The 60,948-nt window shown below is 45.3% G+C and overlaps 2 protein-coding genes across 5 annotated transcripts; one reads left to right on the top strand and one right to left on the bottom strand.

Annotated features, from left to right (window-relative positions):
• The first annotated feature begins 2,750 nt into the window (after positions 1–2,750).
• Positions 2,751–19,293, top strand: LOC142576124 (triple QxxK/R motif-containing protein-like). 3 transcript variants are annotated; one of them, XM_075686080.1, is made up of 4 exons: positions 2,751–2,989; positions 3,538–3,637; positions 14,410–14,498; positions 15,356–15,885. In XM_075686080.1, exons 2-4 carry the CDS (start codon positions 3,574–3,576, stop codon positions 15,560–15,562), a joined length of 360 nt encoding a protein of 119 aa, XP_075542195.1. In that variant the 5' UTR covers positions 2,751–2,989; positions 3,538–3,573; the 3' UTR covers positions 15,563–15,885. The 3 variants fall into 3 exon arrangements, with proteins under 3 accessions (XP_075542195.1, XP_075542198.1, XP_075542196.1); XM_075686083.1 differs by lacking the exon at positions 15,356–15,885 and adding an exon at positions 19,134–19,293 and having other exon boundaries at positions 2,754–2,989; XM_075686081.1 differs by lacking the exon at positions 15,356–15,885 and adding an exon at positions 15,902–19,293 and having other exon boundaries at positions 2,758–2,989.
• A 6,662-nt stretch (positions 19,294–25,955) lies between these two features.
• On the bottom strand, positions 25,956–60,722 carry LOC142576125 (uncharacterized). 2 transcript variants are annotated; one of them, XM_075686085.1, is made up of 5 exons: positions 60,145–60,722; positions 57,774–57,888; positions 49,689–49,834; positions 37,008–37,140; positions 25,956–26,565 (listed from the first exon to the last, which is right to left on the bottom strand). In XM_075686085.1, exons 1-5 carry the CDS (start codon positions 60,567–60,569, stop codon positions 26,356–26,358), a joined length of 1,029 nt encoding a protein of 342 aa, XP_075542200.1. In that variant the 5' UTR covers positions 60,570–60,722; the 3' UTR covers positions 25,956–26,355. The 2 variants fall into 2 exon arrangements, with proteins under 2 accessions (XP_075542200.1, XP_075542199.1); XM_075686084.1 differs by lacking the exons at positions 25,956–26,565; positions 37,008–37,140 and adding an exon at positions 45,637–45,825.
• Positions 60,723–60,948: the final 226 nt, after the last annotated feature.

The following is a 60,948-nucleotide window of genomic DNA, read 5'->3' on the forward strand; positions in this document are numbered from 1 at the left end:
ATAGCCGAGGGCTAAACGCGAATAGGCGTCGAATCGGAAATAACTATTTTTCTTTTGTTCGGTCAAATCATGCATAATCAGTGTGTACACGTCATATCAGATGCGGAGCTATCGTGGTTTCGTGACGTTGCGTGACAGACAGGTGGAGTGGGGGTGGCCCAAAAAAGTTTTTTACCAATCGCGGAGGGCTGATTGCAGAATTGGAATAGAAAAGTTTGGAATAGTTTTACGTTATAGGGTCCATTCTTTCTTTGGCCACACAACCAGCATGCGAGAATAGACCCTCGAAAGCTACAGATTTGCTGCGATCGACATGAGCTCCATCGCTATGTTAAATAGACGCTCCAAACCGACGCGAATGCTGGGACACGACGATCAACCACTGGGTTGCTATAGTATGCGTTGAATCCGACTTTTTTTTTTTATGGCGCGACGGCGCATGCGCTCTGCCCTAGCGGATTAGTCACGAGATGTTTTGAAAGGGTCGCGCCCATCGCCGCGCGCCGGAAAGTCCCCCGGAAAAAAAAAATAATAACGCTCGGACGTGCGCCGCTGGAAACACTTGTGCCATGTACCGCTTTAAAACTCCACTGGCAGCTCGACGTCGTTGCGGTGCCGCAAACGTGCGTAGCGTAAGACTGCAACTCCACTTTAAAACAGAAAGTGGTCAGGGCTTCATTCGAGTGATTCGGACTGCACCGTGAGCCAGGTAGTTGCCGCCTTTCATTGATGGCTAGCAAATTTACCGAAAAACATCTGCGTTACACTTGGACGATACTTAAAAACATCACGTTGCTGATGAAGTCTTTTTGCAGCGTCAGTCCTCACTTGCTGGTGGTGGCAGCCCTTGCCTGACTTCACCTATTAAGGTGCAGTAACACTGGGTCGATACAAGACCGACAAGACGCTCACATCAACGATTGACCGACTATTCAGTACAGTGCATCACTGAAAGAATTTTATCATACGAGGCCGACAACGATGCAACCGACGAGCGCGAGTTGTCGCACTGCGACGGGCTTTCTTGTCGACAGCACCGAGAAAATCAGTGTGCCGACCATCGTTCGACCATCGAAAGGACAACGCTAAAGGCCGATCCACACGACGGACCAAATTCCTCTTTTGGACCGCGGTCTGCGCATCACGTGATAGGACGTAAACTGGAAACAAAGAGACGGTACATTCGGTATGAAGCAGCATAAACAACCGTCTCGCTCAGTTATAACAACGGTATCAGTGATGGTACCCGCGTTTTCGCGAAAGAACAACAGAGCACTTAATTTATGCGAGCGCTGTTTTCTGTAATCATGTTTTATGGCGCTTGTAAACTGTAAGAATAATGGCGTTAAAGAAAAGCGAAAATCAGAAATAAATTAACAGCCCGTAATTGTTATTTGCATCACATTTGCCGTTGTTTAAGTGGTTCGGCCGCTCATGTTGCCTCGTCTCAGGGTGGAACAACACGGCGCATATGCGCAGATGCGTATGTTTTGCTACGTTTTGAGATTATTTCATATAAGTGATGCACCTTTTACACAATATCTGACGCTAACAACAATCTGTGTCTGTAGATGGCGATGTAAACAAAGGCACCGCTTTGATAAATCCGGGCGGAAGGCTGCCCTCGAAGACTTCTTGGATATTCGAAGTGTCTAAATAATGTTTAACAAGAATACAAAAAGCGAACTCCCAGGTGCAGAAATCAGTGACAACAAACTCCAAGGCAGCCACGTCCGCCATGGGAACTCAGCCTGCCTCTATCGACCGCACTGTCTGCACAACAGCGTACTCAGGCCTGCTCACCCAATAGTCATTGAGTGTTCCATGGCTTCCAGGAACGAAATTTCGTGCCGGCGAAGCTATTAATAATGATTCGCGATCCACGAAATGCACAACTGATGTGCAACCAACGTGGGCGCGGGAACACAAATCAATCGGCGAAAGCACCGGCACTCTTCCAAAAAGCTTCTAGCAGCGTGCGGCAGAGGGCAGCACAAGAAAATTAAAAAAGGCCAAGGCGGATTGCGAGGACATTTCAAGCCTCCGGCTTCGGGCAACATGTGTTGTGTGGGGGAAGAGAGGGGACGCGTTCGGCTCCGCATCACTTGGGACTCGCAAAAACAGTCGACAGTAGCTCCACCACAGCCGCACAGTCACTGCTCACACTCTGCCATTCTAGCACGATTTCAAAATTTTCGCGCCACCCTTGTGAAACTCTAGAAAACGATTAATCGAACATGTCTACTCGATTAGGCCAAATAAATGAAAAGCGGACATCCATGAAGATTAATTGTTTTGCCGGATACCTTTCATCGATTAATCGTTCGTCGATATTAGCAAGCCTACACGCGACCGCCTAGCAAAAAAGCTCGCCAAAATACCCAAAACCCCCACGGCACCCGACGGCGATCTCGCTATCCGGCTAGCGACATCCGCAAGCCTCCCTACAATTAGCACGGTTTAAAACTGCCGCCCTGCAATGCTTACACCATGCACAAGAACTTGCTTCTAAAAAATAAGCCAATAAAATACAAGAGCCATTAGTTTCAGTCGAGAACCACAGCTGCTGCTGCTGCCGCTGAAAACTACAATGCAAACCGAAAACGGCGGCGGAGTAGAGGTATGGTAGAGAGCCAACATACGGGACTTTCCGCGTAAGTAGGCTCCCAACGGCGGAGTTGTAGCCAGCGCCCTCTTGAACTGAAGTAGAATATACATACGATTCAGCACTGTGCGACCTTCATCTCTCTAGCGCGTGTTAAAAGTTATATTGTTTCCAAACAGGTGCGCGGGATTTTGCTGATTTTATTTATGTCATCGCTCAATTTTAGAATGCCTTGTTAGGTTTGTTGCGAGTTGCTGGGCGTTTAGACATCCTCGTGGAATCCCGCAGCCGTTTCTTCTGATTACGTGTCCGGCGGTTGGGCAGGTCTTACGTGGAATAACTGGACGCGGCAACGACCAGCAGAAGATAACGACGAGTCCTCAAGTAAGCAACTATCTCTCTACTTTTGAAATACTTCGACGTGCTCTGTACAGACACACCTTCCGGGTACCAGTGGCAAGAAGAAACGGTTGTTTGTCTTTCTTCAGACAGGTGTTTACTTTTGGCGAAACAGCGAGAACTACTGTTCGGTTCACTTCTTATAAGCGCGCTGTGTAAAAGTGTGATGTTTACTAACTTAACCATCGTATCAACGAAGATTGCTTCTTCTTTTGATCATATGGCAACGTGTCGCTCTCTCGAATACATTGTCGATCTGACAGATCGCTCTCACGTATTGTGAGGTTAAGCATCATTATCTTACTTTTCGAAACTTAGCCGTTTGGTTTAGGAATTGGTTTAGTTTTGCGATCAGCGATTCCCAGGCGAGACACGTAGTGAGTTATTGTTCATGCATATGAAGGGCTGCATGTAAAATGCACACTGCCGCGCATTAACATGTTTTGTACCACATTATCTAACTGGCACGCATCGATGGATTGTCGTTAGTGTCAAGCGCGTACATATTTTATTTGTTTTCTTTTTTTTTTCAGTCTTTGGTACTGCTTTGAGAGACTCGATCTGCAGGTATGGGAAGAGCTAGGAAGGACTCCTTCAATCAGCCACCGGTTGAGACGTACCGGAAATTTATAGGCAAGTATTCTGAGAATCACCTAGCTCAGAATATTTAGGTTTCTTACATGGTCACTTACATGGTGGCATCTTTAATTTCTGTTTGATGCGAATCCAGTGAACAAGTGGCAAATATCTTTTTATTTTTTTTTTCTTGTGAAAAAGTGTGCAATGATGCATTGTAAGAATGTATGCTAAAATTCAGTCCTTGCTTTGTCTAACAGCCTGTTTGTGTTTATCATGTTTCCATTGTAATGTTGCAGTAAAAAGTGTAACACTTTTCTAGCCCCACTAACACCCGCCTTCTTCCCAAAATGTTAGGTTAGAAAATTGTTTGACCTTTTCACAGTCTAGGTATAAGAAATCCAGCAGTGTACTTCATCATGCATATATGACTTAATATTCAATGCATACAGAACTGCTCAGCTAGGTGACACAACAGACACTGTCTGCATAACCAGTGGAATGTCCTGCTATTCAGCAACGTTTTTAAACCAAACAGTCATTATTCAATATTTAAAACATCTGTTGAATCTGCATCAGTATGGGCATGATTGAAAAGCAAATTTACATAATCAGGTGCTATGCCACTGCTGAATTGTGACAGCGGTGTACCACAGTGCACATGCATGTAACGCAGTACACATTCAGTGCAGTTATGGTGGTTGTAACTATTTAATTTTAGCAAAAACTTGTTTAAGGACAGAATGCAACCACTTTCATTTTACTGAAGTGCAGACAGCTGTTCAGCCTCATGTTGCTGCCTTCCACTAGGCTCCCTAAACAAACAGCATCACCCGAGGTTATCATGCACCGTCACTTTTCGAGCTGTTCAGTCATTTCGTGGCTGGTACGCGGATTTTATACTATTGTTAACCTCTGTATTGCCCATTCTAGGCAGCGAAATAAAGTGAGCTTCGCAGCTTTTCAGCTAAAAGATTTTCTGTTGTGGAGCACTGTCCCACCTGCAAACCAGCGAGAGCAGCTCGAATGATTGGCACAGGAGGAAAAGTGGGATAACATAGCGCTCTGAAGCAGTAAGAGTGCTTGCTACTAGGCTGGCTGACAGAAACTTGTCCTTCTTTATTCTGCTGTTGTGACAAGTAGTTGGGAGCGCCTGTCACCAGAACATCCTGAGAAAAATGCAAATGCGGCTGGTCAGACAATGTAGTGAGACCTAAAGATTATCATGGAATGCAGGTGCTCTGGGCAGCATCGTAATACTTATGCCTCGCAGGTTTTTCTGTTCTACATGTGCGCACAGTAGCTCCTTCCAGTGGCTTCATGGAGAAGTTTTTCTCATTATTTTTTTCAGCAGTTTTGTATGCCTGCTGAAAGATGGTTTTAGACTCGCACGTGAAATTTGATTTGTCATAATGTCCAAAATGCCTGTGGTTCGTAGTTTAATTTTTCTACACATTCTGGTAAAAATATTTACATATGTGCAAGTTTCTTCCTTTTCCTGGTTCTTTTTTTTTACTTCTGCAGGCCAGACTGAATGTTTGGCTAGCAAGTACACTTCTCAGCTACACAGAACAGCTCAGCAACTACGACATTGTGTTGCTGAGCTGGCTGTGTTCGATTCCTGGCCACGGGAGACACATCCTGATAGAAGCAAGATGAAAAAACGCCTGTGCTCAGATTTAGTATTTAAGTGCACATTAAGAAACATCAGACTGTCAAAACTAGTCCAGAGCCCCCCAATACACCATCTTTCTTAGTCCACATGCTGCGTTGGGAAGCTGAACCCCTCAATTTTATTTCATCGTAGCCTCGTGCCAGAACAGAAACCAGCAGTACTCAGTTGCCCTATTGTTCTGATAAATCCATACATTTTTTGTCGTAGTAAGGTGTTCCAGATGATTTACAAACACAGCCAGTGTGGGCTGTGTGCAAAAGAGTGTCATAGTAGTATTCAGAAACTTTTTAAAAGAGGTTGCCAAATTCCTGGAAATTATGCAATATTTTATTCTATATGTATTTGAGTTTCAAGAACCGCTGTTTGCACACCCTGCTATGCGGCCTGCGTGCGCATCACTCTGTGGAATTCTCCAGAGTCTAAGAATAAGGGCTTGCAGGAATAAGAGTTGTGTCCAGAATGCAGTACTTCCAGGTTAACGGTTATTGTGTAATTTAATGCTAAAGTGTGTGTAAGGCTAACCAGATGGCCTTGAAATTCACTTGGCCAAGTGTGGAAAACAGACTTTTGACTGGCTCACTACTGGCCAATCAACCTGAGTGTAGCTAAACAACCTCAGCATACACAGCATAGCAGTCTTTCAGCAGTTACGGTGGCTGACATCTCTTCCATGAAGTTTACATAACCACCATGTGTGTGCTTAACTTTTTCGTTAACCCTAGAAATGTGCTCAACTTTTTCGTTAACCCTAGAAATGTGCTCATTTCCGGTGCTTTTATGTCCTGCCGTTTTATATTTCAAGACGCAGCAGTTGCAACTTATACCCAGGTGCGTAATATGAGAGCCTGATCGCTGGTGTTTTGAATGGATATAAAGCAGTAATAATTGCTCAGGCAGTTTTTGAGAATATTTATTTGACATTTCAATGGAGCTGCTCAAGGAACATGAATGAAAGTGATAATTCGCTACTTTTCGTTTAAGCGGTGAGAGTAAAAAAAATCTGAAATATAAAAAATGTGCACTTAGCTCCTAGTTCCCAACTCTTATAAATGAGACCATGCAAAAAAATCGTTGTGCAATTTTGTTATAGTCAATGCTAGCCGTAGTGATGCCCGTGCTATGCGGGAGAGCACCACTTTTTATTGCAGCAGGCAGCTGGCTTGCTTTTTACTGCATTCTTTGGACTCGCGAAGCCGTGGCTGTCACGTCAGGAAACATGCCAAAGCCTCCTGATACTTGATTATTGAGTGTGATCAGCTTTTCTATGCAAGCAGCCTAGTGAAAGTGCAGGTGGTCTAGTGCAAGTTCAAGCAGTGCTGAAGCATCCACATGCTTTGTTCAATGCCTGTACAGTACTGTACATTAATGCAGAGCGTTGCACAGTATTGCACCATAATGAATGAGGGCACTTGCACAAGCGGTGTTCAAATTGTAAGAAATTAGACTGATAGTTAAGCAGTCGAAGGTCAATCTGAAATCGACTGCGTACTCTTGTGTGAGTGAAAATTGCAACGGCGGGAAGGATCGCTAGTAATAATTTGTACATACACTGTCAGAACGCTGATAGGTAAAAGCAACCCATGATGGGAAAAGTAAAGTTGTACTTGATGTCGCTGAAAGCCATTATCAAAATAACATGCACTCATGAGCGCCTACCGTCATTTGAGACATTAAAACAGCCTAGACATTGAATTGGAAAATTAGACAACCTGACAGAAGCTTCTGTGTCTTCACTGCTGCTGTCATTTAAAAATTAGGTTGCCCAGTCGACTAAAGCTCAAATTTTGTGTCACTTTATTGAGGAAGTGCTAGAAACACTGTAGCCTAGTTTTGATAGTAACTCCAGTCGAAATTTTATTTTTCCAGACTCCCCAACCTGGCAAAAATTGTAAAATTTGACGAATAGTCCAGTCCAGTCATCATTTCAATCGGTGCGTGGTGTTGTTAGTAGAATAACTGCAACGAAAATGTTTGACAACATGCAGAATAACTGTCAATCAAGTTGATGGATTTCTACAGGCCCGCTAAGGAAAGAGCTGAGCAACCCTACTGAATGAAACAAACTTTCCAGGGTCATTTATGAAGTTTCGTTAGCAACCATGACCCTGCCTACATTGGTGAATCAGCATGCATGCCATCCTTCTCAAGTTTTCCATAAATTTTACATATTTGGGCTCCGTTTATGATTTTATGAATGTTACATCAAGTTTTACGGATAATTAATTACATTCACAAAAGTGTTTTACTCCTCAGTTTTCTACTTTCTCTTGGTGGTCTTCTTATAGTGAAAGGACCCTAGGAGGTACTTTCTTTGAGCAAGTTTAGACAGACATGTCCCAGATGCTGGTGAAATGAGCAACAGCAGATTTGCTGAAAAACTCACTGTGACATAAAGAATGACGTTTTTCTTGTCAGTCTCTGCTGTTCCAACTTTGATGCTGCTTGCATTCTGCATCTAAAGAGTTAATAAAGTGTGTATGCGTCCCTCAGAAGGCGTGTGTTCAGAGCAAGCTTTATAGAAAAAAAGAAGCCTGCAACAGCCCCTCCCCTTCCCCCCTCTCTCAGCATTGTATCCACAGGATATTATGAATTTTAAGGTTCACAGGTTGGCAGGTATGAAACAACACTGGTAAAATGCAGGCCTAAGGAAGCACTGCACAATCATAAGCATACCGGTCACTCCACTGATTGGGAGTCTGCATCTGTTATTGATACAGATAGTGGTGGAACACAGCGCCTATTGAGTTAACAGTGCAAGCAATAAACTGCCGCGAGGTGGTCTACCAGATATTTAGCCGTGCTTATTGCACCATTTCACCTGTATATTGTATTTGCACTTGTGAGCAAAAGATTCGAAATTGATGGGGCTGAAATAAAAAACTTTTTTTTTTTCACAGCCTACATGTATCTGTTTCATCAGTGCAGTTTGTTGAAGCAAGTCCACGGTTGCAGAGCTCTGGTAGAAAAAATTTGAATTGTGTTGCTGATATGTAGTCTCCGAACTTTTTGCCGTGAGTGCACGTACTATACTGTATCTTCTGTACATGCTGTCTTTTTTTTTTTTTTTATTGTGAGAGCAATTATATGGGCACTCGAAGTGAATTTTTTGCATCGGCATTGCCGTGAGGCTGTTATATTTATGTATATTGTTACGTAAGAAGATGCAGATGAAAAGCTATATACAAGTATATTTACAACGTAATACGCCGCACTTGGCCAAGAGGCAATAGCCCGCGCTAGCCTCCAATTGTCGTCTTCTTCTTACTGCTCGCCTCTTCGTCATTTGAAATACTATTCCGTAGCACTTACCTCGGCGGCAAAAGTGCCGTCCCGGAGCGACTAAAGGCCGGATTCGGAAGCAGTGTAGTAGGCCTTGAGCCTACTGACGTGCACGAGATCACTAGATGCCAGAGTAGATGACGAGGTTGAGCTCACAGGAGCAATTTCGTACGTCACAAGCATCACCTGGCGCAGCACGCGGTAGGGCCCTGTGTATCGCGAAAGGAGGTTTTCTGAAAGTCCGACGTGACGAGAGGGCGACCACAGTAGCACGAGCGCACCAGGCGAAAACTGTACGTCACGGTGGTGGGCGTTGTACTGATGCTGCTGAGTGGTTTGCGAGTCCGTCATTCGAGCACGAGTAAGCTGGCGTGCATAGTCGGCGAGGGCGATGGCGTCGTGCGCATACTCGCTTGTTGCGATCGCAGCAGGAGGAAGTGCCGTGTCAAGGGACAAGGTCAGTTCACGACCATAGAGTATATAAAATGGAGAAAATCTGGCGGTGTCCTGCCGGGAAGAATTATAAGCAAATGTGACATAAGGAAGGCCAATGTCTCAGTCGTGGTGGTACTTGGAAACGTACTTGGACAGCATATCAGTAAGAGTACGGTTTAACAGCTCTGTCAGGCCATTGGTTTGAGGATGGTATGAGGTATCCAGCTTGTGTTGAGTGGAGCAGGAATGCACAATGTCGGCGATAACTTTCGAAAGGAAGTTACGACCACGGTCAGTAAGCAGCTGTCGCGGGGCGCCATGAAGTAAGATAATGTCATGCAATAGAAAGTCCGCAACGTCAGTGGCGCAACTGATAGGGAGAGCCCGCGTGATAGCGTATCGGGTGGCGTAATCAGTTGCGACGGCTACCCATTTGTTCCCAGAGGATTACGTGGGAAAGGGACCGAGGAGGTCTAATCCAACACGAAAGAACAGTTCCACAGGGACGGTGATCGGCTGGAGATGACCGGCAGGTAGCACCTGAGGTGTTTTCCGACGCTGACAGGTATCAAAGGCAGCAACATAGCGTTGGACGGAGCGAGCAAGACCAGGCCAATAGAAGCGGCGGCAGACGCGGTTGTACGTGCGGGTTACCCCAAGATGTCCTGCAGTGGATGCGTCATGCATCTCAAAGAGCACAGTTTGTCGTAGATGTTTTGGCATAACAAGAAGAAGATCAGATCCGTCAGGGAGGAAGTTCCTTCGGTACAGAATGCCACCCTGGAGGACATATCGGCGAACGGATGCATCGGTAGGTGTAGAGCGCAGACGCTCGATGACTGCTCGCAGCGATAGGTCTTGGTACTGCTCATCGGCGATGTTAGCAAAGGCAGACACAGAGAAAATGCCGTTGGCGGTACTACTGTCGGCGTCGTCAGGCTTGTCTACCGGGTAACAAGACAGGCAGTCAGCGTCCTTGTGTAGTCGGCCAGACTTGTAGGTGACAGTATACGAATGTTCTTGGAGGCGTAAGGCCCAGCGACCAGGTCTTCCTGTAGGATCTTTCAGTGAGCATAACCAGCAAAGCGCGTGATGGTCTGTGACAACGGAAAAGGGTCGGCCATATAAGTATGGGCGGAACTTCGCAACTGCCCAAACTAGGGCCAGACGCTCACGCTCAGCGATGGAATAGTTGTGCTCCGCGGGTGAGAGGAGCCTGCTGGCGTAAGCGATAACACGGTCGTTGCCGCGCTGGCGTTGTGCCAGTACTGCGCCAATTCCGTGACCGCTGGCATCAGTACGGACTTCGGTAGGCGTAGAAGGATCGAAATGGGCCACAACAGGAGGTGTTGTGAGAAGGTCGATTAGATGCGAGAAGGAAGAGGCCTCGTTATCGCCCCACTGGAAAGGTGCGTCTTTTTTCAAAAGCTGGGTGAGTGGTCGTGCTATGGCCATGAAATTTTTCACGAAACGGTGAAAGTACGAACAAAGGCCGATGAAGCTGCTCACATCCTTGACACACTTCGGAACAGGGAAGTGCGTAACAGCATGGATCTTGCCTGGGTCCGGTTGCACTCCATTCGCGTCAACAAGATGCCCAAGGACGGTAATCTGGCGACGGCCGAATTGGCACTTCGATGCGTTCAGTTGCAGACCGGCTCAACGAAAAACATTCAGGACTGCCGAGAGGCACTCGAGGTGCGTAGCGAACGTTGGGGAGAATACTGTAACATTGTCCAAGTAGCACAGGCACGTGGACCATTTGAAACCATAAAGAAAGGAGTCCATCATGCATTCAAAAGTGGCAGGAGCGTTACATAGACCGAACGGCATCACTTTGAATTGATAAAGACCGTCGGGTGTTACAAAAGCACTCTTCTCGCGGTCGAGATCGTCCACGGCAATCTGCCAGTAGCCGGAGCGAAGGTCAATAGAGGAGAAGTAGCAAGCACCGTGGAGGCAGTCAAGGGCGTCATCAATCGGAGGTAGGGGATACACATCCTTTTTTGTAACCCTGTTAAGGTGCCGATAATCCACGCAAAAGCGCCATGAGCCATCCTTCTTTTTCACCAGTACAACAGGTGACACCCATAAACTATGTGACGGTTCTACGACGTTCTTGGCAAGCATTTTGCGAACTTCTACGTGAATAACTTGACGCTCAGTTGGTGACACTTGATACGGGCGGCGATGAATAGGAGGGGCATTGCCGGTATTAATGCGATGTTTAACGGCTGTAGTTTGGGCCAAAGGATGATCGTTAAAGTCAAAAATATCGTGGTAGGAAAACAACGCGGTAGAGCTCACACGAGTGTGCTTGGACGACATGTCGGGCGCAATCATTTTCTGTAAGTCGGCGACGGTACAAGTTGCCGACAGCGATGGTAGAGGAGGACCGGCTGAATTGTTGTCTACTGCAATAGATGCTATTGATTGATCTTCGAATGAGCAAGGCTGGGCCAGAGACATCCCGCATGGCAGAACTTGTGTCGTCAAGCCAAAATTGACCACTGGCAGGCAGACGCAATTCGCCGTAATAGATAAAACTGTATGAAGTACTCTGATCCCGTGTGCAAGGAGGTCGTCTTGCATAGGAGCCACAATGTAGTGACCGTCGGGCGCTGGTGGGGATGACACTCACTCGACGTAAGTCAGTGCCAAAGGTGGCAAGCGAACGAAGTCGACGGAACTGAGGCGAGTGGAGTGTGGTTCAGCGGGATCCAGAACAGGCAGGTCAAGGCGGAGAGTACTGGTGGAACAATCGATGAGAGCAAAATGTGCAGAGAGGAAGTCTAAGCCGAGGACGATGTCGTGAGGACAGTGGGCGACGACTGTGAATAGCACGATTGTGGAGCGATCGGTGAAGGAGACAGGTGCGGCACACATACCAATTACGGGGGCTGTTCCGCCATCGGCGACACGGACAACAGGCGTCGTGGCGGGCGTGATTATTTTCTTCAGGTGGTTACGAAGGTCAGGGCTAATTACCGACAAATGCGCCCCAGTGTCTATAAGAGCAGATACAGAAACACCGTCGACTTGCACATCCAGAAGGTTCAGATGAGTGGGCAACGTCAGTAGAGGAATTGGCGGCATAGGGAGCAATGTAGCGTCACCTCGAGGCGCTGCATCATCTAGTTTTCCGGCTGGGAGCGGCGTCCGAAGGGAGTCGGCGAAAAGAAGCGACGGGGCTGGGGAGAGCGAGGTTGTCGTCGTTTGGGCGAAGGTGAACGAGAATATGGGCAGTTCGGCGCAGGAGAATCAGTGGCAGCATTATCGTAGCGTGCAGCATAGGGACGAGGAGGGCCACCTGAGGGGCGAGAGAAGGCAGTATAAGCAGACCGGGTCGGAGAAGTCCAGTGGCTACGACAGTGCCGAGAAATGTGCCCGATTCGACGGCAGTGAAAACAAATGGGCTTGTCGTCAGCAGTACGCCATTCAGATGGGTTGCGGAAATGTGGTGGGTAAAAAGATGCGGGACGGGGCAGAATCGAAGAAGCCGGGTGGGTATCAGGGCAATGGGCCGAGCAGATGGTGTGAAGACCCATGTTTTCGAACTCCTGGCGGACAACTGCCTGGATTAGAGAAATCATGACTGCAGGTGCGTTGGTGGGGCTGGAGTTGAAGGCAGCCGGATAGGTGGCCTCAATCTCGTGCTGGACGATCCTAGTAATATCGCCAGTGTTGTTGGGATGAGGAGTGTCGACACAGGAAGATGTCACTGGGGTGTTGGGCAGACGGGCGAACTGCTGGTTGATATGTCGGCTTTTAGCGAGTTCCAGGCGGCGGCACTCTTTTATAACTGCATCCACCGTCGTGACGTTGTTGAATACGAGCAAGTTGAAGGCATCATCGGCAATGCCTTTGAGGATGTGGGATACCTTGTCTGACTGTCATGTGCGTGTCAACTTTGCGGCACAGAGCCAAGACATCCTGAATGTACATGACATAGGGCTCTGTTGACGTCTGCACACGGCCGGAAAGCGCCTTCTGCGTGGCAAGTTGGTGACCGTAGGGGATGCCGAACAAGTCTCGGAACTTTTGCTTGAGCGAATCCCAACTGGTGAGCTCATCTTCGTGCGTCCGAAACCAAACTCGAGGTGTGCCACCGAGGTAAAAGACTACGTTGGCGAGCATGATAGTGGGGTCCCACTGGTTATTGCGGCTGGCGTGTTCGTACAGGCTGATCCAGTCTTCGACGTCTTCCCCATCTTTGCCCGAGAATACGCCAGGATCATGAGGAGCAGGGAGAGTGATGTAGGTTGTCGAAGTGGCAGCGGGTGTCGGAGGCGGCTGAGTTGAGTTTTCATCGCCAGGAGCCATGAAGGAAGGCTCGACGTATCGTCCAAGCTAAGCTGCGAAGCTCTGTGATGAGGTACAGAGAACGTCCACCTCCACCAGATATGTTACGTAAGAAGGCGCAGATGAAAAGCTATATACAAGTATATTTACAACGTAATGCGCCGCACTTGGCCAAGAGGCAACAGCCTGCGCTAGCCTCCAATCGTCGTCATCGCCTTCATACTGCTCGCCTCTTCATCATTGGAAATACTATTCCGTAGCAATATGTAAGCTATATGCTTATCCATGACCTATATGTGGGTTATATTGCTACACTATTCAATCAATAAGGTTGCTCATACCAAGTCGTACGTTCTTGACTAAATTGTTCCTGAGAATATTGAGAATGGCCACCAATAAACAAATGTCATGAACATAACATTCAAGGCACATGCCTTTTATCTTAAATCTCAGACTATTGAATATTAAAAGTGCAAAACGATATCAGTGCTCAAACCTAAAAGCGATGTAATTTTACTGTCACAGCTCTTTCCGGCCAGCGTAGTGGCACCTGTGTGATGCTATCACAGGCCCTATATGGCGTGTTAAAGCTGTTAACAGTGCCAGAAATGTTGGCGCACTCGTATGTGTCATGCCCATGTTATTAAAGCTTACGTGAAGCTAGAGCACCATCCAGACCTGGAAGTGCAACGCCAAACCTTGCTATTGCAGTCATAGCTTCACTCTTATGCGAAACTGACAATATTTATTGTGACCAAGAGGCATGTATGAGCCCTAAAACATCAAGATGGCTCTTGATTTTATTTTGGTCATTGCCCCTTCTTTCTTTTTCTGCAGTATCTATACCTACTGCTAGTTAAATGGCAAGAGGGCTTCGTTTAGGTGTTTCAGAAGTGGACTTACGAGTGAACAAGACAACTATGTGTCATTACTTACAGTATGAGCTGCCTGTGATATCGTCACTGCTTTGTTTTTGTCTAGTATTTTCAGATGATGAATTGAATGGGCAGTGCATATAATAAAATTTAATGTACTCGCTGTGTCCAGAACACAGCTGGCACATAACCGTGATAGCTGCACCATTCGAGCACTGTCTGATGAAGCAACTAAGCTAGTGCTGCTGTTTACTTGACAACAGGGAAACACGAGAACAAAAAGTCAAAGTCTGACATCAAGGAATCAAAGAAGCGCGTGCAAAGCAAGAAGACGAAGTCCAAGACATACAAGGTGAGACACTTGAACTAGTAAGCCAAACTTTAATGTGGAACATCATACCAGTAGAGCACTGTGCTCTTTCTAAATAAAACAGCCCTGCAAAAGCCCGTTTGCAGCTAGAGCTGCACACGTGTGCTATGTGTCAGTGGTATCAGAACCAAAGTTCTTGGTGCTGATGTGGAAGCAGATTGCAATACCTAAACGACTTCAGTAGTTTCGTGCACTGTCCACACAATGACTGATGAAATGGAAGACGACAGGCATAATAATGTAAAACAGCAGTGTGGATTAGAGAGCAAGCACAGTTAACTGATGTTCCAATTCTGATTACAAGCAAAGAACTAGTCGGGCACACCATCGTATGCATACAACAGGTAACTCTTGGTCCTTGACAGTATTATGCCGTCAAAAGGCAAACGCAGGCGAAGGCAGCAGAAGTAGAGCATGTGATTAGGAAATTTTCCTGTTTTCATAATTGCGGCCAAATTTTTCCAAATTTTGGTTTAGCATTCAGATTAGGGGCAAAAATTATTTCAGAAGAATATATATACTTTCGCCATCTCAAAGGCTGATTTTTCACACCCACTCCATTAGTCAAACCTACCTAAAGTGCTGTTGCCTACTGCATAAAAAAAAAAAGTGTAACGACAACCAAAATTTTGCTGCGCATGGTACAAATATTTTGTAAATAAACATTACGAATATTTGTTTGTGGCACATCATTCTAGCTAATAAAAGATACAGAGCGGTGTGCCCATTTTCAGCGTTCGTACTCATTCAAGATTTCAACAAACAGTCAACATCTCCAACAATGAAACGTTTATTAGTATTTCTCACTGAATCTCAATATATATTCATCAATTATACAGCCACTCGAGGTGCATTCTCGGCGCCGGTGCTGTGCTGTTCTGCTACCACTGGAGCGTACATGGCTTGCACATAGAGGGTTAAAGGGACTTTGGAGACGTGGAGTGCCCTTTGGCTGCAAAATCAACAAAACGAAAGTGGACGCTTGGTCAACGCTCCGCTCCGTCAAATTGGTGGCGGAGACAGGACGGTGTTCTGCCTCCCACTGATGGCATGAGTGCTACATGCACGCTCGCATAAGCGCCCTTGCATTCCTGCCGATCAGCTGTGTGCATATGCACTGGCAGGAGCACGACGGACAGTAGGAATAAAGCCAAAATTATCTAACACTTCACCGGGTGCCGACTAACACCAATGGTTCCCCTTGGGTCTCATCTTGCGCGCCATCGAGGCAATTGCAAGGCCTACAAGTCTGCACTAGAATGCCTTCTCCGGTTCCAGTCGAAGTAGATCTTTTAGTTTCTTGAGTGGGCATTATCGTAGCAACGGCAATGCTCTGTAAGCTATGGCGTTGTCCAATTCCTTCTTTTACTGCTATTCGCGTGCAGGAAATTGCCATCATGCTGTGCTTCATGACTGCTGCGCTCTTTGGAGGATATGCACTGTCCTACGTGTTGCTCAGTGGCAGCGCTCAGTCACTATGGGCCTCGCTGATGAAAAACTGATGAGGATCCGAGACTCTCTTTGGCCATCGCGTCTTGTGTGCGCCAGAGTATGATGCCAAAAGTGTCATTTGTTTTTCTTTTGTTTGCTTGCTTCCGAGCATTGCAAAACTCGTGCAATATCTGCCGTCCTCTCCTGTAAAGTTGTGCATATTGTTTTGATTTTTAATTTGGTGTACCTGACTTTGTGCATACGTCTTCTAAACTGTTACAGTGCAGTACCTAAGCAGTGTAAAGTCCTCAACGCCTATGTGTTACTGACAAACTCCCAATATTGTTTGAGCACACCTGCTATCTTTAATGTCACAGTCAAGCAATAGACATATTTTATTATTGCTTTTAAATAACTAGCGCCGTGTAATTGTTGTTTACAAATAATTTCGGGTGTTTGTCACGTGGGAGAAACTTGATGTGCTAGCACCCCTTTTGGTTTAGTTTGGAAAGTTGGCTCCTTGCACTTGCGTTAACGTTTATCTGCAAAGTGGAACTACCACCATTGCCATGTGTTTTTTGATCAGTACTGTACATGACACAAAATGGAAGGAAAAAAAAGAAAGCCTTCCATTCTTCATTTACCGGAGTTGAATGAAAGAACATACAGCAGCTTTATAGTTTTCTACAATATACTGGCAACAAGTGCGAGATTCCTAACAATCTCACATGAGACCTATGTTTGGAGCACATTGACTCGTCAGAATTCTTCTTCTGAGAAGTCTAGTGAGCCTGTCTGCACTGTTAGTTGATGCTTTGGTGTCACAGTTACATGCTATGACAAGGAAGTCCCCTGCTCAAGTAATTTGCTGTTATATATGCCAGTTAGTGTTTCTTTTTTCTCTTTAGATTGCTCTTGTTCTTCTTTCTGAATGAAGTTGCTGTTTGAAGAAGTTGATCATCTTATTGTTCAGATAACTGAGTACTCGCATGAAAACCTCCTTGTCTCGTTCAACTGTGTGCTGGCATTTATCTTCTTTAAAAAGAATAGTCGCAGATTCCCAGCAACGTGCTGGTGTTTGTCCTCTCCAAAAGCAATATGTGCAGCCTTTGGGATGCTTAACATGAATGCATTCTAGGCCTCTTTTTTGTTTTTCCTCTCATACTGCAAAGAGAGCTGGGGCTTTCCAGTTTCAATGTCAGGCTTGTACAAGTTCGAATTGTGTTTGCTCCGAATTCTTCAGCATTTCCTTTTTATCACATCCCTCTCTTCAATGAGGCCACCAGAAGTGTGATTCATCTGTTTGGCATAAGTGTGTCATGACTGGTACACTGTCATCTCTGCCATGGTCACTCAGTAGAAATGCCTGTCGTCATTGCTGAAAAAAATGTGAAGACATCTGATGCTTCACTTTGTTGGCAGGGCGCTTTTAGCCAGGACAAGATATGACATGGAGGCACTAGGATTTTATATGCACTAATGACTAATACTATAATGCACCTTCCTGAAAGCAGCATCCTTGTGGCAAGCCTCTCTGGCATACGGTCGGTAGTTGCATATTGTTGCCTTGTGTTAGTGCACCGATGGCCATGGTTTTACTGTACCCTGGTAGCCACGCAAGATGTGTTTTATCAGGAAGGACGCCATTTTTGTCACACAGCATAAAGCAGAAATACAAATGCCGGGTGACACCATATGAAAAAGGTGTTTCATGCAGCCTCTGCTGTAGAAGTTGCCAAAATTCGCCCTTTGCCATCAAAACGTGCCTGTACATTTCTCTTTGTGACTTTTTGTCATGTTCATTGTCAGTTTCCCGAGAATAATGAGGATGGTACCCAATATTGGTCATGTTTCTCTTCTTTACGTGGAAGCTACTGTAACTGATTGTTACGCATGGGTGTTGCTTCATGCATGCTTGCATCGCCAACAGCAGTACAATTCATGCCCTGCTTTAAACTGAGTAAGTGGCCGATCACAAGCAGTTTCGGCAGAGCAGGGGCAAGCCTAATAACCTATGCAATCAAATGCACCAGCTAGATCTTGAAATAAGAATTCAAGTGTCAACAATATCCCAATATTCCTAGAGACCTTCCCCACCAGTAGCTTTTGAGTCTGTCTTAAATGCCTCCATTTCACCACCGCACATATGTATTTCTGCCACAATTGCCAAAAAGTAGTTGTGGCAAGCTACCTCCTCAGAAGCCGTTGGCAGTGGCTGATCGGTTTACAATGCCCAGAGTCATCCGCTTCGTTAGATTTAGGTCGACTTCACCACGTCATTGTTGCACAGCGCACAGTGGCATCGAAGGGACTTGTCTGGTAAAGCAGTACAAGAATCTGCAGCTACATATGGGTGACGGTGAGGCAGGAATGCCTGCATGAACTGCTGCTGCCACACCATACAAAATGGTGGCTTCTTTTAAGTAGCCATGGTATTTCACGTGCAATGAAGTAAAAACTGCACCGTAATTATCTAAAACCATTCGCAATGCTATAGCATGTGCCACATACGTGTCCATCTAAAGCAGGTGCCGTTTGGACATAGTTGTGAAACAGACACTGCTGAAGGCGGGATCCGGCTTTGCCCACCGTAGCTGGTCATACTGTCAGAGACAACAACGACAACAAATGCAGTTAGAGCCTGATCCAATAGGACTGGCTGGAACCCACTTCATTTTGATTGAGCAGCTGAGGCCCTGCTCAAGTAGACCTGTGTCGCAGAGATACTTTCAATCATGCTCGAGTCACTGCACATATAGTGTTGTTGCACAGTCATGTTCAAGCTTGCTTGGCTTCTTTCCTCCTACACTCAGCCATGTTTCATGTTTCAATCATAGTTGAAAGGTTTAATGCAAGTAAGCTCCTATGGAAATTGAAACTGCCTATGTGACAAGAGTGTAAGACGAATGTTTAGTTTTCCTTGTCAATGTGTATTGTATCTGGCTGCTTGGTTGCTTAAAGCACTTCTGTATGCTGCAACAAACCACTGAGAGTTAATATTAATGACTTGTCACTAAGCAAGGACCATTTGACAAGCTAAACACATTCCCATGTGCCACTGTAACGCACCTTACATCGTTCATGCACATTTTATGGGACCCTATGCATTTCACACCAAAGCAGTTGTGGTGGTATTTTTGCAGTACTGTGTTACAGTACTCTTTTCCTTTTTTTTTTAATGCCCAGCCCTTTTTTCTAGATTTATTTACCTGTATGTTCAAAGGAGCCTGCACAAAATGTTTTAGGCAAGTGCTCGCAAGTTAAGAACGGTTTATACAGTCGCCATCAGTCGGCCTGCCATATATGACATGTACCTTTGTATGAATAAAGCTTTTTTAAAATCTGGTTTGGTGTTTATAAGTGCCTATAAACCATGTCTGCATTACTTGCATGGAACTTTCATTTGCACAACGAATGAGAATCTATTTGAGCAACGAACAGTTGTAGATAATAAACAAAATGCAAACGAGACAATGCTAAGCTGTAGGCTACCTTCGCTTGCACGGCAGCCAATAGAGGACCTCGACAGTGCTGTTGATATAAATCGCCACATAAGGACAAAAACCTCTTTCCTTGTTAGAGCCTGCGCACTTTCTGCTTGTAGCAGCCATCTCTAGCCAGTGATTGAAGGTGACAGCGTGGCAGCTAGGCTGGGTCATGCACAGGCGTTTGCTACTGTTAATAACATTCAGTTGTACTTTTACGCAACTTGTCGTGTTTGCTAACCTTCCACTCATATTTGTGACACAATAGCATAGCAAAACGTTGCGCCAATGTCTGTAAATTTCTGAATGGATGCTGTGCCGTCTTGAGAATGCCGTAATGTAGGCATGTGAGGCTTTGTTCCGAGTGTGGCTTGGCCTAAAACATGGTCGTGGCTGCATAGATGAAGCTTTCTTGAGATAAAATTGTGGCAGCGTGACTATCGCCTCCAGAGCCGGGGATGAAGAAGGCGGCTCACGAGCAGGTAGCGCAAGAATAGAACATGCTGGCCTGCGCTACCTGAGAAGCCGCAGTATTGGCCACTCCTGAGATCCCGCAGCAGCATGACTGGCCAGCCTAAATAAACCATGGCTACGGCGGCTACCTCTTCGCGCCACCTCCCACAATTTGGTGACCTGGATGACCGAGCCCAGTCATGCCAGCCTACCAAGGCTTAGGTGACATTGCATCATACGGTTTGGCAGACGTCCTGCGGTTTTAAGGTGTCCAGGAATTCTATGTGGACATGCCGGACATGTGGTTCATCTAACTGGACAGCCACTTCCGTATCAACAAGGTTTCAGGCTCCGACTGGCACCCCCGCGCCCCGACTTCTACAAGGACTTGTGGGCAGTTGTCCTTGCCCACCATGTCACCTCGAGAGCTCAGTCACAACAGTTCTCACCATTTGGACCGTAGTGTTGTTCTGCATCTTGTTGTCCCACATCGCCTGCGCCCACCCGTGCCGATCGTCAGCACCCGCTACCTATGCTCGGTCCATGGGCCTCCCCAGCTCAAAGGCAGCTGCATGACGACTCTTTTCAAGGAACTCACTGGGCCAAATGCAAGTGCTTTCAGCTATTCTACGGCCCTCCGCTTTGCTCCCTTGGACATTCCTGCAAGCTATCCATTTTCCATTTGGGGGCACCTCACTCATCACCAATTCAGAGGCTGTCCCACCGGCTCCACTAGATGTAAATTTCACTCTCGCAGGCATGGTGACGCCACAAGCACAACCTTGGTGCTTTCTTCAGCGACCACCACAACCCTGATGCTATCGGCATTCAGGATTTCACCGCAAGCAGCACCAGGCGAGCCTTCCAAAGTTTTGCAGGGGAAGCTCTACCATCTAGTTTCTTCAGCTTGAGAATCACTTCTGTCAACAACGTGAGTGACCAACACTTGCACTATCTTCACACAAGTCGCGAGCTGCCAGACGGTCTTCTTTCTGAGCTCTGACTTTTGCAGGCCCGGGCATCTACGAGAACCTGCGGGAGGTCGTGATTTCACACTGCGGCATCATGTTCTTTATTCTATGGCATTACTGTGGCAGCGTCTCACTCACAACAAACGCTGCCATGCCGCCTAGTACATGTCTCCCAGATTGCGGAACCCAACACTACCAACGACTGCCACTACCAACACCAGTGCCACTGTTGCATACCGTTCGGCGACACCGTCTTCAGCGTTGTTCCCTTCGACGGCATGAATTCTCGGCGCACGTCAAAAACCGGCCAATACGCCTGAACTCTGCTTGCCGAGTTGCAACACACAAGACAATGCACGCCTTTTGCACGTATTTCATTCGTACTTCTCACTAGGAGGGGGGCCCTGTAGCGGCACAACTATCGCCTCCAGAGCAGAAGATGGCTCACAAGCAGGTAGCGCGAGAATAGAACACTCTGCAAGCTCCGGTCGCTCTCTAGGGACGACATGGCTGGCGGCCTAAATAAACCATGGTTATGGTGGCTACCTCTTCCCACCGCCTCCCACAAATTGGTGACCCAGACGTGATGTGGTCCCACAGAGGTCCCACAAGATCGTTAAGAAAAGTATTCGTTCACCTATACTACAACTTTCAATAAAGTTTACTCACCTGCAGTGAACAAGCGAGAAAGGAAAAACAAGAACAGATGGGCAGACTTGTGCAGTGAGCGAGGACCTTGTCTGACCTCCAACCTTATTGCTCACTAGTACTTTTTGTGTATATAGGCGTATCTACCGGGGCGCAGGGGAGGCATGCTTCCCCACCCCCTGTCAGAAGTGGGGGTGCAATGTAGGCTATTTGCGCCCCGCTTTTGTAAGCTATCATTGTCAGCTGCACACTGGCAAATCCAACAAAACAAGACTTGAGGCCAAGTTTTCTTTCATAATAGCGTTCACGTAAGTATGCTTTCCTTATCTCTTGCTTTGGCAGGTAGAATTGCCTTTCGGGCCTCGCTGCCATGGCAGGGCGGTCCGAAGTCACTATGCAGAAAAAATAATAATTAGACAATAATAAATATCGGTGGACAACTGCATGAGCAAGCCATCTACTTTGTTGAAAGGCGCGGAGATTGAGTTTCCTGGAGGTTTTGTTTAGGTCTTAAATGGTTCACCCACTTTTAAAGTTTTTTTTTTTTTTTTTTGTCACAGAAGCCTGCTCAAGCCAAGTGTGTGGATACATTGTTTTGGGCACATATTCCTTGTTTTCATTATTTTTCTGCAAAGTGACTTCACCTTAGCCCTAAGCATCATGACATGTGGCGATAGTAAACTACATACGATGAACATACCTTGTTCTTGCTGTTTCTGTAGATTTAGCAATACATTCTTAATCGTTTGCGGTATCTTGTTTTTGGTTGATCATGTGTGACCATATCTGTGTTACCTGCGGTGTTACACGGCAAGCCTTTTGCCCATAAATAGGCCGGTTTCGGCGCCAATAAAACCAGTTGTCAGTCAGCGCTTGTGATGTTGTTTGTGTTTCTTTGTCTCCGTCCCAGTCGCGCTGCATCATTTGAATATCAGTAAATTTCTTTGGTGCGGTTGCTATCTGATTATTTCTGCCTAATCGCTTGCAGGTGTGCTCAGTTCTGATAGATTTTTTCTTGTGTGTAAGGCTTGAAACGTAGCCGCATTGTATATTGCAATACCTTGTAGCAAAGGTGTATTATTGCTAGTAACTCGCTTACTCTTGTGGACCGTCACAAAACATTCAGCTTCGACCATTCGTGCGGTATCAGTGTAGTCCGTCATTTATTGTGCATATATGGTGCGCATATATTCAAGTGTGTGCCCATTCACTTATTAACACATTGATGATAGAGTGGGCGTAAGATTCTATGCCAGTTGGCATAGATGTGTGTAGATACTGTGCGCGAAACATACTATGACAGGAAGTGGTGCTACTCCCTTTGTCGTTGTTTAATGAGCGGTACTTGCTCTTGCTGCCGTTCTGGGGCTGAAACACTTTCATTGAAGGTTAGCGATACAACGCTGGTGGATGAGCAAATTTCTGTATCGTCGAAGAAAGCCGCACATCTCGAAGTGCCGGTAACACGTACGAACAGTTGTAACAATGGTCCGAAAAATTCGCTACACAGATTCATTCCATTCCTTAATATGCCAGTCGCTATTTTTGCAGCCAACCACTGCACACATCATCAATCCACATGATTCAATCCGGCTTGATTGGAGCACAGTGCATTGGCGAAAGCTCAGTTTCATTTCCGACACTTGATCACACAGAAGCAAGGTTGAAGCGGTAATGGCTTCATATTTGTGCGCTGTTGCCGAGGCGGCGTGCAGCGCACCGCCTAAAGCTCCATCCTGTTTGTATAGAACAAACTGCTCCGCGAAAACAGTCAATATCAGTCTTCGTCAAAACATTGAAGCTAAGCACTTTGCATCATGCTCATTGAGTACATAGAAGAGAGACTGCCTGGAAACACCAACTCAAGTGCTGATGGCTCCCCTGCTGACACTGAGCATCCGGAGTGTCCACAGCAGATCTTCCGCTCCCTTAAACTGACATTACATTTCCAACTGCTCATGTTTCTTTTTTTAATTTTTTTTTTCGTTTTGCATTAAGTGAAGGCCCTGGGCCTTGATACACCAGAAAAGATACTGGCAAATCTCAGGGGGGCCCTAAATAACTTACTGTAGTAGCTTTTCACAAACCAGCTTGTTTCATTTCCCAAGAAATGAATGTGTCATGACATCAGGATGCAGAAGGTGTCCATGTGCGAGCAGTCCATCGCAATGTTTTGGCACTCGGTCCAGCTCATTTGGCGGTCTATTATGTTGCTACATTAGGCCGGACTATTAATAGCATAGCAGACGACCGGGCAAGCTGGAGCGAGTGCCAAACGAACGCATCAAAGTATGGGTGGGCACCCAAAGCCATCACAATTTATTTCTGTGTTGCACATCTGAATTTAGTAAAACCAAAGCTGCAACTTCAATAATTTATGGGGATTAATAGTATCGCAAGTTCCACTGTGGGGTACAAGGAGTGCTGTAATAAACAGCTCCAAAATGATTCTGACGACCTGGGTTTCTTTAATGCCACTAGCATTCCTAGGATACCTCACGAACTTTCTGGGGGCTGTCTGTGTCCATCTATCTGTCTCTAACCGTTTTTCCGCCAACTTGAGTTGCTGGACTGGGTAGATGGTCCATGATCTAATGGGTAGCGCATTGGGCTGCTGCACTGAGGGAGCGGCTCGAAACCAACCGTCAAACCAACTTCGGTCACTGCGCCACTGTTTAATGAACCCCCTTGTCGCCAGCTTGGAGCAATGGGAATGTGCTTACTTTCTCTGCGCCGCTCTTCGATGAACCTCTTTGACGCCAACTTGAGTAAAAGGGTACATGCCACTGCGTATGTGTCACTCCTCAGTGACATGAAAAGATATTTTAAACTTTATCCACACACACAAAAATTTGCAAGGACAGCCGGCACCAAAAGTTTACGGGGTTCAGCTTCAACCAAAATGCTGAATTTCTAAATACCTTGAGACTGCGGTCATTCAAACCGTAGAACACTACGTTGGTCACACATGCATATACTTGTAGGCTGATAATCAAAATGCCAGGCTGCAGAAATATTCAGCTTTTATGCACTCCTTGCGACCCATAAAGCAACAAAACTGGAACAATGAGAGATACTGTAGTGGAATGCTCCGCACTAGTTTCGGCTACCTGGGGTTCTTTAAATGGACGCTGAAGAGGAAAAGCACTTGAGCTGTATTAGTGAACGGCACCTCTACGATGCCAAGAAGGCCACTCTTAACGTGAGAGGAGGCCTGGTAAGCTAGAAAAGATGCTAAAGAGCAAAACGCAGTGGTGACCCCTCCTTTAAGTTCCTGCACTAGCTCACTGCGACGTCATGAATTTTGACAGCACCTGTTCAGGTCTAGCAAACTTTTTATTGGTAAAGATGGGCTTCATTGCATTCTAAAAGAGCCAAAGTCTGAACATGGCAAGCTTTGAGAACATTTACTGCGTCACAACGACCCGAATGCAAGAAAGTGCTTTTCTGAAACCCACAAGTGCCGCAAAACCTGGAAAACGGAAGTTTGGCCCTTGTTTTCTCTTATGGCAATGAACACCTTATCATAAAGTTACATGAACTCAAAGTTTTGAGAGAATACTTTATATAAACTGATTTAACTGTATCTCTCAGTACAATGTGCACTTAAATATCAGTGCCCGAGTGTGTCTGCACTTTGCCCGAATCAACATGCAGCCAGCAAAGCCGGGGATTGAAGCCGAGACCTCGTGCGCAGTGGCAGAATGCCATATGTGCCGTGACGAGCCATTAACTTCGGACACTGACAGTACACAGGTTCATTTTACCTCAACTGCAATAATGTGCTCGCTGCTAGCAGGATTTGATATTGTGACCGTGTGCTCAGCATCAGAATGCCAAAGATGGCTGCTGAGTGAAGAGAGAGGAATAAAACCTGCTGCACGTAAAGGTACTGAACCATAAAACTGCTGCGTGCCAAATAGGGTAGAATGATTAAGAGTGGTTGGACAAGCAATGTCACAGGAGCCAATGTTCTGACAAGGGGACATGCCATCGTCAGGGCTAACGCAGTTGTTGTCCTGAGAAAGACGAAGTCCTTTTGTCAAAACGTTAGCCCAGCAACACGTTTTCTTAGAATTGCTGTTGATCCCTTCCAAGCCTCCTGGGAACTTCTGTCTTGAACAGCGTGAAATGTACGCAGTTTAAATTTGACACCTGTCATTGCTAAAAACGTCAAATATTAAACTGCAAATTTTCATGTTCCGAAACTGCACGTTGGGTTATGAGGGACGTTGTAGTGGAGGGCTCTGGATTGATTTTGACCCCCTGGGGTTTTTTAATGTGGACTCCAGGGTGCACGAGTGTCTCTGCACTTTGCCCGAATCGGAACTGGCCACTGTGGCCTGGAGTGCACCGGCAACATTGATCCCAGCAGCGTGCTGCCATAGCCACTGATCTACCACAGTGGGTCTCGCTATTGCTGAGAAATTAACAAACAAAGCACACACACATATGTATCACATTCAATATGTTTTACAGCCTGTAAAATTTGCAAAACAAGCACCTGCAGATATACAGTAGTGTGGTTCACATGACAGGAACCTCGCCCTATGCAAAAAGCAGAGGAAAATGCCCTATTTTCGGAGAGAAAAATTTAAAAGGCGCTATAACCTGAGGGCTTTTAATGAGAGGTAAAACACCTCAGCTAATTTCTTCAAGAAATTCTATTAGAGCATAAAACAAATGCCACCATATCAGTAAAATTTACCTTTTCGCAATCTCTTTAGATTGATTCAGTGCATAAGCCTGCCTTTTCAGTTATTCAGCATGCAGACCTAAAATGTCACAGGGGGCACTCCGTAGTGTTGCATCACAATTATGGCACCTCATCGACAGCTTGCCGGTTTGTCTTCACACTTTTGTTGGTACGTTGCTGACAATCGGCTTGGGGCGAGACCGAAAGATGACCTTCTTTGTGACAACACCGCGGATAAGGTACTCCTTCGTGGTGTTCTGTGGTTCTGCTTCTTTGGCAGACTTTTCAATCACGAGAAAGGGTTTCTCCACATCCTGCTCTTTGCCGTACAAGATGTGGTGGCCAACAAGCAGTATCGGAACGCCCTGAAACAAACATAGAGAACATTTGCATGATATTCAAAAGGTTTTGCCACTGTCACAGGCGTCTTGCTATGGTAACAGTTGCAGGAGAGCTCAAATAAGATGCCTTTAAATGAAAAGGCACTGATACCCTTTTTGGACATGCCAAGAAAATTTTTGTGATTCGTAAGAATGCTGCCGTGAACATATGAGCTGCATGCAGCAGGGAATCTACCATCGTGCATAATATGTAGATTGTTTACTCTTTCTCTCGTGCCTTTAGAAACAATCATTTTACAGTAATAGCTGTTGTGGGCCCAGCCCCCCAATTTGGATGCCCTCCAGTGCCACCGGTGTCTGCAAAAGGATGGACAGTTGGACGAGTTGGTATGGTAACATATTCTTGGTTTTCAGTTCAAGGGTAAGGTTGACACTTCGAAACAACTGATGCCAGGCAACATCAGAATTAGCGCATATCTTGGGAGTCCGCATAAGCACGTATCTCAGGCAGGGGTAGTGGGAGCAACAGCCAGTCGAGCGCTCCATTAATCGAAGTCTGCCACTCGGTGCACTAACAGATTGGAATTGTAGCAAAACCCAGGGTTTGTGCGGTGAAGAGCTTATCGTTTCGTTTTCTATGGGTGCAACGCTTTGTTACTGAAGCTTCATTGATTGTTTATGTTTAAGTTAATTTTGTCGGAACAGCAATCTCACATTTCGGTGAGTATACTCAACGACGTGCTGCTCGGCAATGTGAATTCTGAGATAATGCTCAGCTACATGACTCAAGGCACTGAGCATGATCTCAGAATTCATAACTCACTTGGTGAGAAAAATAAATACTACATTTTTGTCGTTACTTTGCTTCGAAAATTTTTGCATGTGAACTGAAACCGTTATGAGCCCCTACGGATCATATTTTTTTGTTCCGGAGCAGAACTGGAACATAACGCTTTTCAGTGGAATGGAACTGAAACCAGAATGAAAAACATTTCGTCCCAAGGCCCTAGACACAGGCGAGGACTAGAAGCACTAGCACTCGTCCTGTCTGCTTCTAGTCTTCGTCTGTGTCCCTTCACACTATAAACCAAGAATATGTCACCAGAGTCTCTTGCTGAAATTCCAGAATTTTTTGAAGAAGTCGCAAGCCACTCTGCTGATGCTGCAGCAAAGAATACTGCGCCTGCACAATAATCTGCCTAAAGTCTTGAGTAATCATTAAAACGGTCGGCTGATGCCACGCTCTGCAGCTTATCAATAAACCAGTAACAAGGCAAAACAGCGTAAATGAAGCCAGTGGGCAAGAAACAAAAGACGGCTTAGGAAAAGGAAGGCAGAGAGCACCATGTCTCTCGACTTCATCACCAAGGAGTGCCACATACACAGGTGATGACAACTTGGAGTAGAGGAGTCAATGACTAAAGCTGACTACAGTTTTCTTCTTCTCACGAAGAGGTTGCTCACATGCATCTACAACTGTTTACTCCAACTGATACTGCACCATAGTGCAAGATTAATGCACATCTAAACACAGCCACCTACCGTAAAATTCCGAGCAAAAGCCCTCTCTAGGGCCAAAGATAATAAAAAGATGGTTGGGTGAAGGCCCTTGCTCGGTCGCACACAGAAATCAAGTTGGTAATGGAATAGTCAAGACAAAAAGAAAAAAAAAAGCACAGGCTTTTCTTGACTCAAAAGCTGTATCTAACATGCATTCACTGGCTTTATTATGCAAAATGACTCTCAAATACATTAAATGACTCCTCTGAGATTGACACTTTTGATTCACGCACTCAGACTCAAGGGGCCCGTGATCCTCTGGCTGTGATGCTCTGTGATTGTTGCATTGTCGTCATTCCAGCTTTGTCACTGACACTCATCACGCCACCATCATCGCACAGTCGTCATACATTCATTGTCACACCGCCATAGTGATGCCATCATGGCCATTTCACTGTCGTCATTCTAGCTTCGTGATTCTACTCTCGTCATGCTGTCATCGTCACCTTTTCTACCTCGACTCAGTGGGCAAAGTAGTCTCATAGTTTGGGATAGGTATGGCATGAGCTTAGCAAGAGCTCCACATCAGTATACTTGGAGGAGGCGACTTAGCTAGCTATACTTAGGAGGCAACTAGCTACACAAGAATCAAATGGTGTTTCTGCGAAAATAAACAGCTGTGTAAGCATTGCCAATGATGTGGAAATCTGCGGGGCTGACACCACAGAAACAATAATGCATTATATCCTGTAGCTGCCTTTGCCGGACAATTTCCAGAAGCCACAAGAACCAGCTTAACACTTGATGCAGCTGATAATGCCCCGAAAACTTTCATGCCTTCTCTCTTTTTTTTTTTTTCAGCACAAGAACACTGAACAATTTTTAGGCAAGCTAGGTGAAATGTCTTTCTTTTTTTTTTTTTAATGCACACAGATTCACACAGTGATGGCAAGCAGCATCTACTCAACAGCTCAAGTAAGAGTGCATAAGGCACCTTGTTTCATGCAAATTCTATAAATGTCATTTTTTTGTGTCTACTCTTTGATTTTAAAGTTGTTTTCTTCATATTTTTATGCTGTAGCTATTTGGGTTCACCCGGAAGGAAATGCTGTGTGCTGTGGGTCAATTCTATTAAGATGGGTGTCCGATAAAGTGGACAAATGTTCAGTCTGTTTGCATTGACCTTAACAAGAATCTACTGTATACAAGTAAAAGATATCGAACTAGAGAAATTCAGCCATAGCAAATATAATGAGCTCATAACTTATTATGTTGATAACATGTCAAATACCAGAATTGCAATTTAATATAGAAATGTACTTAATTACTGGAATGGAATATAAGTTCAGTAATGCTTTTCATGATTATTTAGTGCAACAGCAATATTGCCACCCAACAGCATGAAAACAAAAGTGAAAACAAAAGTGATTTCGCACTAACCGCGCAAGTCCTGCCTCAGGGGATCTCATTGGCTATAATTACTGCTTTGCAGGATGATGAAGTCGAGCCATTCACAGTGGAAGATCGTTACAGCTCAGCCAATACCGTGACGTCATCGCACGGTACTGACGTCGACATTGAGAAGATGGTTTCCTCTGACCTTACACCTGCTCAAGCTGAAGCTCTTTGCCACGTTCTTGAAGGCTGTCGCGACATTTTTGTCTTTGACAATCGACCCTTAGGTCAAACGTTCGTCGTGACTCATCGCATAAATACTAGCGATGCGAACCCTATTCACCGACGCCCATATCGTGTTTCTGCGTCAGAACGAGCTATTATCCAACAGGAAGTCAAAAAGATGCTTGCAAAGGACATTATCGAGCCTTCCTGTAGTCCCTGGGCTTCTCCGTCGTGCTTGTCAAAAAGAAGGATGGAATGTGGTGCTTTTGTGTAGATTATCGGCACCTGAACAAAGTCACAAGAAAGGCCGTATACCCTTTGCCATGTATTGATGACGCTCTAGACTGCCTCTACGGTACCACCTATTTTTCTTCTATCGACTTACGGTCCGGCTAATGGCAGATATCCGTTGACGACATGGACAGAGAGAAGACTGCATTTGTTACCCCTAACGGCATTTATCAGTTCAAGGTGATGCCTTTCGGTCTCTGTAACGTGCCTACCACCTTCGAACGAACGATGGAGTCTTTGCTTCAGGGGTTCAAGTGGTCCACCTGTTTGTGCTATCTGGACAACATTGTTTATTCGCCCACATTCGACACGCATCTAGACCGTCTTTCAGCGATTCTTGACGTATTCTGCCATGCCGGTCTCCAGTTGAACTCGTAAAAATGTCACTTCGCTCGCCGCCAAATCACCATCCTTGGACACTTCGTGGACGCCAGAGGCGTGCGACCTGATCCAGACAAAATCTGCGCCGTTATGAACTTTCCTGTTCCGAAGTCTACCAAGGACATTCGTAGTTTCGTAGGGCTGTGCTCTTATTTCCGATGCTTTGTGAAGGATTTCGTGACCATCGCGCGTCCCCTTATTGACCTCTTGAAGAAAGATGCCCCTGTTTCTTGGGGTCCTGACCATGCCGCATTTTTTTCGCAGCCCACTACTCTCCTTACCACGCCTCCAATTCTGGCCCACTTTGACCCGTCTGCCTCAACGAAAGTTCGAACTGATGCCAGTGGTCACGGCATAGGAGCAGTGTTAGCACAATGCCAGCGTGGACATGATCGCATTATAGCCTATGCCAGCCGACTTTGTCACCTGCCAAGCGCAATTATTCAATCACAGAGCGCGAGTGCCTCGCTCTTGTGTGGGCTGTTGCGAAGTTTCGTCCATACTTGTACGGACGCAGATTCTGTGTCATCACGCTCTCTGCTGGCTATCCTCTCTCAAGGACCCCACGGGACGACTCGCTCACTGGGCATTACGCCTGCAAGAATATACCTTCTCCATGGTATATAAGACAGGAGGTTTGCACCAGGATGCCAAATGTTTGTCCCGCTACCCCGTCAACGAACCGGCTGATGCAGACGCCATCGCTTGCGTTTTCTCTGTGTCCCAGTTGCTTCAAATCGGCAACGAGCAACGCCGCGATCCTTCATTACGAGCCCTCATCGACTGTCTGGAGTCAACACCTGGCAACGCCTCTCTCCGGACGTTTCTCCTTAAGGAGGGGACATTATACTGCCGCAATTTCAATTCGCAAGGCCTTGACCTTCTGCTCGTCATTCCATCGCACCTGCGTTTGACTGTCCTCCACCAACTTCACGACGCTCCCTTGGCTGGACACTTGGGAATCTCGCACACATACGACTGTGTACGCCGTCGATTCTTTTGGCCGGGTCTCGCCCACTCCGTGCTACGTTGCCGCTTGTGAGCCCTGTCAGCGCCGGGAGAAGCCCCCCACACTTCCAGCTGGATGTCTCCAGCCGATCGACATCCCGCCTGAACCCTTTTTCCGTGTCGATGTAGACCATTCGTGGACCATTTCCTCTCTCGGGCTCCGGAAATAAATGGGTCGCCATCACTACCGATTATGCTACGTGGTACGCAATCACCAGAGCCCTCCCGACAAGTTGTGCTACTGACGTTGCTGACTTTCTTCTCTATGACATCATTTTAGTGCACGGTGCTCCGCGCCAATTACTCACCGTGGCCGCAGCTTTCTCTCGGCATTCGTTGAGGACATTCTCTGCTCCTGCTCGACAAAGCACAAGTTCAGCACGTCCTACCAATCACAGACCAACGGCCTCACGGAGAGCCTTAACCGGACCATCACCAACATGCTTTTGAAGTACATTGTGACCGACCACCACAACTAGAATCTTCACTTACCGTATGTGACGTTCGCATATAATTCATCGCGTCATGACACCGCCGGCTATTCACTATTCTATCTCCTATATGGCTGAGAACCCGCGTTGCCCTTGAACACTTTGCTGCCCTCGGCCACACATTCAGCCACTGAATACTCCCGCGATGCAATCGTACACGCTGACCACGCGCGCCAGCTCGCCCGCACCCGTCTCGATGCCTCACAAGAGCATCAGAGATGCCTCTATGATTGCCACCATGGCGACGTGCACTTTCCTCTGGTGCTTCTCTGGCCACCCATTCGACGTGTGGGCCTTTCCGAAAAGCAGCTGTCGCACTACACTGGCCCATACCATGTGGTGCGACAAGTCAACAATGTCACATATGAAATCCTCCCCGCTGACCTCTCAGCGTCATCGTCAGCTGCAAGTGACATCGTTCACGTGGCGAGACTAAAGCCATACCACACACATTTCACCGCGGATGTGTAGATTAAGCACCGGGACGGTGATTCTACCGCTGGGGCTGATGCTACGGAACAGCCGCCACAGTGTGGCTGCACTGAGGTGGAAGAAGACGACGTGTGCCTGCTTGATATAGCGTCGCCATTTTGGCCTCCGTTAGCTTCCCTGTAGATAAATTGTAAATAGCATTGGGCATCAGCTACACGTAGCATTAATTAGCTATAGCGCAGGAGCACCTCAGGGGTAACGACATTACCCCCAGCTGTCGGTGACTGGCGACACCGCAAACTCCAAGCCAGCAGCTCTGCGAGAGATTCTTTTCTTCTTTATTAAGTTATCATATATGTTCTCAGGTCACCACCGAATCCACCTCTACTCAGCATAGTGGTCACCTTTCCTAGTATAAAGAGACGCTCGTTCAAGCAGTGGCCTACCCGGGCTCAACACAATGTTCAAAGGCAGATACGTTGAATCTGAGCACAGTCCTTGCGCTGGGTATGACACTACAGTGACGCTGGCACATCCCATACCTGAGGTCATTGCCTGGTTTTCCGCAGTTGTAGAGGCAGCGGCTGGTTTCTTTCTATGCCATAGTTGACACTAATGTGCAGGATGCAACTCGTGTCCCCTTGCACAGCTCCAGTGGTAGATCATGGTTCTCGGGAAGATGACTAGCATGTAGGAAAACTTGAAGAGGCACCATTCGTGATATAGCCAATTTCTGGGGTTGGGTGGCAGGAAGTGCTTGGCAGTGAACCTGAGTAGCATTATGTATATATGACTGCTATAATGAACTGCATACAGCTGTGGTTGTAGACATATGAACTGACATCTCTAGAACCTGCAACTGGAGCCTAGACACAAGGGTTTGGACCAGGTTGGCATCACAGTGGTTCACCAGGCGCCAGCAAGAAAAACTACGTAGGAATCTCAACCAACAGCCACACACACCTCGACGAGCGATTCGGGGCAACATAACGCAGGAGCACCTCAGGGGTAACGACATTACCCCCAGGTGTCGGTGACTGGCGACACCGCAAACTCCGAGCCAGCAGCTCTGCGAGAGATTCTTTTCTTCTTTATTGAGTTATCATTCACAGGATACTTCACGCATTTTTCTGTCCATGGTCGATTAGGTAGTCCATCAGGCTGCTGTGCTGAGGTAACAGGGTTCTGAACTAAGCATCGGACTATCTTGGGTAACTGAGTATGGGTGTCAATGCCCACAAGTGGTGATCTTTAACAAACCTCTTTCATGCCAACATTGGTCACCGCAAGATGAAAGACGAGGTAGGTACCGCTGTTCGACATGATGTCAAACACCAACTTGGAGCGCCTGGTGTGTACCACTCAGTCTGTCCTGATCTTTATTGAACCTCCTTGATGCCAACTTGGATCACTGGGTATGTGCCAGCAGGTGTGTGCCACTCCTTAACGAACATCTTTGTTCGCCAACTTGGGTAGCTAGGAAAGTGCCGCTCTACAATGACGAAAAAAATCCCTCAATCCTTTCAGCTACCAATTAAATCTGTTGATAGAAAAGTTACTTTCACCACATTTCTCACATCTTCAGGATCATAAAAAGCATACAGCTGCAGAATAGATTAAGAAGTTTAAATGCTTTACCGAGTTTTGTCAACTTTATGGAATGAGGACTTGATGCAAAAACTCCAATTAGAATATTGTCTATACCCGTTTACTCTCTAATCCAAACCGCTCTCTTGTTATGCCTCGCAATCTTCGTTCCATCATTCTTTGCGCGGTCCTTAACTTGTTCTCAAGCTTCTTTGTCTCCAAGTATCTGCCCCATAGGTCAGCATAAACTTCAAATCACATAAAAGCTTGATATCTTGTTAAGCAATGGTGAAAATATGAGCTGTGTCTGATTTTCATAACTGCCCTAATTTCAGATAGAACCTGAGATGGCAGCGGCAGGAGCTAGTTCCACCTTTGTGGCGTTACGGGGCACCATGAACATTTTTGTTTTTTCTGGGAAGGTCTGCAAAGGACATTTACACTGAGGTGTCAGAAACATCAGGGGAAAGGTGCCCTTCTTAAAGCACAGCAAGAACCTGGGTTTCTCATTTCAAGACCTAGCATTTTACCATTGAAGATGAATCCTACAGTAGGCGTCCCACAACCTCAACAGATACGGCAACAAGCGCTAATGTCCATAAGCTGATTCTTGGGGATAGGCGAATATCTGCCAAAAAGATAGCCCAGTTACTCAACATGTGCCAGGAGTGTGTTTGTTTCATTACTACCAATATCCTACACATGCACAAGCCTTCAGCAAAGTGGGTGCCAAAATGTTTGAACAGTGAACAGAAAGAGGCATGAGTTCAGGCATCCAGCGCTGTTTTGACCCATTTTGATGATACAAAGGATTTTTTGGATAGGTCAGTGACCGAGGATGAAACCCAGCTCCCTATTTATGACCCAGAAACCAAAGAACAGTCAAAGGAATAGCGTCACAGTGGGTCCCCGCAACCGGGAAAGTTCCGCGCCCAGAAATCAGACAAAAAAGTCATGGTGTCCATTTTCTGGGACAAAGACGGTGTTCTTTAGGCAGACTACCTGCCTCAGCCCTTTAGTATAACCAGAGAGTACTACACCAGCTTCCTGGAGCAGTTGAAGGAGGCAGTAAAGACGAAACACTGGAGAAAGTTGACCAAAGGAAACCTTTTGTTGCAGGACAATGCACCTTCGCACCAGTCCAATGTTGTGGCTGCCAAAATGAAAACGCCGCGTTTCCAATTGGTCCACCATGCCCCTATTCACCTGACCTGGCGCCTCCTGGCTACTATCTGTTTCCGAACTTGAAGAAACTCCTGAAGTGTCGCCTTTTTGACGACATTGTTGATGTCAAACATGTTGCTGAGAGCCTGTTTGACGACCTATCACAGGGTTTTTTTCTTAAATTGACTAGAAAAGCTGAAGCAACAATGTAACAAGTGCATCAGTCTGAGTGGGGGAACATGTTGAATATATGTGTACTTTCAAAACTTTGATGCTAATCTTTCTTGCAAAGCCAGGAACTTTTCAGCACCCGCTCGTATCGACCTGTTCTCCCTATTTGGGTCACTGGATCCATGGTCGATTAGTTAGCATACCGGGCAGCTGATTAAACAACCATTAGTTCGAAAACAACCAACGGACTAACTTGGTATAGACATAAGTGCTGATCCTCAAGAAACCTCTTTCATGCCGACATGGGTCACTGTAAGATGCGAGACTGGGTAGGTACCGCTGTTCGAAGCAATTCTTTCACACCGACTTGAAGCACTGCATATGTGACACTTGGCCTGTGCTGCTCTTCAATGAATCTCTTTGATGCCTACTTGGGTCACTATGTGCCAGGAGGTGTGTGCCAGTCTTGAATACATGTCTTCATTTTTCACTCTCTTGCGAGCATCGGTGCCCCGTGCATTTCGAAAGCCACGTGCAGGCTTCGAGGCAGCGGCGCTAGTTGGTGCTGAATGTTTCTAAGTCACTGCTGCACTACACCCCTCACACATAGCTCGTTTAGATGGTGGCAACACACTGTGTCGCCATATCGACTGAATGCTGATGCATTACTGTTGTCAGTCATTGTGACATCGGCTCTGCAGCAACTTTTTGGCTTTCTCATGTTAACAATGATAACTGGTGGAGTCTTCTGCCACAAACCTACACTTGGCACCAGACCACCTCAATGTATGTGAATGTTTTTGCATTCCACCAAAGTCAAAGTACAGCTGCAGCAATTTGGAATTGATTACGCGCCTTCACACTCAGCAGCGGAATACCACAGTCACTTGGCTCCTGATGCAGGGGGCCGTCTCTTCTGAACAGAAATAATGAGCTCAACGGCAGTCACATCGCAGATCTTCTCTGCAGTACAGCACAGCCCATACTTTCGAGCCAAATAAATACTATTCTGTGAAATTGCAGAAGATTAAATCATAGTCCTCAATATAAGAAAACACATCCCATACTTGGGCTAGCTGTGCTCATGCATTTCAGATCCATTCAAAAAGCCTTGTGCGGGGAAAAAACATCCGGAGGCTCTATGCTATCCTGTTTTGTCAACCTAGTTTTTGAAATCCCACTCAAATGCAGAAGGGTCTATATCGGTCAGATGTTCTCATTAATGTGTGAGCATGCAATCATGAGTTGACGGTCGGGAATAAGCCAGCTCCCATTTACTAACAAATTGCTTATCCTGCACAAGCGAGACCATTCTTTCTATGATTCAAATTTTTAGTATGGGTGGTGACATGCTTGCATGTAAATAGATTAAAATTAGTGATCACAGTTGCACCAACAATATTTCTCTTATATTGCACACCAAAGAAAACTTGTTCTTTTTCAACAAAAATACTGTGAATAGAACGACAGAAAGCTGAGCTAGCTGGTAAGGATTCATTATGCAAAAAGGTGAGGGATGCAGACAGGACACAAGAGAAGAGAAGTGGACAACACGAACGCCAGCTATCAACTCAATTCACGCCTCACCTTTTTGCATACTGTGAATAGGCTGTTCTGACAAAGTAGCGATGTCACATACCTGGCCATTTTGTCACTGAGTATAGAGCATTCTGTGTGTGTGCATGTCTGCTCAAACATAGTTTAGTTTACGAGTCCTGTGGGTTTCTCTTCTTTCATGGCTTGGTCTAGGCTTACATTGTTGATTATTTCACCAATATGGATTGACTAGTCAACCAACGCATATTACTGAACACACCGTACCGTTTTGGTATAATGAAGGTCACCAATGTATTGGCCAGCACTCCCTTCGTCATTTGTCATCAAGTCTCCCTGGAGCTCAACAATGCGCCATTCTGGAATGCTCGTCTTGTTAGCAGCGCCAGATGCTCCTGGCCTATATGGACAACGAAGAAGGGTACCACATTATCATTATCAAAGAATGTTTACGAGTTTATGTGGCCTATAATGCTATCAACTTCGTATAACTGTCTACTACAGTGCTATCGCACTCGATATTTCACCTTTTTGGCGAATTAAACTGTGACTTTTTTAATTGTTGTCAATACAGCTGAATGGAAATAGGCAACTGTACCATATGTTGTCTGAATAAACTCTTTCACTTTGACATTGTGCAATTGCATTTTGTGCTCATCCCTACATTCCGGATAAAGCCCTATGCAGCAATGATAAGAACAAAAGATAGGGGCACAGACAATGGAAATACACAGGTCACATTGTGCATTTGATAGTGTGGCACATTCCCATAGCAACGGAGTCATTTGGTGCTTATGTCACCACCTGGAACAAAACTTCACAAAGGCCTTCAGTTCTGGATCATGTTAACTGGAAAGGCCAAGGATGCACTTGTGTTGTTCCAGTGAAGTTCCCTTTGGCAAAATTATTTTGAAGGCTTTCCAGAAGGCCAAGAAAATTAGAGCAGGAAAGTGTTCACTTTTATGAACATCTTAACCCTGCAATGCAGCAAGATGGCTTAGTGATCTGACTAGTCTATTTGGAAAACATGATTTTAGGGTGCTAAATAGAACACACAAGGGCCCACGTTTTTGGCGCTCTGTGTGTGTCTCGTTTGCATCTGTCTTTTAGCGCCATAAATGGTGTTTTCCAAATCGCACCAACTTGCCACAGGAAGAAGTTTTAATAAGATAATTGGTCAATGTTATCGTGAAGGAGTTCTTTAAGCACAACAGCTGACACACACAAAGAAGGGTAGGAAACAACGACAACAACAAAAAAACAGGGCAGTGATTTTTAATGCTCAATGTATGATTTTGCGATACTGAGTTCCATACCTAAAGATTCTGAATTAAGCATGGCAAACTCAATGCATAATTTATATTAGCATTTTTGGTATGCTGGAGGGAATTTCTAGATGTGAATAGCTCAGCAAACCCATTAGTTAGCGTAATAATTCGGCTTCTAAACATATAACATTTTGCTGGGTTTTCTTAACCATTTCTTTTTTGCACGGATGTTCCCTCCATCGCCAGAAGTAAAGGTGTGCAAGTTGCTATAATTTTTCTTGATGTGGAACTGTGCTTAAGCACTATGGGTTAAAGCAAGTCTAGGGTGCAGCGAAACACGTGCTGTTATCACAATCAATCGTTTGTCCAGCTGCCCGGGTCTGTAACACGGGTGTCACACGGCGCACTTTTGATTGCTATCAAGCCCGATCCGGATCGAATTTCTCGGTCGCGATTGGTTCCTTTGAGCAAGCTGCGCGGAGGAGGTCGAAAATTTCCATCCGGATAGGGCCTGATCGCGATCGAAAGCGGACGTGCGACACCGGTATAAAGTTCGAGCAAGAGTCAAAAGGGGCGTACTCAAAATAATCGCGTCGTACAAACGGGTCATGTTCGCAGTATACTCCATACTGTATTTTGTAAAAGGGTAGTACAGTGTGATATGCGCTAAAGTGTCTCTCTGAATGTTTCCGCACGTATTATTTTGCACGCGATCGCCGGGGCCGGTTGCAGACAAGGCTGCGTGCAACCGAACGTATGTCGCACATGATAAGGAAAATGCAAACAGTGCGCACAATTATTGGCTCTCATTATAGCGGCCAGAACATCGAGATACAATCGTGAGAAACAACTTTTTTCCCGATTGAGCGTAATAATAAGCACGAAGTACTCACAATTTTACAAACAACTGCACCATAGCGGACGTCCCTGCTATTTATGCGATCTCTTCGAAACCTCCTATGTGAAGAAAGGTGATTATATACAGCATTTGCGCTTGATTACACAGCGTAAAATCATTAAAACGGCAACATAAAACGCGGCAAAACAAAGTTTGCCGCGGGAACAGTCTTGGATTGTCAGCTTTCTATTCACCCGCCGTTATGTCATGATGATGATAGCAAACTAAAACCTCAAATTTAGTTTGTTTTAAATCAACTGGTTCTTTTTCTAAAATAATATCACACAATATTTAGATCTTTCATTCAGTAAAACGAGTTCTTGGGTAAGTTGGTCACTTATTGTAGGCATAACAGCAGCGCCAAAAAAAGCACACAAAAGAAGGAACATTGACGATTGTCCATGCCTGTCGGTGTTCCTTCTTTTGTGTGCGTTTTCTGGTGCTGCTGTTATGCCTGCAATAAGATTTTTCATTGTTACGTATTTTTCTCTCAAAAACATGCCACCTTTCTTATTAAAGAAAAATGTAATGCAAATTAACTTGTTTTATTCAAACTTTTGCAAATATGGCACCATAAAATATCCTGTCACCAATGCTTCCTTTAGATATTGCTCACGCTAATCGCCGAACCCTATCGTCTTCCTACTAGCCACGAACTTGCACCACTTGCGCAAAGGAGCCAATTGCAATTGGGGATCCCAATCAAAAGTGCCCTTGACTACACCATTTCATTCTCTATGACTAAATGACGAGCCACATCATATGCTACACATCTACGCTACAGTGCTACACAGTGGATGGAGACAACCTTCTGCTGTGTTTCTGAATGATTTAGTGTTTAAACTGTATTCCTCTCCAACGTTACTAGTTCATTAGCTAGTATTGTTGGTTCTGTCACTCTCAAGGGGAGTTAAAGCAAACCGCGCTGCAGTAAAATAATTTCACCCCATACGAGACTTGCCTTGCTCCCAAACATAAATAGCAATTTAACATGATGCATTCACATGCTCTCCTGTCAGAAACAATATATGTCATGCTGATGCAAACATGCCATTCAATTGTGACCGGAAAGTACCGGGAGCGCAGCGTTAAAAAGAAATGAAAAAGAAAAAGCCGAATGACTGTTATTTAATCTTTTGCAGTCTACACTATTTTGCGAATACTATACAGTATACACACCATTTTCAAAGCCTCTTTTTGGTGATCATTATAGGCCTTCACAGATTTTCAATTCGTTCTTTTATGATATCCAAGAAAGCCTTACTACCATAAAAAGACAGGCTCCCAACAGAAGATATGAATTTTATTGCAATAGCAATTATATGGACAATCCAGGTGCATTTCCGCCGTCAGCATCGCATACGGTACGTGCAATATAAATGTAGTCCAAGGGCGATACAACATTGTCCCATCGTCACCGCGCGTTGTATGCTGAATGTTCGAGTGCAAGCGCACGAGGGTGAGCCACCGATGGTGACTCGATCTTTCGCGTGCAAAGGAGGAAAGTGGTAGAAAGTGGGGATGAAGTGCGCCATCTTCTGTCGCGCTCAAAGCACCAGGGGGATGGATGGCGGGAGTCGTTCTACTTTGGCGCGGCTGTGCGGGTTCTACCATGACAGCGATCTGCGTTAGGTACAGAATCTAGGCATAGAGAAAGGTCTAAGTGCACCAGGGGCTCATAGCTTCATGTGCACTGTGTGTTTCCGCCGCTTATAGTTCACGTTGAAGCCAAGAGGCAGCACGAAGGTCAATTCACTCGCTACTGCTGCCAGTCTTCCTCATGCCAGCATTTTGACAATCTTTGACACAGATGTATTTACGTTTACCTGTGTGCGTGTGACAACATGCATGCTTTTTAAGTTACTAAGCGAATGTTTACGAGTTTATACGGCCTATAATGCTACTATCAACTTCGTATAGCTGTCTACTACTGTGCTATCGCAATCAATACTTCGCCTTTTTGGTGAATTAAACTGACCTTTTTATTTGTTGCCTACACAACTGGATGGAAAGATACAATTCCAAGCTATTAACACGTAATCCCAAAGTGATTTGCTTTGTCTGTAAATCTTCGATCATTATTAAAGAGTCATTCAGTATCACAAAACTCTAACTTCTAGTGCAAGTATAATGGTGCCAAAATATGATGTATTTACATATTCTGCCCAGTTTTAAAAATCACTGAAATTTTTCATTGAAACAGCTGATGTAACATTGTGTTCAAAATAAGTTTCAATAAAGTATGCCCCTACCATTTTTCTTTCACGAGAAAGAAATTGATTACTCCTATGCACATGTGGGAATGAGTAATAAGCAAAGGTTTATTTGACGTTTACTGAAATGTCCTCACTTAACTTTTACTTCTGTGTAGCTCAATGCAGTTGCATTAGTCCAGTTTTGTTCCCTTATAATTTCCTTCTCCACACTCGGCTGCTTCTGCTGCCAACTTCTTTAGTTCTCTGTTGCAGTAGACTATACTTCAATTTTCTGCTAACAACTGTTCTGCTTGTTTTCATGCACCTCCCTCGTGGCATTCTGCAGGATTGGCAAGGAATGTTCACATAGACATGCCACATGTCCAGTTGCACACAGCCGGTGACCCAAGTTGCGTACTTGGCAAGACAGCAGCAGCCAGCACTCATCAAGTGGGGGCAAGAGGTGAAGAAAGCGTCGCCTTTAAATGACAGGTGCAATTTTTTCATGTAATGGAGTGCTAGCAGTAATCGGAACAGCACTCAGTTCAATTTTAATGTGCTCACATTCCTTAGCGCACTTTACACACTTTTCGGGTCCCATTTATGTATGTATGTATGTATGTATGTATGTATGTATGTATGTATGTATGTATGTATGTATGTATGTATGTATGTATGTATGTATGTATGCATGCATGCATGTATGTACGTACGTATGTATGTATTTTTCCACCTACCTTGGTCACTGGGTGGTCCATGGTCGAATGGGAAGCAGATCGGGCTTTTGTGCCGAGAGAACAGGGTTTGAAACCAACCGTTGGACCAACTTGGGTCACTGAGTATGTGGCAATGTGTACCCTATGTACCGCTCTTCAACAAACCTCATTCATTGCCGACATGGGTCACTGTAGATGTGGAACTGGGCAGGTACCACTGTTCGAAGAAACTCTTTCATACCGACTTAGAGCACTGCGTATGTGCTGCTCAGTCTGTGTTTGTCTTCAATGAACATGTTTGATGCTAGCTTGGGTAACTAGATATGCACCATTGGGAATGTGCCACTTTATAACGACAAAAAAGATTCCTTAAATTTCTCCGATGCTGAGCAGAATTGAACCCATTCTGAAAGCCTTGTTTCTCTTTCTACAGCATCAGCAGCAGCTCTTAGCATTGCATTGGCCAAGAAACTGATGTGCCTTTTCTGTGAGAAGAGCCACGAAGCAATTGACTGTTAGGCATCCAGTGACATCGAACAGAAGAAGCATCTTTTAAAGGTGACTGGAAGCTGCTTCAGATGTACCACAAAGGTTCATTGAGCTAAGGACTGTTGTCAGAAGGTGAGCTACTCACACTGTCAAGCAAGACATGCCTTTTCCATGCGCAAGCAAATTGTTTCAAGCAAAGAAGAGAACGTGGTGAGCAGCACTTTATCGCATTAGACCAAATTAATGGGAAAGATAATAACAACACTGTACTTTTGTAAACGTTTAGGGTGCGTGTAGAGGGAGCGCACCCTTCTGTCTATGCCAGGGGCAGTTTGGATAACGGCAGTCAGGGTACCTTTATTAAGAAGAACGTATCAAAGAACCTAAACCTTGAAGCAGTGGGAGAGGTCAAGATGGCAATGAACATCTTTGGCCATGGAAGTGGCATTCAATGTGCACGGCGTAGACTAGTCAGGGCCACTGATCAAGGTGAGTTTGACAATGCTCTTCATGAGATTGAAGCGGTGGAAGTATCTCCTTAATCTGCAATTACATTATCAAGGCTCCGTCCGACAATGACTTTATTAATGCCTTTAAGAACCATAATCAAACAGTTGCTGATGCATTTGCTTGCTCCAAGTTCCACAGGACGAAGGTATTAGCCTGATGATTGGTACAGATCAGATGTGGAAGGTTATCCAATAGGAAGTAACCTGTGATGAGGAATACAAGTCTCCTCGCAATCAAAGCACTTTTGAATGGGCTTTTCAAGGTCCCATAAGCAGTGACAGGCCCTTATGTCAAAGGGCGCGCGTGGACGTTTGTATGCTTCGCAAAAGCTGCTCCATGGAAAAGAACATGCTACTTGACAGCTTGGGTGTCAGGTGTTCACAGTCATTTCTCGACTTTCCTTATGGTGCAACATCTTTTAAAGCAATTTATGGCTCCATTAAGGTGCACGACAAATGGAACGAAGTTGGCTATTGCCAAAAGGAGCAGAAGATAGAGATGCACGAGTATCGGGCAGAAGAGAAGACACTCCAACGCGTGGAACGAGTGGGACCAAATAATACAGCAAGAAGCATGACCAAGGCAGAAGAATCACCAGACATTGCAGCCTGCCAAGCAGCCAGGCAAGGCAAGCCACGAAATAGGGAAGGTGGTCAGCATTTCTTTTGAGTGGAGAGCAAGAGACTTCGCATTCAAAGTGACCTTGCGAACGATACTGCACCAAGAGGCATATCCCAACAGACCTCACTGAGTACTGACCATCTCGTTACCGAACTTATTACCACACATTTCTATCAGCACCAAACGTGCGCAAGAAATATATTTGAGAGCAGAAAAGCACCGCCTGATTAACACATGGTACTGCAGGAAACAAGTTTATCTGTCGGGTCTTCGCTTGCAAGTGAGGAGGCAACAAGCCCTACAAATTGACACCAAGATAACAACCACACCCACTGTTGTATTATAGGTCTGATACACCCTGGGTGCAGCAGTGCAAGTCCAGAGGAAGACAGTCTGTTTGCGAGTGTGTGTACCCCTATTTTTTTTTTCGTCCTGTTCTTCTGCAGGCTGAAATGACAGCTACAATTGTCTGTAAATGTACATTGCCACTGTGAGGAGATGTGAACGTAGATGGCCCGTTTTTGTGTTGGGTGACACAATGTACATTTAGCACTTTACATAACAAAATGCAAGACCATACTTGAGCAGACACAGCAAAGTGTGATATTTAGTCTTTTTGTTTGAAGCTGCCCAAGCTTAGTAGTCTTGCGAACGGCATAAATTCTGGCATTTAAGAAGGTGCGAGGCATCTCGGGTCGGAAGATGTCTAAAGGTCCCTGGTTTGATCCCAGGTTTCGGTGCCAGTGTAAAGACTAACACCTTCCTATTAAAGGAGCAGGCTTCATTGTAGGGGATGGACAAGGCCCTCGGACCAGAGAGAATGTCCTTCTAGCGTTTATTTTAAAGAAGCAGAAGTTACTCACTCATCACAAGTACACTCACTCTCGCACTTCTTTTTCCTTTTCCTTCAAATTAGAAACACGAACTACACCCACGTCACAAGGGTTCCTCAAGGACAGCAACTCGACACTTGAGCAGGCTGCACCACTAATGCACTGGGTATGTTCCACTTTTTCAAAGTATGATTTTCTTGCAAATGCTTTAGCTAGCTGCGCTATAAATGCACTGCGTATGAGCTGCTCTTCAATTAATCTCTCGCCAACCTGGGTCACAGAGTATGTGCCGCTGATTGTACGGCGAGCGAGGGAACAACTTTCAGCGTTCACAGGCCCCAGTGCACCACACGTTTCTCATCTCACAGGCCAAGAGCAGACTTCTTGACAGTGCCACTAGATGGTAGAGCATGTTGGGAAAGAAGCGTGACAGAGGAGCCCATTTGCCGCATGACACGTTACTCAGCGTTCACCACGCACTGGCACTCCATGAATTTCGGCGATCACGCACAGACTTTGTGATGGCCGTGCTAGATGTCGCCGAGTGTCCTTATGGAAGCACGGAAGAAGAGTCCCGCTGCAGTACATGCCTTATACATAACTTGGTTCGATGATGGCAATATGTTGAGTCGCTATATTTATTCACTGCCGACTGTCGCATTATACTGTCTACAGTCATCATGAGCTGGGTTCTGCCAAATTCTTTGCATGTGTCGGTACAGCCCACACAGTCATTTTGCACCTTTAGTAATAGGCTCCCTTGTTGCAACTCACACTGAACGCAACAGTACATGACATTAAAAAATTATCATCCACAAGTCAGTACCATGAAGCTATAAATAAAACCCAGTATGAGTTTCTCGGAAAGAAAGCTTCACAGGTAAAGAAAGGATTGTCGTGGTCTGGGGATCGGATCCATAACCAATGCCTTCCTGGGGCAGTCACTCTACCATCTCAGCTAGGGAGGAGGCTAGCCGATCAAAGAGCGAAGGCGAATAAATTGACCACCTGAAAGCATGGTGCCATGGAATATGGCATATCAGTTTTGCAGACTTCTACAAGGTGCAGAAAGTTTTATACAAGGGACAAGATTGTCACCCACATGACAGTACCATGAAGCTAGAGAGAAAACACAATGCGTGATTGTTATGTACTACATCTTGATTCTAATTACAGCATAGTAACTAACAACTATTTAGTGAAGCAAATCTTCCAGAAGACACTGCACCCCTACCCAACCATACGACTAGATGTGATGACATGGCAGCACTGATTGGGTGCCTTGTCAAATTTAGAGACCCCAATAAATGGCTCATTCAGAAAGAAATAAAGACAGACCAGGCTACATGGGCAGCTCAACAGCATGACCAAAAATATAAAATAATTTATTGCATGACACGTCCCCGTGCCTATTTATGGTGCGGCAGTTTCGAGCTGTGGTTGCTTGTCTTTCAGTGATCGCAGGTAGCGCATGCGGATCCACACAGACTGGCACATCTTCATCAGTTTTGGATCCCGCAGACCCTCCTTGGATGTGGCAAAATGGTACTGTTTCCTGCATTTATAAAAGAAGGGGAAACAGAGAAAGGTTTTACTTCAGGAAAGCCAGTGGAGATCAACCTTAGAAACATTTCTTTCGATCAATGGGAGAGAACACTTGCTCGCTTGACCGCTGCGTGTGAGCGACGGGCTTTGGGGCAACACCTGGCAGTGGTCACTGTGTGGAAGAAAGGGTGCCTGGGAGCATGCATGGCCTGATAGACATGTAGATCTCTGTACATTGTTTTTAATGAGCAATAATGACGGTAAGCACTAACGTTCTGCAGCGTGTATGTGTAGCATGGAGACGCTGCATCATTGTGCTACGGCACAACGTAACCGCGCATGGGCTGATCACTTGCAGAATTGGTCATGCCAGTTGGCGTGTCACTTGGCCGAGCGCATGTTTCGTTGCAGTCGACAACCGATAATTTGGACTCTACGAGGAACGTAAATAAGTCTAAACTATCGATTGTCTGAAAAAGACTAATCTATCCAAAGAAGATCACTTTATTTCTTGGAGCTAGAAGAGCGCAATTTCGAATGCAAACCAAACAAAGAAGCACAGAATAGTGGAACGCTGACCGAAAGGCTAACTCGACAAACAGAATGACGAGTGCAGGCCATGCGCGAGGTCGCCAGAATAGGATGTGACGTTCGCAGTGTTGATGCAAGCTATGATTCAGGCAAAGCCTCCTTGATTGGCATTTGCAGTTAAATCTCTGAGGCACAGTGTCGGGACCAAGGCAAGGCCTCAGGGATTACCATCTAACGTGTAATCTCTGAGGCCATACTTGATGTCTTGTCGAGGTTGCCAGAGGAGATATTGGCATCAGAGTCCACGGACGGAGTCCGGATAACTGAATGTTGAGCTGGCAGCTGTCCGAAATTTAGGTCGTCTTTACACATTAAGTCTATGAGGCCATTGGCGGTGCCGTTAAGCTGTTCGAATTACCAAACATGCCTGAATTATCGGTCGGCAACTGTATACGGAGGGGCTTACCAACGTCACCACTTGGAAAACGCAATTCCCGCAGTTCTGCATATTTATTAGGCTGGACACGTTCCTGAGTGCACTCTTTTGAATCCAGCAGCTGTTGCCTGCACACACCGAAGTGGGCCGCTCGCACGCTCTACACAGCAGTGAAGCACACTGTACTAGTACAAGCACTCGTGCTGCCACTTTTGCAGTGCTTTTTGAGCGGGTTGACAACAGTCCAGTGGGCATTGTGGCGATGCACAGAGAGTTCTCACTGAACAGATCAATAGCCAAGCTGCTTTGCGTTGTAGGTAGGGAAACAGCAAGCAAGCAAAATACAAACCTGTGCCTATGACACATTCTGCTTTTGGAAGTGAGGAGAATCTAATGGCGACAGCTGAGGGAAGCCCATGTTTCCTCTGCTTGTATAGTACCACTTCGAAATGAGTTCGTCATTTACGTTCTGTTGATGCCAAATGACGATCCCTGGAAACTGCTCATTCAATGACATATGTTACCTCGGATGAGTGTTTCAGAGTTAGTAGTAATCACAAGAGGAATTTGGCTGCATGTACAAAGCAAGGTATGTTTTCACTGTCGTGCATAGCACTCAAGTGCTTGGAATTTTTTCATGCTCTTGACCACCACAAAGTATGCACAAAGTGATGTGTTTTATCACATCTGCCTTTCCACTGTCATGCAGCACCAACCACTAGTACTCCATCAAGAAAGTGCCAAGTGTCACATTTAAGTACCTTGTTGCATGTGCAATTAGCTGCGTTACAAGCTCCTGCTATTTTGTGATTTTGATGAAACTGCAGTGGTTAGAGCACCTGTCTCAAAACCAAAAACAAGGAATTTCAAACACTGCATTGAGACAAGAATATTGTTATGCTCAGTGTCAATTTGAGATGACAGAGAGACTAACCAATGCAACATTCGAAGGAGGGCACTAACATGAAAATTCGTCTGTGACTGGAAGAACAGCGATCATCATTAAATGAGCAGCATAATTACCGTATTTACTCGCATAATGATTGTACTTTCTTGTCAAAAAAATTTGCGCAAATTCAGGGGTGCGATCATATGCGGGTTACATTTTCCAGGAAAAGAAAAAAAAAAATTTTCATCCCACGCTTGCTGCGGGATGACAACAGGTCAACAAATAGGCGGCTGGCGCTATAACAGTGCGGGACACCACAACAAAAATGGCGGCCAGCGGAGCAAGGCAAATGCAATTTTTTTCTTCTCGCGAGTACATTACGTGCATTGAAACAGTTTCTTCCGTATCAGTAATGAATAATATTGTTAATATCGGCAAGTTTGCGGCACTAACGTAGCCATGTCCACTTTGAGGGGACAGAAACAGAGAGAGGCGCGCTTAGCTGCCAGTGACATAGAAACACATGGCAGGCATGCTGCGAAAATTGAGGCATTTGTCTTCACTAATATCCTAATACTGCATGTTTCCGCTAAGAGTGGGCGAATATCTTGGCTGTGTTACAAGTGTCGCCGTATGAATAGGGTACAATAGTGTAAACGTGGCTACTATCGTTGCTGCTCGCAACTTTTTGCGTGCCCACGAGTGCAGACGAGACGAATCGAAAGGTGCCTTTCTTGTTGTTGTTTTGACCACGACCGTTATAGAGCCTACAAATAATAAAGCCAAGGCAAGTTTCGTTATAGCTTTTTTTTTTTTTTATGGAAGTGCGGAAAGTGATGAAAGGAATGAAACGGGGCATCTGCTTAAGAATCTGTTTGGTGGGTGCAGACTGCTTGTCATGTCTTGAGTCATTTGCGTAGCATTCGACAGCATTCCACAGATGGTAAGCGCGATCACCATTACCTAGACCTGGCAGACGACTTATTGCTGTGGCAAATTCGGGGTGCAATCATTACGTAGGAAAGAAAAAAAAATCGAATTTTGAGGAGAACATTCACGGGTGCGATCATTACGTGAGTGCAATCATTATGCAAGTAAATATGGCAGTGACAAATGTACCAAGGCAACAGACAAAGCAGACACTGAGCATGACTACACAAAGGTTGGATTCCAGACTCGTGCTTTTGAAGGAGTGGAGTAAGGACAGACAGCTCCAAAACAAGGGTTACAGTCCTGCTGAGAGCCCAGAATAATTGCGACAATGGCCGGTTATCAAGTTGAGCAAGAGTCGCAGCCAGCATACACAGTGAGGGCAAGCACATACTTTGTATAGCATAATGATTCATAGTTTCAGTAATGTGGTGCAACTAAAAGGAAGGTGAGTCACATCACGCAAAGAAAATAAAGAAATTCAGTGTCACCAAGCTATGGGGTCTTGGAAGAAGTGGAGTATGGACAAAGAGGCAGAGGGCTCAAACAAAAACCACGTCTATTCCGGCTATGTCAGCAGGCGCCACAGATGTAGGGCATCATGAATGCCAATCTGCACAGATCAAGCCTGCAGGTGTCTACCACAATGACAAATACAGCTGCCGCAACTACTGCACTGCTGCTACAGAAGGAAGCAATATGATATGACAAGAAAGGCAGCATGACATAAGGATGAAGTTTTAGGAACAGCTATTAATGAAAGCCAGTCAACTGAACCTGGAGCATAATAGGCATTTCCACAGAAGCTTCACTGGCAATGCGCAACAAACAGCTTGAGAAAAAAAGCAATAGTAAGCAATGCCACAGAAGAGGAGTACACAGTCGTACCAGACGTGCCGAAGCGTACAGTCGACAGTGTTCCCGGCACTGTGTGAAGATTGAGAGCTCGTGCCGAGTCACACGAAATTTCATAGTAGGGATCGCGTCACTGAAGGTGATGGCCCAAGAATACCACCCTAGGTGTGATTGCACAGCCAAGCTGCTTCATCCCGTCAACCCTTCTATGATGCGTTCTCCATAGCCTCACCTGAGTATCCTGCGGCAGGATCGGAAGTAGCCCCTCTGCAGCAAACTCATTGCCAAGTAGATGTGACACCGGCACATGGTCGCCGGGTCACCTAAGCGCAGAGCCAGCTTCAGCTGCTTCACCGACACCAGCGCCGCCGCCTCAGCCTGCACCAGAGTCGCAGTCAGTGGAACACAGTACCGATACAAAAATCATTCGTTCAAACTTTAAAATATAGAAATGCCATAGCCATGCCTGCCAACCAGTGAACTTTAGAATTTGTGAAATCCACGAACAGGACACAAAGGAGGCAATATCACTTGTTCTTAATTCTGCCAGCTTGAGGAACTTGTCTCTATATACTTGCTAGAAAGAAGTACCTTTCTTGCATGCTTTCACCAAACGTGAAGCTTTAAACAAAAAGCTCAGGGACTGGCGAGTGCGACTTTTTATGAGAGAAAATTTATTTTGTAAAATTTGACATATTTTTTGTAAAACAAGCCTGAATTCATATACCTTACAGAAAACTTTGGAGAGTTGGCAGGTATGCATTGCTGGACCGTTATGCCATAGTCTAGCAGAATGCTTTGCTGGTCTAGTTGGTGAACATACATGAAGTAGCAAAAAAATTCAGAATAAAAGAAGGAGGTGACAGGACGGAGCACTACACTCTCAACCAATGTCTTTATTTAGGCAACGTGCACATATTTAGTGGGGACATCCACAAGCCACTTGAGATGCAGAGTCATTAGGGCACGTTTAAAGATGGCAGCTCAAAAATTCATATTCATTTGATAGAAGGTTACAGAGAAAAGCTGACACATTGCTCACCGTATCTTTTTATGAAAAATGCCTAGGCCAAACTCTCGTGCAATTGTACTTCAGCTCCTCGTCGCTATATAATAAAGGAATGTTGAAAATGCATTTGAACTTTTCATCTTCATTCATTTCTAATTTATTTTTTCCCGACTGCTTTTAGTTCAGCTGTGCTGGCTCCAGGCATCCAATGTGATGTTACATTTTCTGAACACACTATCGCTCAAGCATGTAGAAATAAATTTTATGCACTTACTGGCTAATCTGTTGCTTTATTCACGCTCAAGTATACTACACAGACTGCGGCACATGGTATCATGTTTGGTACCAAAATTAAGCGCAGCGCTTTGCTTGTTTCAGGCCAGCACAAAAGTACATTTCCTGAGTGACAACAGTTGCCATCGTTCGTCGCCAGCACAGAGTAAGAAGCTTCTCATCCCGTTGCTTCCACGGCATGCATTTAATACCTCCAGGAAACACATGGCCCTGCCACTTCTTTCCGCTAATAAGAAATGAGCTTTTTTGGTATACTATGGCTAAAGGAACCCTATAGTCCCAGTTGATTTTGGAGCAACGAGGCAAGTGCTGAACCAAAACTACTCATCAAGCAGTGCAAACTACCAAATACTACACCTGTGCAAATAGGAGGGGTAACAAGCTGGGCTGGTTGGTCCTGGTTCAAACTGAATACGAATGACACAGCAGTAAGGAGAGCCCTTTTATACCTGTCTTGACCCAAGGTCAGCAAAATCCCATACACTGAAGCAGAGCGATGCTACACTGGAGCAATGGCCTAAAAGGCAAGCACTTTTCAGGCTATCACTTTCCCTTCTCTATGTTACCTAATTTAGCAAAACCGCCATGATCACGGCAAACATGGCCAGTAGGTGCTTTATGTCACATGAGCCTCACCTCTTTTTTCTTTCTTCTTCTTTTCCTTTTTTTTTTTAATGCTCTGCACACTTTCAGTGGCAGTTTCGCATATTCTGAGTTGGATGATTTACCAAAGTCATGTGCCATAATTGGTGAAGTTGCAGACAGTGCATCTGATGCTGACGCGTTTGTGTGCCGCAACTCTGATTTTTCAGCTAGAATCAGGGTTCCTTTGAGAGGAAAGGTGCATAGGCGTTTGTGTGAAATTTCAGCTCTTGTAGTACCATGCATTGGTTCCATACTTTGCAGACACAATCATCAGTGTGTAATCTACAAAGCATGCTTGTCTGCTTGCAATCCCCAAACATGGTGAGCCGCCCTTCCCTTCAAAGGGGCTCTCAGCTTGCTCCTGATTAGGGTGAGTAAACACAATTTGTGGTTAGAGCATGGAGCTGTGAATGCCTTGGGCAAGTTTTGTAGTTGTACTCAGCATACAGAGCTCAGACGGAGGGATGGCAAGATAGCTTCCCATTCTTTTCGAAGAAAGGGCCCTACAACGTCATTTGTTGAACTGCCAGCTGATGTGAGGTGGCAGCTGCCCATGGACACCAAAGCACTTAGCAGTCATTTTTGCCCACAATTAAACTACACGCACGAGTTCAAGCAAGAATGCAGGCCCTTCCAGATTTTCTATGAAATGGGGAAGTCACAGCGGTTTAATGCCTCTTGCTTGTCCTGCCCCGGCTCTTTTGTCGCTCATGAGCAACTTTATCAAAGGACCACCTCAAAACGCTACCTTGTGTGTACAGCGGGAAGAAGACAAAGAAAGAAAGGAGCGAGGCACTGCTATAGGTTCTGCCCCAGCCGAGGGGAACAGATGAGTTGAGGGAGAAAGTAAACATTGCGTTTTCATTATATTCATCATATGAGGCCCTTTTCAACACTCCCTTTGGCAATATATTCCTTGAAAGGCATTATACTTGTTTAAACATGTGACTCAGGCAGCAGATTAACAGCACCAGCAAAAAATTAAGACAAAAAAAAAAAAAACAATAGTGAGTGCTCAGGTTTCAAGAAATTTAGACTGAAATGTGTATTGAATTTTAGATTGTAAGCTTCCCACAGAAAGGTGGCAGGATTCGAAAGCGCCCTGAATTTATTTTGATGATGATGTACAATGGTACTGAGTCATTAGGGTAAGTCTTTATGATCATTAAGTGACACATTCAAGCGCTTTGTGCAAAGCGTGTAATTTATTTAAGATATTAAAGATGTGCATTGCTATCGATTGCAGCCTACACCACTCATGGAATTTTCTATCATCTACGTAGTGGGAACGCGTGACAACTATCGGGCAAGCTATCCGAATGGCTGACCACGTTGTGTCTTCAATAATTTTTCCAACCTTATGGTCAACTTCTTTCTATAAAGAAGTAACAGAAAGAGAATGCACAATGACAATTTGTCCCTACACTGAAGCACTTCTGGTACACAGCAAGTGCCCTCTGCTTGTGCTACAACATGCTCCGTGCTGACACAAGTTGCACGGTCAGTGTTGGTCTCGAGGTTTTTTTCTGCAAGGACCATGACTTGCCCTTGTTTCATTACCGGCTCCAAATCTAGCAATTCGCAACATGTCAAGTTGTGACATTGTGTCCCTCTGCAAGGCAACAGGCAAGCAGAGTGGCTGCAGCACATCAGGCTGTCAGTACTTGATCAGTGCCAGGATCTATGCGTTTGCAGCCATCACTTTACGCCGGGGAATTACTACCCCAAGAGAGAGCTTTAGCGTGTCTGGTATTCCAGTAAATGCAGGTGGACTGGGCATTCTGCCAGATGGGCAAAGGCGCAAATGTGAGTGGCCTGCAGGGTGCATCCACCTAGTGGTGGGGAGCTCAACCTGATAAACACAGAGCTAATATAGCAGTAACCAAGTGTATTCTAATTTGCTGCAGGCATAAAGTTTTGGCCACAGCATAATGGTGAACACATCAGTTTTCTAAATGTTTAAAATGCTTTCCACTTGGTTACAGCAATATTAGCTCTCTGCTTGGTCGGTTGAGCTCTGTGCCACTAAGTGGCTGCACCATGCAGGCCGCTCAAGTTTCCACCTCCATCCGTCGAAACACCCAGCTCGCCTGCGTTCACCGGAATGCCAGACACGCTCGGCGCTGCGGCCGAACGCTCACAATGCATGCTGCTTGAATAGCTCCTGCTGGCGATAGACAGCCAAGCGGCTAGCAGAGAAGTTGGAGAAGCTTCATGCGCTGGCTTCAAGACAACTGGAAGCAGACGTTTCAATGTCCCATCATAATGCCAGTGAAAATGGAGCTTAGCCCCAATGGCTTCGAGAACAAGTTGAGCAGGAAAGGCATGTCTAGGGAGGAGGGTAACTTGTAATCGTCCGTAGCTCTCTTAATATGAGACGCTTCACTGAAACTGTGATGTGGATGTTTTACAGTAGCTGTACCCTATGCATTTACAAAATTTGCCAAACCATTTCAGGGACCCTCAAAGTTCTTTTGGTGCAGTAGGAAATTTGTATCTGCAATTATTTTATATCGCAGTGAAATCCTACAGCGATCTGGCAACATTAATGAGCGACAAAATGAATTGCGTTTCGTGTGGACAATAGGTAGTGTCCAAATCATCATAATAATAATTTATTTACCCTTCAAGACCCATTGTAATGTGCATAGTATTACACATAATACTACTAAAATATAATACAGCGGACTTCCAACATTGCGACTCCGGTTAATTAAACTTTTCGGGGAATTTGACCCCAATTGAAGGTCCCGGTAGGCGCCCATACATTTCTATGGGCCCAAACTTTCGTTATCTCAATCTCAAGATAGCCCTCGCTGGATAATTCGAACTTGACTGGTCGGCTATGCCGCAATACAGGGTGTTATGTGATAAAGCACATCGGAACCTGTCACGGGACACAGAATGTGTTCCTTAATTGCACACGGGTGCATGTGCCACAGTGAGAGCATCTAGACGCATGCTGGCAGCCATTCAGAGCTGTTTCTGATGTTTCTGTGCCAATTTGAGCCCTCGTTTGAGACTGCCAACGGGGCCTGGTATGCACTTCTTAATTATACGTGCGCACAAGCACTGTGCACTGCACAGTGAAGAAAAGCCATCTATGTCTTGAGAAAGCTAGTGAAAAGGAGGGTAGTAAGATGAAAAACTCCGAAAGTCGAGGGCGCGTTTAAGGCCAACAAAAGAGCAGGGGCCTATCTAAAACTTGGAAGGCCTGCTAGCAAAGTTATTAGGTCTCACAGTGCTCGTACTGTGACTGGAGATGGTGCATGTGCAAATTAAGGAACACGTGATATGTCCTGTAACAGTTGGCACCTTTCGCCCCCCCCCGCTTGGTATGCTTTACCGCATAACACGGCTGTATTGTGGCGAAGCTAATTTTAAAGAGAGCTACTGCCAAGTGAATTAACGGCGTGTTCTGGTGTTTTTTTTTTTCTTTTTCCCTTTTGTTTCATTTGACCTACCAGATAAGTCGACCAGTTTCATCAGTCCTGTCAGTGTAAAACTAAAGGAAGTTGACTGTATGCCATAATGAACTACAATACTATACCACAGTGTACCATAACATTGTATCGAAGATAATACAGCGGACTCTCCTTAAACAGAACCTGAAGGGACCAGGGAAATTGGCTCCGTTTATCAGGAGTTCCATTTACTAAGAGACAAGGCTGAATACAATTGCATGAATACAAAACAAACCGAACATGATGGTGGCATTCCGTTTAAGAGGCAGTTTTGTTTAAGTGATTTTCGATTATCGAGATACCACTGCATATAGCAATGGATAAAAAAAAATATTGGTGCATAAAACAAGCTGCAAAGCAAGGAGCAGGCTTGTACGCAACAGTTATGGAATGAAATAGCCTGTAACCATGTCTTAGGAATTTGTGGGGCTTTGCTCATTGACAACAGACTCAGGCAGTCGATTCCTTCTGTCAATAGTGTTTGGTAAGAAGGACTGAACGAAAGATTTTGTTGATCCATGAAGTTGCCGTAAACTATAACAATTGAAAAGATGGCTGGGAGTATGATTTGGAGAAAGGAAAAGTGCACTATGAATATCCGGGCAATCGTAGTTTCTGGAAAAGAGAACGAAGGTTGACCCTGCACTGCACAGGCCGAGATGGAAGACCAAGGGACGACCCCCGGTGATGGCTCTCTCAGAGTAACAAGAGCCTATGTAGAAGGCCATGCTTTTGTGCATTGCAAAGTCACCGTGTTTTGTATACAACCTATTCACGTGGTACACAGGAGGTTTTGTTTTCCTATGTGTGTCTCGGCTGGTTCTTAACAAGCTAGTGAAACAATCGTGGGTACCGTGTGCTGTTGGAAGAATCCAGGAGCTGCAACTCCCTTCCAGGCGAAGGCATTGCACAAGGTGGTTTCTGCTCGAGCACTCGCACAGCGGCGGGTATTCTGGATGTGGCGCGTGCATGTTTTTCGAATGTTTTGATGCACTCAACTCCACAGTAGCCCCACACTTATGGATGCCACACGAGCTACTACAAAATTCTGATCACAGTTGGTGTGACGGGCTTAGATGCAGTGATCTAAATTAAAACCTCGCGTTAAAATGTGTACAGCCCAGCTTTTTGTTTGTTTAACCATACTGGTCACCTTACTGTCAGTTAAAACAGTAAACTGAGAATAGTTGGACAACCTTGTTGTGGCCCCTCAAAGCAATGTCAAAACAACAGCTGCTGGGACACACTGTGGTACAACATGATTTGGGCAAGTTGGTTCACACTGAAGGTAAAACGAAGCAGCATGATGGAACGAAAGCAATCCTGTTATGTACGATTTCTGTATTCACTCCGTTGAGCCGCTTCAATTTACCCCTGCTTACTACGACGCTGTGGTCAGAACAGAAGTCATCCCAGTTGAAGGAAAGGCAGTTTCCTCTCATTTGTTAAGCTGAGTAGAAAGTGGAATGCATCACAGACCACTGCTGTTTTTAAAGGGCCCCTACCAAGTCTGGCCATTTTGAGCTGACAAGCGCCGTGCATACAATGCATGCTAACGATTGTGTCTGCTCAGTATTACACTGTTAAGCACCGCAGAAAGGCCTAATTTTCAAACTGAACGCCGTTTTCACTTCTCCTAGTGGGCGTCGTGCTCTCAACCAGAGAGTCAATGCAGATCACACAAGTGCGCCTACGTACATGGCGGCGCTGTGACATCGCTCATAGTAGCAGGTAATTTCAAGAATTATTCGAGGCAACATCTGCTATTTGTGTAGCCTGTTGCTTCAACAGATTAATTAAAGTTTAGATAAAAAAAATTAAACACGCAAGCCGAATGTATGCATGTTTTACTTTTACTTTGCTTTCGTCTGCTTGTTTCCACATCATGTAGTTGCACATGCAGACAACGAAACTGTCATTTTCTACCGTGTTCCAGCGCGATCACGCTCTGTGATCCACTTGCGTCTGCCTCAGTGTTCGTGTAGCACTGACTTATACCGCCAGTCAGGTGTTCTTGCGCACAGCGCACAAAATCGTGCGCTGCGCGAGACGAGGCAAATGCAACAGCCTGCGCTCGACACTGTCAGCGGAAGTGCGCCGCGCAGAAAGAAAGGAAGGAAAACAAAAAATGAAGGAGGGGCCCGTGACGTATGTGTCACGCAATCTTCGAGCTCCGGTATAGGAGGATGCAGGGAGGGATTTCGCTCGTGGACGCTAGACAGGGCAAGTGGAGAGAGTGTCCCTCTTGGCCGTAGCCTCCTGAAATCATGGGTTCGCGGCGCTGGAATATTTCTATCTCTGCTATTAATAAACCAACTTGAAAAATTCTTGTGTGCAAGTGAAATTCGTTATGTGGCCTGGTGCGGGGCCACCTTTAAGACTTCTGTGTACAACTGATGCAATAAGAATTAACTGTCTTTGTCTTTTGCAGGCAGGACAAAAGCTTTATGCTACTGTTGAGAGCACGGTCTTTTTCTGTCATCTTACTAGAACATTGCATGCACACTAAAATGGTAAGTATGGTTTAACTTCATTACAGTAACGAAGTCACATCCTGCCCGAAAGTATCTTCACTATATCCGATACGTGCTATAAGCACATATCAGTTACATCTCAGTGTTAGCAATGCACATTTTAGATTTGCTTCATTCTATCTATGTCAGTTATATCAAGGTACGACGGCATGTAAACGCCGTGTTGAATCTTTTCTAGGCACAACAAATAGTTTTGCCCAACTCTCTCATATCCAGATTAAAAGAATGTACATATTCATTTGCATAATTGAAATGCAGAGCACAAGACACGTGCCTGTTTGAAAAAAGGCAGGTGAATGTGCTGAGTTACTCTTATAAAGGTCACTGTGCCTGCAATAAAATGTACAGTTACAAGCAAAACAAAAACTTACAAATCGGGAGCAGTAATCGCCAAGTGCGGAGAAAGCGCCACCAAGGGTTGACAACCAAGCCATCGTGTTTTCTAGTTCTAGCTGTTCTACCACTAGATGGATGATCTTGGCTTCCCTGAAAAGACAACACACAAAAGATCAGCTAGAAATAATCAATGAAAACTGAGACCTTGTCTCATTCTAATTATTTAGAAAGATGGTCACTGTCCAACAGCCATGGGAGCACTAATGCTTTTCCTTCACAGAGCCATAGTAATTACGAGATATAAGGCACTCGCCCGTATTTCAGTAACTGTGGAAATGAGGCAACCGAGGACATCCCGCTGACAGCTGTCAATGACAATCTCACAGATTGTTGCATAATGAATGTAATACTCTTAGCACAGTGTGTAGCATGTTACACAACCAAATATATCTGCAGCATGTGTTGAACCGTCGGCTGCCAAAAACCATTATGCATTGAACTGAGAGTCAACAGATGTGGACTAGTGAAAATAAGTGGCCATTTTATGATGATACCAAAGGGCTCAAAACAAACAAACAAACAAGAAAAAAACAAAGTGCTTGACCTAGACCAGGCATGGCAAAAGACTGCATGCAGGTTTTCTTGCGTCTCCAAGACAACCATGGTTGGCTATCAAGTCCGGCCTTCGCCGTCTATCTTGATATAAATACACGTATGTTCTGGTAAGTTTAGCCAAACCAGGAACCTTTCATGAAGGTATGCATATCCTGTTATAGGAAATTAGACTAATGTTCCTTGGTCGGGAAGACATGTGCACATCTTATGCACTTAAGTGGGGATTTGAAGTGATTTTTGTGCTGCTTGTTATTTGTAAACAGCAAAAATTTTCTTTGCTGCCCTTCCAGTTAAACCATTGCCATGCCTTTACAATAAACTACACCTTGAAAATGGCTACTGGATTGCTGAAAATACAGACACAAACACACTGTATCATTAATGTGATAAGATTCTTACCCCCCTTTAGTATCCCTATGATTCTTTTATTTCTAGTCTTTATCGACTTGCTGCAAGTAAACTTCACAGGTGCACAGTCACATGTCTGACAGATAAAAGTGAGAACGCACACTTTTCTGCTGAGAATGAAACCTGAAAAAGGCACCTGTACAATCACGCTGCAGTTCAATCAAAGTCAGGTATGCTGAACCCCAATTCTACAGTGCCAGCGAGAACAAACCTGGCTGCAGTTAGAAGGCTGCGTTTAGTGAAAGTTTCTTTGTGGGATCCAAAGGCGTAGGCTCTTTGGTCCACGGCATTGCTGTGGCATGTGGGTGTAATAATGCGATTAGCATTCTTAGCCTACTTCCCCCACAACAGATAGTTAAAAAACATGTCAGCAATGCAATGTGTCACTAAATGCTAATCACATTAACTTCAGCAGTCATTGTGAAATTGTTTCAGCCAGAATTTTTAAATTTTGGTGACAGCCTAAGAGCACATGAAAACACACACACACAGACAAACACCTAAGAAAGAAACTCCCATTTCCCAAGTGCTCATGTGAAAGGTGACGCCTTTAATGGCTGTTTTGTGTACGTGTGAGAGAGAGAGAGAGTTCAGAACATGCCTGTATGTGTGTGTGTTTTCTTGTGCTATTAAGCTGTTACCAAAATGGATTACCAACTAGCCCGGCTACAAGTTCTTTTACTGTATCATCTACTTTAGCTACCATGTTTACAAGTATGATGCCTACTCTGATACACACGAATCAGTTCTTCCATCTACTATCTTTTTATAGACTTCCTGGCTATGACATGAACTGCAAATATACAGTATGCCATGCACCATCGCTTCAACTTTGTATGTATCCTTAATCTTCTGAGAGATAGATATTGTGAAGCTTTCCGAACAATATGCTGGCAAATAAGCAATGATTTGCAGCAATAAGAATGCAGTGCCACCCTTATTCATCAACATAATAGCAATGAGTACTAAGTAGATATTAGCGTCGGAAAAAATTGGCAACGAAAAAGTAAGTTGAGAAGGAAATCGGACGGCTGGTTTTGTCGGCTCTAGTTGGAGAAAGGGGGGGAGGGGGGAAAGACTACAGAATCCTGCTGATCTTACCATACCTAGTGCAATATTTGAGGCAATGTACATTGCGAGTTTCTGATTAATCTAGAATAATCGCTGGTTACATCGCACTGTAACAAGGTCACCGAAGGAAGTTTGTTAAGAAAATGATCTCCAACACAGACTGCATTGTCCGCTTTTAGGTTTATCCGCTTTACATGCATCAACCACATTACATAGATCACTAACCTAAATTAAGTGTACGCTAGAGAAACGAAACGTTATGAAACGAAATCTAATAAACAGTGCTCCTTGAGTTATATAAAAAGTACCCACCAAGACATGTCCATCACAAGGTTCCACGGTACAAGTAGCACAACAACACTCACAGTCAGCGGGTAACTTCTCAAACGTTTCGTCCAACGGCACTTTTGGCATCCGCTGCGAAATTTGTTAAGGCAGAGGGTACGATAATTTTGAGATCTAGAAAGCTCTACAATCATACTCCAGAACAGCCGCTCGTCCACTGCGGCCGAAATCTGTGCCCTGACGACTGAGTCGGGGCTGGTCCCAGTCGCTGAACATGCGACGGTGTCGGTAGTGTTTTCGCCCAATCGAAGCGCATCGTCCAGTCTGAGCGACAGCGTGTGAACAGCCACGACCGAACCTCGAGTAACGAGGAACGTATCGCCGCTCGACGCGAGCGACAGCTCGACACATCCCGGCTCGAGCATTCCGGTTTGGCTTTTCGATTCTTCCATGATCTACTAGAAATGAATTTCTACGTTGACTAGAAGCTGAAAGGGCATAATTTTGCTATACTGGTCGCACAGCGATGTCCGCGACCGTGGAGACAAGCCGGCTACATATCTTCCCCGGCTACAAGGACGGCGCCATTGCCGTTATGCTGTTGTGCCAAGGTTGCCTCATTACTATTTCTTTCGGTCCATACTCCGCAGGAAATATTTTTCTTGAGCTTTTACGCTTCTACCTTGCGGTGTCTTTACCATCGACAACGGTGTCATGGGTAATTAAGGAACCATGGCTAGCAGAAGTTTTGTCGGATATGTGAGAATATTGTAAGATGTGATAAAAATCGGGCATTCTGTGTTAGTGGTATATCATTATTTAATTTTTGTA

This window comes from Dermacentor variabilis, chromosome 3 (assembly GCF_050947875.1).
Source record: "Dermacentor variabilis isolate Ectoservices chromosome 3, ASM5094787v1, whole genome shotgun sequence".
In the NCBI taxonomy this organism is placed as follows: Eukaryota; Metazoa; Arthropoda; class Arachnida; order Ixodida; family Ixodidae; genus Dermacentor; species Dermacentor variabilis.

Bases quoted from the DNA above. Each gene is read 5' to 3' on its own strand.
- LOC142576124 (XM_075686080.1), top strand. From the start codon at position 3,574: ATGGGAAGAGCTAGGAAGGACTCCTTCAATCAGCCACCGGTTGAGACG. The intron at 3,638-14,409 runs GCAAGTATTCTG...ACTTGACAACAG, and splicing joins GACGTACCGGAAATTTATAG to GGAAACACGAGAACAAAAAG. The intron at 14,499-15,355 runs GTGAGACACTTG...TCAATTATACAG, and splicing joins CGAAGTCCAAGACATACAAG to CCACTCGAGGTGCATTCTCG.
- LOC142576125 (XM_075686085.1), bottom strand. From the start codon at position 60,569: ATGGAAGAATCGAAAAGCCAAACCGGAATGCTCGAGCCGGGATGTGTC. The intron at 49,835-57,773 runs GTAAGTTTTTGT...ACTCTGGTGCAG, and splicing joins GCGATTACTGCTCCCGATTT to GCTGAGGCGGCGGCGCTGGT. The intron at 37,141-49,688 runs GTGAGGCTATGG...TTGTCCATATAG, and splicing joins TCCTGCCGCAGGATACTCAG to GCCAGGAGCATCTGGCGCTG.